Genomic DNA, 72,089 nt, shown 5'->3' on the forward strand with positions numbered 1-72,089 from the left:
TGAAAAATAAAGCATGAAAAATTGCTCAAAAAATGCCAAGTATGAATGAAAGAAGAAAGTTTCATAAATTAAAGTCGTTCAAAACAGACGGGAAAATTTAAAAGAGAGTATATTACAAGACCGCTCAAAAGTGGCGGCCAAAAATAAGATTGTTCTGAAACAAGAAAATAAAATTAAAGTTCAGAAAGTTTCAAAACAGCTACTAGAGGACTTGAGCTCTTCACTCAGCCGGCTTATCATCTTTGGTAGGCTCCTCCTCGACCGGCTTCCCATCGCCGGACGCAGCGTCAGCGGGCTTCTCTTCGGCCGGCTCCTCCTCACCAGTTGGCTCTTGCTCCTCATCATCATCTTCCTCGACTACAGAGTCAGAGGAAGTCTCATCAAGAACGGGAGGGGGTTGCCTAACAACCTCGGCCTCCTCTTTGAGGCAAACGTAGTTGAGGTGCTTAGTGTAGCGCTCCTCATAGTAGGCCGTCGTGCCCTCCTCGACCATTAAGGAGCAAGCCTCGTAGAAGCGACTCTACTGCTTTTCCTTGGTCCTATGCTCTATAAGGATGACCTCCATGGGATCTATCGGCCGAGGGGTCTTCAACTGCTCGGACAAGTCCACAATAAACATGTTCAAGCGCTCAACCTCAAGTTTGAGGAGTCTACTTGATCGAGGGCCGTCTGAAGAGCTTCCTGGGACGAGGTCAACTCATTCTTCAGTTCTTAGAGGCTTCAAAGCCCTCCTTCCACTGAGAGGCATTTGCAACTGCCTTATCTCGCTCTAGCTGAAGCGTTTGCCTGGCAAGCTGCTCTCGTTAGAGTGCATCGCCGACTTCAGGTTGTCCTCATTTTGCCGAGTTGACTTCTCGGAGAGAGACTTAAGGTCCGTTTTGTAATGGATCTTCTGCAGGGCCAAGTTGTCGGTGTTCTCGTCTTGTAGCCGGTTGATGATGGCCCAAGCTGCCTTGATCTTCTCATTCTCCTTATCCTTAAAATCCAGGAAGGCACTAAGCCTGAGGAAGATCTGCATTTGAACGGAAACACGTCAGCAAAAGCAAACTAGGAAAATAATTTAAGTATGAAAGAAAAAATAAGCCATGGGAAGTTAGGAAATACTACCTCGGCACTACAGTTGATCATTGGGCCAAGAAAGCCCTCACTTATTCTGCGGAATTTGTCCTGCTGCTCCTTAGGGACGGCCCGTTGCATGGCCTCCCTAATAGATTTCCGGTCAGCGCCTGTGAGCGACTGGCTGGGTAGCTTCATGTGCATCTCCTCGGCAATGTCTGCACAAAACCAAGAAAAGTGTTAGAGTGAACAAGCAAGTTCTTTAAAACACAAGTCAACAGCGGTACGAAGATTCAGCTTACCGTCCGAGAAAGACGAAGGAGATGGAAGGTTGAATGAAGGAGGGGGCATTGGCACATCCCTTTCCTCTTGTGTGCGGCTGCGTTGTCCTTCGGCCGACTGAGAAGAAACTTTCTGCCACTCAAAATTATTTACTACCTCGACATACATGCGGAGTCGAGGCGGAGTTGCTGGTCGTTTTTACCGGGGACGACTTACCCCCATCGTCTGTATGGACGGACTCATTATGGACCGCCTCAGTTTGCGGATCCACGGACTTGGAGACCCTACTAGGTGACAGCTGGGGTGGCTCTTCTTCAAACTGCTTCGAAGCAGTCTGCGGCGTGACCTTGACTGCTTTGGTGGAAGACTTAGCCCTTGAGGCTGTTGCCTTCCTGGCTTTGGACGATTGGCCGTCCTTAGAAGTGGAAGCCGACTGCTTTCTCTTCGACCAGGAAGTAGGCGTGGCCGCCTGCAAGAAGTAGGATAAAATCAGATGAAATGAACAAGTGTTCGAGTAAAGTTGAGAAGGAACACCTTCCCAACCAATCAATTCGTCAAACATAGACAAAAGGCAGCGTCCGAGTGAAATCTGATAGCATATATTTCCTAACATATCAACTCGGCCTCAGAACAAGTTGAATTATGTCCGAGTGAAATGGGGAATGACTCTTCTTCCAACACACCAGCTCGGCACAAAAAAAAAAAAAAAAAAAAAAAAAGAAAGAGAAGAACGGATTGTCAGTACCTCCTTAGCCTGGTTGTGTTGTTGTTGCCGGAGTTTGTACTGCGCTAAGTCCAGCTCGGACATGTCAACCTCCCTCTTCTGCTCCAGATCCAGCATTCTAAGAGCTACGTCTAAGGAAGAAAAAAGAGGAAAAAATGTTAGAATATTTTTATGTTACAAATAGCATTTGAACGGCTAAGTCACAAGCTTCCACCTTCAGGGTAGTTCTGGTACAGGCCGACATGAAAACTAGGTTCCTAAGCTACACTGCCAGAGGAATCCAATTGAGCGGCACGGTCACTATCTTTCCATCCCTGATTAACTTTCTGACTCCGAAGTAGTCTAGTAGGTGCATGTAGTCAGGGTGGACGGGCGCTTGCTGGGTCTATGCTGCCCGCAGCCAAGCTAAATTGGATCGGCATTGAACCGATTCATCCGCAAGATAAACTCTTCATCCTTTTTCTTGATGCGGTAGAATCGGTGCTTCTAGTCTCGCCACTTGGACAACCTATCTATCACCACCATATAATTTTTCTAGGTGCTCAGAATAAACCACCCGTCCGTGCAAGCATCCAGGCAGACCATGGAATGAATATCACAAAAACCTGGGACGTCTGAATTGAAGCTTTACCGAAGGCACGTCACCAGATAGCCAAAATGTTTAACCAGCTGTTCGCCACCAACTAAAAGATAGCAATGTTGTATTCGTCTAGGACCTCTTAGACGAACATATGAAGTGGGAAACGAAGGCCCACTTCTAAAGAAGCGCGGTAAACGGTGAAGCATTTCTTCCGCTGCCTCTTGCTCTCCTAGGCGGCTACTGAGTAAGAGAGAGTGGGCGCTACGATTTTGTAGCCTTCTCCCAGGTGGAAGTCAAACTTAAAGTGCAGGAAGGTCAAGGTAGTGTCGCCAACCGTACAGGCGTACGGGCCCCTTGAAATTATCGGCATTTAGTTCCTCGGCCGCCTAATCGGCGTCCGGGTTCTCTGCCTCTCCTTTAGCAGATTGAGGAACGACCCAAAATTCAGAGGACAACACTGTGTCCAGCTCAGCAGCTTCGGCCAAGCTCCCTCCCCTGGAGCCCTCCATAAACAATGGTGCCATCAAGCACCAAGGGCCTTTTGCCCTTATCTTTCCTTCCTCCAGCGTCCGCCTGGTTTTCAAAAGGAGGAGCGCTGCGGGGGGGCACGTCGGCCGGTTCAGCAATATGGATGCCAGTTCTAAGCTTATTCGACCTGGTAGTTTGGATTGGAGGTTGTTGAGGATTTTGGACGGATGCCCTAGCGTCCGCCTGAGAAGAGGAAGGATGCCTTCCAGAAGATGGAAGCTCAGACGGCATCAAGACCGAGCTGTTGAATTATGAGAAGCGTGGTTCCAGATTTTGCTCGAACGCTTCCATGGTGGAAGAAGTGCGTTGCTGATTTTGGCGCTCTACAAAAGATGTGGTCATATCGACCACAGAACATTCACTACCACTAACAATAGTTGTATTTGTGTCCTCCACGTCCATGTTACTCGGATCGTGGGGGACTAAAGGGTCTACCATACTTCTGTCTGGGTTTCTGGCGGCCTCTTTTTCATACGTCTGTCTTGTTCGTGCCATGCTCGACTGCAGGGACAGAGAAGAATAGGTGGGGGTGAGTTGGTACGCACTAGAAATGGACCCACTCCATAGAGAGGAGGACTCGTCCCTATCCACTCTAGACTCCTCAGCCCCATACGAACGACCGACCTAATGAGGAGAAACAGACAAAGTCGAGTGTTGTGCCAGTTCGTGTTTATAAAAATAAAATAAGTAAAAGAAAAAAAGGAAGAAGTATAAAAGAGCAGGCTGTTACCACTGTACGTGTTGAAAACTTTGAAAGTCTTTGAAGATCTTGAAGGTTGACCAGAAAACTAAAAAGCCTGACCGACAAACTCAAGGAACACGGCGGAGCTCTCGAAGATTTGGGAGGAAAATAACTTTCTCTCTCTAAAAGCTCTAACTTCTGTCTAGAATACTCAAGCTTCTAAAGTATCAAAATGAAGTCAAACAACTTCTATTTATAGACCAAATTTAAGAGGGCAAAATGGTAAAACCATCTTTCCCGCCTAGAAGTTTGAACGGTAACTTTTGAAAAAAGTTAACCTAGAAGCTGAACGGTTAAAAAATCGCTCTGTCATATAAGACGGGAAAAGGTATAGGCACACTGATGGCGCGTCAAAATAGAAGGTCAGGTCAGCGGAATTCGAACCATCATTCCGCCAAATACGGATGACAGATGTCCCTCTCAAGCCAGTCGGCACAACCCGTCCGCCTGATTTTAAGACTCAAAGTCCATTAAGTAAAATCAGGCGGACTAAACAAGGCAGACAGCCCAAAGGAGAAATCCCTCTGATGGACGGACGACAACGTCCATCTTCCACCAATGATAATGCTCCATCCTCCCGACACTCGGACGACACCGAATGAGTAAAAGATTTAAGGAGGCGGCCCAAATGGTACGATTCACCCCCTCTGAGGGGCAAATGTTTAGGGTAAAAAATACCCCAACACGTAGCACAATCCCATAGAGACACATGTCCCAATTAAAGGACGACACGTGTCCCTATAGGAAGATGACACGTGTCAAGCATAAAGAGCACCTGAAATGAGAGAAAAGGGCCTCCTTACATTAGGAGGCTAAAATTCTGAGAAAGCCACAAAACGGCGCCCAATATGGACACGTGCTTTCACCTGATTGCGCCGCCAATCAGAGCATGCCATCCTAGGTTATCAAACCCTAGAGGGCACACTTTCTCACCTCTATAAATACCCTAATCATTTATGATGGGAGGGGTGGATTAAGACATATCATTCTAAGAGCACTAAAAGCTCCAACGTCTCTCTACTTTCTCTTTCTACATTTATTCCATTTTCGGTCATTAACTTGATCGTCGGAGGCGAATATTCCGTCAAACGGAATATTCGTTGTTTTGTAGGTGTCCGCGTCCATCTGACCGTGTTCAAGATCAGTATCCCGAGGTATTCTAAAAAACCCCGAAACAATTATTATCTCTCATTCCTATAGATAAAAAACACAAAAATTTCAAGTATTATTGTTATTTCTTACCTTTGTTTAAACAAATAAATTAGTTTAATTTCTTAAGTATTCCTAGTCCATATTAAAAAAAAAAAAAAACCAAAACAAAATATTTCTTAAGATCTAGCTTTAATTTTCAAGAATTAATTCAAATTTATTTTCTCTAATCAAAAATCAAAGAAGTTCATTAGCTTTATTTTCACTTATTTATCTTAATATCTCTAAAGTTCCAAAGATATCACTTAGCCTTCTCTTGAATCACTTTAATTAAGGAGATGTCACCCTTTAATCTTGGTAAGCCAAATGTGTTATCTAAAAATAGCTACATCTAGCTCAAGGTATCATTCTTCTTCCTTTCTCAATTTCCTTAATTAGTATTATTATACCAACTAATGTGTTTGTTTCCATGTGATGTTAGTAATAGGAGTAATGGCGATATTAGGTGCTAAATTAGCTTTAAATCTTTCATTATTCCATATTAGAAAACCAACTCTATTAGGTGAGGTGATAGGATATGAAAAAAAGGGGTTTAGTTACATTTACATTTTACCTTTCTCTAATGTATTAAAATATAAAGTGTTAATGCATTCACGTGTTTGTCTAAAATATATATTAAGAATAATTTCCTTCTTAATGTGAATTTAAAGACCTAAGGAAGTAAAAGTTTATGTAAAGAATGATCAAGAATAAGGACTAACTTACTACGTCCTAAAGTTTGCCAATTTAACATATTTTATGTTCTTGATCAGCTTCCGTTCCTTAACTTAAATTATAGAGCTTTCCAACCATATCCTACAATAATTTTTTCAATTTTTTTTATGATTTTTAATGAATTTTTTTCGTTCAAGATGTCTAAAGTATAAAAAAAAAATAAAAAAAGCACGTTTTCTCTCTTAATTCCTTAAAAAGAATTATTAAAATTTCACTAAATTATATTAAGATACAATGGTGTCATGGAACCTATACTACACTATGTTAAAAAAAATTTGAACTTACAAGTTTTTATTGTTAAGTGATTTTATCTTAATTTTAACTTTATCTAAAGATGACTTTAGAAACAAGAGAAACCTTAAGGAGCTTTAATTTTATCTTCAGATGATTTTAGAAACAAAAGAGTTTTAAAAAAAATTAATTTTAATTTTAAGATGACTTCTGAAATAAAAAATATTTTAGGAAGCTTTAATTTATTTTAAGATGACTTTAGAAATAAAAGTCTATAAAATTTTGTGAACATTTTATTACAAACCCTTTTGAACATAAGAATGTATCATAACATTGCATGCTTGTCTAAATAATTAATGATAATTAATACAAGGTAATCACCTTATTTCCAAACATGAGGTTAATTAATTATTTAGTTGTATAAGGTTATAACAATTATCCATCTCCATAAAAATAAACTTATATACCATTATAATTCCCCGATGGATTAATTGACAATTAGATATAATTAAATGGTTTATTGTTCCCTTTTATTTGGAAGTAAGACCTTGACAGGTGTCGTGTTTTATTTGGACAATTTCATTAAACCTAAATACATAACCCTTAAAACATTACAAAAATCATCCTCGAGTGATTTTACACCCAAAGTGAGATATTATAATGAACCCTTACCGTTTCACTCCAAAAAATACCTTGACCCACTAAAAAAAACTCGTCAATTGGAACACATTTGTTGAATTATCTTGTTCAAAAGACATTTTTGGTAATCATTAATCGAGGTGATTTGCCTCAACCAAGGTGGTTCATTTTACTTTTATGAGTGAATCCGTCAAAGATCACTAAAATCCCACTTACAAAAAAATGATGCTTATGTCAACTACCGAAATTAAAAATCCTATGGGATTGGTTATTTAAAACATGACATATGTCCGAACTACGGTGATTTTGATCCATGAGTGGATTCAAATCCCACTATGATCGGTACGTAGTGCAACTTTGGTGCTCAAACCTACCTTATACTAATTATTATATCATTTTGTGTTACCGACATGTCTTAAAATTTGATTTTATCTATTATACCTATAATAAACTCTTTTTTTTAAACAACGCAATAGTAAGAGCCCGTTCTTTAGAGCGGAAGAGAAGACGAGTTCCAGACGTTCGATTCTCTCTTAACTTAAATCCCGAACCCAAGAATGTGCCTTATTTCTTTTTTTCTTTTTTTATAGAGTTAGCAGTTAATTTTTGTTTTGTTTCTAGAAATTAACCTTTTTAAAATCCGTCCTTATTCGGGTTAAAATAAGGTGGAGACTCTAAGTTTTTCATTAGAAGTCTTATCAGACATTTAAGTGAAACCTCTATAAACCAACTTATGACCAATAAAAACCAGGTACCACAGTAGGAAGTTTCGAGCTAGGTGATTTCTAGCAAGTGTGACCGAGTTTAGGCATTATTCAAGGTACGTATGCGCATAGAATTTATTGTGTATGCATAGTATCATGCTAGAAATGTAAAGTATGTATTAAGTGATGAATTAGTAGCAAGTTTGGTTGATTAAATGCTTGGATTTGATGTTGTTTCAACATGAATTATTATGCAAGTATGTGAACACGTTATTTGAGGCATGATACAAGTTGAATATGTATGAATCATGGAATTATGTTTTACTTTCAAGCATCAAGAAGGCATGAATTTAATAACAAAGACTTATATATGTTTAAAAGAGCTAAAGTTACACTACTAGAAAACAGTCAATCAACGACGGAAAAAATCCGTCGAAAAACCCTAAAATTCCGTCAAAAATGGCCATTTCCGACGGAATTCCGTCGGAAAGCATTGTCGGAAGACCTTTTGTAGGAATTTTGCGAAATTCCGTCGGAAAGGTCTATTTCGACGGAATTTCCGACAGATTTTGTTCTGTCGGCGCTTTTATTGACTTTCAGTGAAAATCCGTCGCAAGGTTCTGACGGAATTTTTCGTCGGAGGCGGTATATTCCGACGGAAAATTCCGTCGGAAAAATAAATTAAAAAAAAAAAACAGCCCCCCACCCCACCTGCCGAGACCCACCCCCGCCCCCAGCCCACCACCCCAACCACAGACCCCCCACAGACTCCCGAGCAGCCTCCTACCCCACCTGCCCAGACCCACCCCCGCCACCAGCCCACCACCACCCACCCCACCCCCCTCCACAGACCCCCTGCACAGACCCCCACCCAGACCCCCCACACACCCAAACCACCACCCACAAACCCCCCAGCAGCCCCCCACCCCACCTACCCAGACCCACCCCCGCCACCAGCCCACCACCACCAACCCCCCCTACCACAGACCCCCAGCACAGACCCCCAGCAGCCCCCCACCCAGACCTCCCACACACCCAAACAACCACCCTAAAAACCCACCTCCCACCACCTCCCCAAACCCACCACCCACCTCACCGAAACCACCTAAACAACCACCGAAACCACCCAAAAAAAATAAAAAAAAAGCCATAATTCAACAACACCATAATTAAAAAAAATCAGAAAAATAAACAAGTTAATTAAGAAGAAGAAAAAAGACACATACCTTAATTTTGACAAAAAAAACCGTCGAAATTGGGTTTTCAAGGTCAAATTTGACATGAAAACCTTGATTTTCTTGAAAATCTTGAATTTATTTTGAATTGAAACCCAAATAACCCAAACTAAAAATGTAAACAAAGAGGGGAAGAAGAAAAAGAGAAAGAGGGGAAGAGGAAAGGAAGGAGAAGAAGGAGAAAGAGAGGAAGGAGAAGGGTTCCGCGGCCATAGAAGGAGAAGGAAGGTGAAAGAAGGAGAAGGAAAGGAAGGAGAAAGAGGGGAAGAGGAAAGAAGAGAGGAGAGAGAAAGAGAAAAGAGGTGTGAAGGGGGTGGGGGTAAGAGTAGTGTTTGTGTTTTTAAAACCGTTTTTTTTTTCTAAATCCGTCGGAATGGTATATAATTCCGCCGGAAATTTCCGTTGGATTTCCGACGGATTATCTAAATTCGTCGGAAATTTCCGACGGAACTTAAATCCCTCAGAAATCGCGTTTTTTCCGACGGATTTTCGTGTCCGTCGGAACAAGTCCGTCGTAAATTGTCCTGTTTCCAGTAGTGTTAGAATTATTGAGCATTCATGATTTTATTTCTCACCCATATTTTGCTGGAGTTGAGTCAAGAAGTTAATTTATTTATTTACTCACTCATATTAGTTGAGATTGAGTCAAGGAAGTTTAATAGTGAAATCTTGTGAACCAAGGTAGTAACAGTGCAATTTTGTGCGAGGATACGCACCAAAACTCTTGGAGCGTATATACCTTGAGTATGAACACATGAGGGGAGTTATGTGACTTTATAATTGATCATAGCTTCTACAGGGGTACAGGACGTTGTACTTTCTTTTATTATTAATGCGTTGGAATTTCGTCACAAGTGTGACATAGTAGGTGCCAATTGGGGTAGCTCCCTAATTGGAAGCTCAATATTTTAATGGGCTATTTTTAAGGAAGGAAACTCATTCGATGCGTAATCAAAAGCTAATACTAATGATTAATATTGCTAGTTATGAGTCAAAGGTAAGTTGACTTGTGAATTGTATCACGAGCATGTTTTCATTATTATTGTTAGGATGATCATGTCAGTGTGTTTATCCTGTAGATGCATATGTACTCAGCTTTTGCTTATTCGTAATTTTGTCTTTGTGTTTGGCTTTCTTTGGATTGGCCCTACTATGACCCATTTATATGGTGAATAGAGGGGTTGAAATAAAAAGAAAGTGACATGTACTTGAAGCATGAAGAGCATGAAGGGAATAAGTACAAAGAGTTATCTGTTACACTTTCTTAGTTTTATATTTGAATTGTTTGATTATGATTTATGGACTAACATTATTATGCTTTATTTTAAATTGGCCGGTTTTTGAAGGGCCATATTTATATTGGTTCCTACTTGTGAACGTTTTAATTAACTTATGTTTTGAGGTTGTGAACTCAAGATATATATTTTTAAAAGTTGGCTTTTAGTTTTATACTTCCGATGTGTGACTTTGAAAATAGCCTTAGCCGTTATCACGGTGGCGGTAATATTTTGGTTATTTCCTAAAATGAGTTTTATTTAGAGAAAAAGGGAGTTTTAAATGGAGGAAATTTTCAGGGTATTACAAGGGCACTCAAACTATACTTTAACACATGTCGTTCTATGGTTAAAAAAAATTCCGCTTTATTTCCCACCCCTAAGTATATCAACTAAATAAAATATTATACTCCCTCCGCCCGAGGTTATCTGCAACATTTGCCAAAAACGAATGCTTTTATTATTTGCAATAAAAATTTTTATTTCCTTTTTGTGTAATATCTATTAACCCACTATTACCCAATTTTTGGTTAGTGGTCCCCTCCACCACCTATTACCCACTACGTAAAACCCACTACAAATATTTGTGTTCACACTACAAATACCAAATATACCCTTATTTTTCAACACTTAAATGTTTAGTTTATATATATCATCATACGGGTAATTTTGTATTTTTACCTTTCTCTCTCATTAATTAAACCCACCAAAACTCAATTAACACTCTCCTAAAAGTTTTTCCTAGGATTCCGAAAATATGTCCTTTGTTGCACATAACTACGGGCGGAGGGAGTATTTAATATCATTCATCCTTATATTATATATATATAATCTCTGATTATACTTCCTTATAATATCATACATCAAATTATTTTTATTATCTTGAATATAATATTTGATCTTTAGGTTCGTGACATCTTTTTATTTCAATAAAGTTACGATCTTTTTTGACAAAATATTTGCATTGTTCAAATTATTAAATATGTGTATGTCTAAACCCTTAACACGTGTTATAATAGTCTATAACTATACAAAAACAAAAGCATTTAAAACCAAAATTGTTGCTTAACATTTAAAAAATTTTGCTTCTTTCCCCGCCCTTAAATAACAAACTTTATTTAAAAATATCACATGATTATTGGATCATGATAAATTAAATATTGAAATTTCAATACTTTTTCGTTAATGTTTTGTCAATTTAAATATTATAAGATTATGGTTATAGAATATATACCAAAAAAATGATCTTTTGAGACCGATATTCATAGAGCAAAACAAAATTTATATCAAACATATATAATACATTTAGTAAACAAATATATTTTAATATAATTATTAATTTATGATAGCATTATAATATTATTAATAATAAGTTAGATACAATAAATTTAATATTAAACACATTTCTTTTAGAATATTTATATTTATGATAATAGTATCATGATTACCAATGGATCTAATAAATTATCTATTCATATATAATTGATGGACAGGACTTGAATCTTAAAAACAAAAGGATATTAGCTTATTATGTTTTGAGGTACATTCGTAGTAGCTAGCTACTTACCGCCGGTTCACCATTGGAAGAAAATCAATAGATTTATTAAAGTGTATTTAGTTGGAGATGGTAAGTTAGGGGATCCAATTGACGGTGAAGGAATTATAGTAATCCCTGATGAAAAAGCAATTTTGAAAGCATCTATTTTAGTTGAAGCTATCGTAGAAAGTACTTATCCTTCTATTTTGCAGAATTTATGGGATATAAAATACTTTCAAGAATGAGCAATTTTAGCCCAACCTCATGATAATGTAGGTATTATCAATAATGACTTACAATCAAGTGATGAGAAAATATATTTGAGTTCTAAAGTATGTGTAAGGTGAATGCAAGTATGGAAACTAAAGACCTCTATTTAGTTCCTAAATACCCTCAAATGTTATACCAAGTGTATGTATGGTTATGGAATGAGTTTTTCCTTTCTTAATTATCTTGATTAAAACAAAAATACACATGAAAGATATTGCATGAGATATGTGAATGGCGTAAATCATTTTGATCTAAAAGGTAAAATTTATAAATAAAGAAAATAAACCTTATTCATACCTTTGTTTCTATGTAATTTTTTTTTTTAAACATTGAATTGCAAATATGGTAATGAGTATTGTGATAAATGGGTACACATTAAGTTAATTATGTCTTTCACTATTGTGCATTAAGTAAACTATAACTTAGATTTTGTGAGATTTAATATTTGAACTTTTAAAGCCATGCAATTACACGGGTTCTATACTAGTTAATAAAAGAAAAAGCAAATTTACATAAAACAATTCCCTTAATTAATCTACCAACAAATTAAACTCAAGATCACATAATTATTCAAATCATTTGACGTTCGAAAGCAAACATCCATTATTAAAAAGTGGTTTTTTCCTTTTTTTTTTTCCGGAAACTACCATCTCTACCATAGATAGAACCTAATTCATCCTTACAATGATAAAAAGCATATTACGAATTACTTGAATTGCTAAAATAAACTTAAATTGCAATCATCCATATGAATAAGATTAGTGATAAGATGTAGGACATAAGAGGGAGAAAAAGATAAATTTGGAAGTAGTTACTGATCTGATGTAGTTACACTTACTACGAGTAGTATTGTGATCCTCCAAACTCTTTCAAGATTGTATGATTGACTTATGTAGTTTATGTACATACCCACTAAAAATCACAACTCTTGTATAATTATTTAGTGTTATTATAAGAATAAATATACAATCATACTGGGGTGACTTTTGACTTTCAAATAATTATGTTTGTAATAAATCTCTGATATTTTATGCCACTTGAAATTTATTAAACTTGATCTTAAATTATTTTTATTAATATTAAATTAATTTTGTTGAAATTAAAGTATTTTTACCGAACATAAATTAACTTACTTATCAAAATATATTTCTAATGATATCCCATTATATTTGTTGTTTGAATTTACTATTTTGTTACTGAATTAAAATATATTTACTCTGAAAGAAATTTATTTTTTCTTATCTTAACATATTATTATTGACCTTAAATTATTTACTTAACTTAATTTAATTTTACTTGAAGTTATACTTGTTTTTTTTTACTAATTACCATTGTTGTAAGGTTATTTATTGCACTAAAATTATTTGTACTAACCTTAATTTATTTTTACTTGAGGAGTTGAGGTTATAATTCATTATTTTTACTATAAATATTATTGTTGTAAGGTAAAGAAAATAAAGCCTAAGCATATCAAGGTTTACCCATGCACCTGCTAGGTTTTGAAGGTGCGAATAATGATTCAAGGCATAAGGATGCATAGCTTAGGAGTTAAGCTATGGGTTGATAGCTTAGTGCTAATCTCTAAGCAATGATTGATGGCTAAGAGCTGACTTCGAATGAGCATATCTCAAAAACTAGACATGATATTGAGATGATTCATGTTGGAGGTGATCGATAGCTTATCTCAAAAGCTTTCCAACGATTAGTTATAAGATTGATTTGGATAAGAAATAAGAAAGTTATGGCTTTTTATGAAAAATGGTCAGCTTATTAGAAAGTTTACCTGTACCCTTAAAAGGGAAAAGTGACTCTAAGTCATGGGAAAAAAGTTCGGCCAAACCTGCTTGGTTGTTTGCCCGAACTCAAATGCCCCTATTTTCTACAATTTTGCGAATTATGTGGCGTGGCTTATTTACAACCGTAGGATTGTTTTTGTTATTCCTTGCACTATATATGTAACACCCCAATAATTATCCCTTTTCCAAACCCATTACTTAAAATAAAATAGAGGAGAACCATTGGCATGTTACTGCCACGTGTTAAAACGTTAAGCCTTTATCAGAATATCGGAGCGGAAAAACCAAACTTAAGTCTTTAAATAATATTGTAAAGAAAACCTATAAGTCAAAGCTTACAGATTGGAACCATAAAGGCCCTTATTTAAAATCAAATCAATTTTCAAAACCCAAATCATAAATGAAATAGTAAAACATAAATAAGTTCAACACAGGGAACGAATACTCTCAATCACACCAAGCCCTTAACAATGCATTTGTCAAATCCCCGAACTTCACATCATCAAGCTAATCTGTGCAATACTGCTCCCCAATAATACAAGTGTAATAATTGGATCATCACATGTTCATTGAAAGGAGAAGGCCATTACCAAAAGAAAACACACACAAAAGTACGCAATCAGCAAAGCTGAGTACATACAAGCTACAACACACCAAACCTAACATGTCTCAACTAATTAAAGTAAATAACATTCAACATAAATTCATTAACCAAGACTCCACACTAAAATAATTCAATCAACTCAACATACTCACTAACCAATTTCAATCTACTTGACTCTTATATTTAATTTAATTAATTTTAAGTAAGCAATAGACGAGGTTTTCCAACCCACCAAATCATTTTGGTCCTAAATGACCATTTAAAATAAAAATATAGCGCAATACAAGAATGGGCGCGACTCCTTTCTCACAAAGTTAGTCTAGGATCCCATCTAGATTTCATTATAAAATAAAAATGTAAATATCAAAAGAAAAGAGGACATGTTGATCAAACAAGCCTCGCAAATCCACGGGCTACAACTGTGTACCCTAACCCATAATTGTCAATACTCTAGAAGTTTACGCTTTCCAGAGTTTTATTGATCATCCATGTTTCATTTTACTTGATTACAAGTTTAATTAATAGCCGATTCATTCAAGTAAACCATACATAATAATCATACATATAATTCACTTTTAATCATAATTAGGAAAACGATGATCACACCACAAATTGACCTTTAATTCCATTAAATTTCCAAGATATCCAAAATTGTTGAACATAGTCAACCCACCTAGCCATTTCGGAATAACCCACCTTTACTCAACATTCTAACAAGTCATGCTTGAGTAATAAATAATATAATAATAACCTTGTGGAATAATCATAAATTCATTCCACTTAAATCATTCAATTCCAATCCTTCAATAATCCAAATGTGGTTAACAAACCAATCTAATAAAAATATGCTTGTATCAACATTCCATACAAACAATTAATCAATGTAACCAACATGCTTGCATCCATAATTCCATACAAACATAATTAATTCACCAAAACATGTCTCATAAACATGAGCACATGAATTAATTCAATGTTTAACCAAACAATTTCCATCCAAGCGTTCTCTTAACATGAAACTAAGTTCTTTCCTTTTTGGTACGTGAATATGATACTACTTACAACGAAGTAAACATGTACGTACCTCGTGTAAACAATCCTTTGTGCCATTTTTAATCGCTTAGAAGTCTCCTAGGGAATAATCACCTCCTAGAAAACAACCAACAATCACAAATTAATTCTCAAAATAATTTCCAGCAATATAATTTTATTAAAAACTCCTTAAAGCTTTCTTTAAAACATGTTTTTATGCTTAATTCATAATTAGAAATTGAATAGGAACAAAAGCCCCAAATTAATTGATCACAAGAACCCTAAAAATTCCAATTTAAATAAATTAAAGCCACTGCAGGTGGCTGACGGTGGCTGGGCGAACCGCCACTTTTCCGGCGGGCAGGGGCGGCGAACAGAAGTAGGAGGGGCAGAAATAGCGTGAGGTTTTCTCACGTGATGATGAAAAAAGAAAGAAAGAAAGAAAAAGGAAAAAGAAAAGAAAAGAAAAAGAAAGGAAAAGGAAAATAAAGAAAATAAAGGGAAAAGAAATATTAACTAACCTTTTTGTGTGGGGAAAATTTTGGAGATTCATGGGGTATTTATAGGAGAGAGGATTGTAGGGTATAATTGGGCCTCGTAAAAATAATGGGTCAACTAAATACATAAATGGGTTAGGCTTTGTTTTTATGAGCGTAAATTATAGAATGAAGGTTCATAAAATAATTTGTGCTAAAATAATTTTTAACCCAAATTAATAATTTGAAACTTTAATTTTGAAATTAAATTCCGGAAAAATACAAATAAATATTATAAATAAAATAAAATAAAATTTATAAAATATTTAAAAGTATGGGGGATTACAATCTACTCCTCTTAAAAGAAGTTTCGTCCCAAAACTTAGCACAAAATCCCTTAAATTGCAAAACATTTGCATAAAACCATTTCAAAATTTTCAATATTATGTTGTGGAATTCTAATTGTTTCATAGTATCGATACTAATACCTCACCATCCCAATTTACGTACTTCACTAGCTACGTAAACAATAAAATAGCTATGAAAAGCATAAAAACACCACAAAATAGCATAAATTAGGGCAAAAAGCACAAAATTATACGCATTCTACCCCCCTTAAAGAACAAGAGTTACGCCCTCGTAACTCACCTCATTAAATAACTCAGGGTATCTCTTTCTCATATCATCCTCGACCTCCCAAGTAGCCTTCTCATACTCTTGATTTGACCAAAGAACTTTAACAATTCTAACATCCTTATTTCGTGTACTACACACCTTATGATCCAAGATTTTCACATGCCTTTCCTCATAAGTTAAAGTCTTATCCAATTGAATCGATTCAGATTGTAGCACGTGTTTTGAATCAGGAACATACTTTTTCAATTGAGAGATATGAAACACATTATGCATTTTCTAAAATTCCATAGGTAATGCCAATATGTAAGCAACTTTGCCTACACGTTCCAAAATTTTATAAGGACCTACATACTTGGCACTCAATTTGCCCTTCTTTTCAAATCTCACCACTCCTTTTGTAGGTGAGACCTTCAAAAAGACTTTATCACCCACATTAAACTCATCATCTCGCCTTTTCAAATCGGCATAGCTTTTCTGCCTATTTGTGTAGCTTGAATTCTCGAGCAATTCAACTTCACTTTATTCACCATTTCCTCAATATACTCTATTCCTAAGACAAGATTCTCACTATAGTCATTACAACATACAGGACTTCTACACTTTTGACCATACAATGTTTCAAAAGGAGCCATGCCAATGCTAGCATGGTAGCTATTATTGTAAGAAAACTCAATCAAATCCAAATGTTCTTCCCAAGTACCTTGAAAATCCAAGGCGCACGCCCTTAGCATATTTTCCATGGTTTGATTGGTCCTTTCTGTCTATCCATCCATTGCTCGGTGGAACGCAATACTCATTTTCAATGGTGCTCCCAAGTTGACTTGAACCTTTTGCCAAAAAAAAATGGACAAGAACCTTGAATATCGATCGGAGATGATGTCCTTAGGCACTCCATGTAGTTGAACTACATTCTTCACATACACCTTTGCCAATTGTTTCTTTTCCAAGATTCCTTTATTGGAATAAACACTGCAGATTTTGTAGGTCAATCTACAATCACCCAAATAGTGTCATTGCCACTTTTGGCTCTAGGTAATCCTGTGACAAAATCCATGGATATCAAATCCCATTTCCAACTAGGAATCTCCAAAGGTTGAACCTTTCCCATAGGTCTCTTGTGATCAATCTTGACCTTTTGACAAGTCAAGCATTTGCTCACAAAATCAACTACTTCTCTTTTCATGTTTGGGCACCAATACAAATCTTTTAAGTCCTTGTACATTTTGTCCCCTCCTGGGTGTACAGAATATGGAATATTGTGGCTTTCTTCCATGATTTTCCTCTTTAAATCCTCACACTTTTCCGGTATGCACCATCTTTCTTTGTAACTCAAACTTCCATCATCATGGATCCTGAAATCTACATTCTTCCCTTGGCTCATTTTCTCCTTGATCGATTGGATTCCTTCATCACCTTTCTGACTCTCTTTTATTTCATCCAACAATGAACTCCCAAGTGAAAGAGCACTCAACCTTGCTTCTAATTCACCATAGTTCATAACCTCCAAGTTCAAATGCTTCATATCTTCACATAACTTGTCAGGCACGATAAAAGCATTCACAACTTGACTTGATCTCCTACTCAAGGCATCCGCAACAACATTTGCTTTCCCTTCATGGTAATATATGTTTACGTCATAGTCATTGAACAACTCCAACCAACGCCTCTGTCTCATATTGAGATTTGTCTTAGTGAAAATATACTTGAGACTCTTGTGATCCATAAAGATCTTACACCTTACTCCATACAAATAATGTCTCCAAATTTTCAATGCAAACACTATAGCTGCAAGCTCAAGATCATGTGTAGGGTAATTAACCTCAAAAGATTTGAGTTGGCGAGAAGCATAAGATATCACCTTCCCATTATTTTGCAACACACACCCTAATCCATTCTTCGAAGCATCACTATAAACTTCAAATCCATCACTTCCATCAGGTAAGGCTAAAACAGGTGCGGTGGTTAAACGCTCTTTAAGAGTTTGAAAGGCTTGTTCACACTTCTCATCCTATTCAAACTTACTTTCTTTCTTCATCAAATTAGTTAATGGTCTAGAAATCTTTGAAAAATCCTTCACAAACCTTCTGTAATAACCAACTAGTCCCAAGAAACTCCTTATGTCAGACACGTTCTTAGGCGTAGGCCACTCACTCACTGCTTGAATCTTTGCTTGATCCACAAAAACATCTTCTTTAGACACATAATGTCCCAAAAATGCAACCTTCTCTAACCCGAATTCGCACTTCGAAAACTTAGCATACAACTTATTGTCTCTAAGAGTTCTCAGCACAATCCTCAAATGCTCCTTATGTTCTCTCTCACTTTTCAAGTATACCAAAATATCATCAATAAAAACAACCACAAACTTATCCAAATACTCATGATACTCAATTCATTAAATCAATAAAGATTGCAGGTGCATTGGTCAACCTAAAAGGCATAATAGTAAACTCATAGTGCCCATATCTAGTCCTAAAAGCAGTCTTAGGTTTGTCTTTATCAGCAACTCTTAGTTGATGGTACCCTGAACGTAAATCAATCTTGGAAAACAAACTAGCTCCCTTTTGATCAAACAAATCATCGATCCTGAGTAGTGGGTACTTATTATTTTTATCGTCACATTATTCAATTCTCTATAATCAATACGCAACCTCATGCTCCCATCCTTCTTCTTCACAAACAAAATAGGTGCTCCCCAAGGAGATTCACTTGGCTAATATATCCTTTATCCAACAATTCTCTTAATTGCACTTTCAACTCTCCCATCTTAGCAGGTGCCATTCTATATGGTGCCTCAGAAATTGGTGTCGTTCCAGGAACCAAATCTATTGTAAACTCTAATTCCCTCTTTGGTGGCATCCTAGAAATCTCTTAAGGAAATACATCCAAAAACTCATTCACAATTGGCACATCCTCCACATTCACCTTATTACTCATTTCCAAGTCTTGCACACAACAAAAGAACAAAGGTTACCCATTACTCACAAGTTTCGACAACTTCATTGCACAAGTAATCCCAATACCTTTTGGTTTCCCAAAACGGCTGTAAGACATAGTTTTTCCCAAAGGACTCCTTAAATAAACTTTATGTACCTCACAATCAAACATATCTTTAAAAGTAGACAACCAATCCATTCCCAAAATAACATCAATGTCACCCAACTCAAATTCTATAAGATTGGATGGAGAATCAGTCTCTCCAATCCTCAAAGGTAAACCCTTATGTATCTTGGTGCACCTCACAACTTCACCAGTACGCAAACTAATAGGCAAGTCAATCAAATTCAGTTCAACTAGTCCTAATTGTTTCACAACAGAACTAGAAATAAAAGAATAGGTGGCTCCAGAATCAAACAAAGATTTAACAAAAATAGAATGAATAAAAAAGTTACCAGTGACAACATCAGAAGACCTTTCCGCTTCCTATTTTCCCATCATAGACAAACGACCTGGAGTGACATTCTTTCCTTAATTTCCAGAGTTATTGTTGCCAACATTTCTGTTCCATGCATCCCCATTAGGACCATTTGAATTCCCTCCTTGATTGCTTATTTGTGCAGACTTGTTCTCATTCCCCTGTTGCTTCAATTTGGTGAAACATTCGAACTCTATATGGCCCTTCTTGTGACAGAACCTACGCACAACCAAGTTCCCATCACAATCCTTTCCAGGATGATCCTTGCCACACTTCTTGTAGTTGTAATGCCTCTCGGCTTGGCCAGTAGTTCTAAACGATCCTCCATTATTATGAAAATTTCTATTCAAGAAATTCTCGTTCCTTGGCTTCTTGAAGTTGCCTTGGTTACTCAAATTCCCCAAATCCTTACGCTTTTCTCCAACACTCGCACTCTCAGGCGCACTCCTGACATTCAAACTGTACATGTGCATTGCTCTCCTATAAACCTTATCAAGAGTCTTAAAGGTTTTTCCAGCCAAGTCCTTCTGTAACTGCTTAGTCAAACCTTGCTCAAATCTTTGAGCCTTCAACTCCTCAGTAGGTACTACTTCAGGAGCAAACCTCGATAAGTTTATAAACTTGTTATAGTACTCAGTAATCGACATGTTGTTCATTTGCAGATTAATGAACTCTTGAGCCTTTTGCTTCCTTAAGAATGGTGGATAGAACTTCTCCCTAAATTTAGTTTTGAAAGTCTCCCAACAAAAATTAGCCTCAGCACTAATCACATCTCCATTATCCCTCCACCAAATATCTGCCTTTTCCTTCAAATACATGGCAGCTTGATCAACTCTCATATTCTTAGGGCAATTCAAAGCAGCAAAAGTCTTATCAAACTCCTTAACCCAGTTCTCCAAAAAAGTTGGGTCTCCACCTCCCTTAAAGTATGGCGGTTTGACCTAAGCAAGCTTCTTAAACATCTCTCCAGTGGAATCAGATTATCATTGCGGTTTTGGTTCAAGTTCTCAGCTAATAGCCTAATGGCATCAGCTAAAGCATCGTTGTTAGCCATCCTCCTTCTCTACCTGGAAGTATAACACACTATTAGGCTAACGTCGACACAAAATTACTCTACTTGCACAATACACCACATTCATGGTCATCAAATATATTAAGTTAGAAAGGTGGACACGGCCACACAATCTCCCCTAATAAATCACTTTCAAAGGAAATGATTATTAAAATTTAATCATTCCTACACACAAGAAAAATAAATAAAAGAGTCCCCTTGATTCAATCCCCACCAAAATCCAAGCAGTAAGTAAATAACATAATTAAATAAACATATATTATTAGTCACATAATTACATGCTTCACATAAGCAAATCATCACATTCCTTTCCATATTACATGCTTTAAACCTTAAACATGATACTAGGTTATCACACTCAGGTTTGCACCATTACATAAAACATACACACCAATTAAATAACTTGCATAATCACTTCATACAATAATAAAATTACAAAAGAATTAATTACAATGCATTTAGAAAGAAATAATCTATCCTATACACCCTTCCTAATGCTACCCAAATATCATCGATAAAATAAAATAACCAAACAAGTTCAAAGAATAAAAAAAAATCAAATTCATTTCATTTCAAAATAATTAAATAACACGAAAATATATAAAACAAATAAATACGTTTTTTTTATTATTTTTTATAATTGCCAAATTAATATATTAGAATAAAATAATTTTGTAAAACTTAAGTTAACTTTAAATAAAGTAGTTAAATAAAACTCATTAGAATTAAAACGTTAGGCGCCTAAAAACTTTAAAATTGGCTTTAGTGGTAATAAAATCTAACCTAAGTTCTTAGATACCACTTTTTAACACCCCAATAATTCTCCCTTTTCCAAACCAATTACTTTAAATAAAAAAGAGGAGAACCATTGGCATGTTACCGCCACGTGTTAAAACGTTAAGGCTTTGTTAGAATATCGCAGCGAAAAAACCAAATTTAAGTCTTTAAAATAATATAGTAAAGAAAACCAATAAGTCAAAGCTTACAAGCTAGAACCATAAGACCCTTATTTAAAAACCAAAGCAATATTCAAAACCCAAATCATAAATGAAAGAGTAAAACATAAACAAGTTCAACACAAGGAACAAATACTCTCAATCACACCAACCGTTGACAATGCATTTGTCAAATCCCCGAACTTCACATCATCAAGCTAACCTGTGCAATACTGCTCACCAATAATACAAGTGTAATAATTAGATCATCACAGGGTCATTGAAAGGCGAAGACCATGACCAAAAGAAAACACACACAAAAGCACGCAATCAACAAAGTTGAATGCATACAAGCTACAACACACCAAACCTAACATGTTCAACTAATTAAAGTAAATAACATTCAACATAAATTCTTTAACCAAGACTTTACACTAAAATAATTCAATCAATTCAACATACTTACTAACCAATTTCAATCCACTTGACTCTATATATTTAATTTAATTAATTTGGAGTAAGCAATAGACGAGCAAGGTTGTCCATCCCACCAAATAATTTTGATCCCAAATGACCATTTAAAAAAAAATATAGTGTAATGCAAGAATGAGCACGACTCCATTCTCACAAAGTTAGTCTAGGATCCCATCTAAATTTCATTATAAAACAAAAATGTAAATACCAAAAGAAAAGAGGACATGTTGATCAAACAAGCCTCGAAAAGCCACGGGCTACAACCATGTACCCCAACCCATAATTGCCAATACTCTAGAAGTGCACGCTTTCTAGAGTTTTATTGCTCATCCATGTTTCACTTTACGTGATTACAAGTTTAATTAATAGCCGACTCATTCAAGTAAACCATACATAATAATCATACATATAATTCATTTTTAATCTTATTTAGGAACGATGATCACACCACAAATTGACCTTTAATTCCATTAAACTTCCAAGATATCCAAAATTGTTGAACATAGTCAACCCACCTAGCCATTTCGGCTTAATCCACCTTTACTCAACATACTAATAAGTCATGCTTGAGTAATAAATAAAATAATAATAACCTCGTGGAATAATTAAATAATTCATTCCACTTAAATCATTCAATTTCAATCCTTCAATAAACCAAATGTGGTTAACAAACCAATCTAATAAAAATATGCTTGCATCAACATTCCATACAAACAATTAGTCCAATATAACCAACATGCTTGCAACCATAATTCCATACAAACATAATCAATTCACCGAAACATGTCTCATAAACATAAGCATATGAATTAAGTCAATGTTTAACCAAACAATTTCCATCCAAGAGTTCTCTAAACCAAAAACTAAGTTCTTTCCTTTTTGGTACCTAAACATGATACTACTTACAACGAAGTAAACATGTACATACCTCGTGTAAACAATCTTTTGTGCCACTTTTAATCATGAAAAAGTCAACTAGGGAATAATCACATCCTAGAAAACAACCAACAATCACAAATTAATTCCCAAACTAATTTCCAGCAATATAATTATATTATAAAATCCTTAAAACTTCCTTTAATAAATGGTTTTATGCTTAATTCATGATTAGAAATTGAATAGGAACAAAAGCCCCAAATTAATTGATCACAAGAACCCTAAAAATCCCAATTTAAATAAATTAAAATCCTAGGTTTAAAATTCATAAAATCTGAAAAATTTAAACACTTGTATAATATGAAATTATAAGTTTAAACCATCAAAAACATGAATTGGATACTAAATAAACTAATTTCAAACAATTAAATCAAAACCCAAAATAATTTAATCAAGTATTAAACCAAAATAAAAAGAAAACAAAGGAAGAGGGAAGAAGAGGGAGCCACTGCAGGTGGCCGACGGTGGCTGGGCGAACCGCCAATTTTCTAGCGCGCAAGGGCGGTGGATAGAAGTAGCAGGGGCAACAATAGAGTGAGGTTTTCACACATGAAGAGGAAAAAAGAAAGAAAGAAAAAAAAGAAAGAGGAAAAAGAAAAGAAAAGAAAATTCAAGGAAAAAGAAAAGAAAGAAAAGAAAGAAAATAAAGGGGAATGAAATAAAAACTAACCTTTTTGTGTGGGGAAAAATTTGGGGATTTAAGGGGTATATATAAGAGAGAGAATTGTAGGGTAGAATTGGGCCTCGTGAAAATAATGGGCCAATTAATTAAATAAAATGGGTTAGGCTTTGTTTTTATGAGCATAAATTATAGAATGAAGGTTCATAAAATAATTTGTGCTAAAATAATTTTTGACCCAAATTAATAATTTGAAACTTTTGAAATTAAATTCCGGTAAAATACAAATAAACATTTTAAATAAAATAAAATTTCATTTATAAAATGTTTAAAAGTATGGGGGATTACAATATGTACTCATGTTTAGTCATTATGGTAAAAAAAAAGAAAAAAAAAAAGAGAGAGAGAATGAGATGAAGAGAAATATCTAGAGAGAGAAAGCCTCAAATGTAAAAGCCATAACACATAGGGTTAATGTGTGGGAAGGGGTGTATTTGGGGTGGAAGTCTTCATGGTGATTTGAAAGCTTGAAAACTACATTGTTTTTCATCAAAGATTACTCTATAGAGCATTGGTGGTGTTTTTTTCCCCATTATCGGGTTTTCCACGGCAAATTCTATTGGCCTTGTTTGTTACTCCCTCCGTTTCACATTGTTAGTCGTCCCCTTTGGAATCAATCACTTAAAATAAGAAAAGGAAAAATCCTAATAATTTGGAATTTGATTGCACATCTTTGTAATTAGTGTTTTGTCTTTTTCTATTTTATTTGTTTTATTTATGGGAATTGGTTGTAATTAAATCAGCTATAAAAAAAGTTTTGATTGGAAGAATTAGCCATGTCAACAATCCACTAGCACATATATTAACCAATGAGTTAAGAGCACAGATGAGGTCCAACTTTTTTGAAAATATTGTGTTTGCGGTCTAACAATTTTTTACTTAGTGTTTGGGGTCTTGAATAGTTTTTTCGATGAGATTTAATTAATTGTGTGCAAAAAAGTTAGACCCTTAGTTAAGAAAGTTGGACCATTCTAGTTAACCAATAAAAAACTTTCTTTATTTAAAAAAAAAAAAAAAAAAATAGAACAACCAATCAGAAAAATCAAAAAACTTAGACCCTTCTAGTTTTTTATTTTTTTATTTTATTTTTTTTTTATTTGAATAATCTAATTATTATTTTTAGTTATAGTGATATCATTTCCTACATTATTATTATTATTATTATTATTATTATTATTATTATTATTATTACTATTATGATTATCACTATTACTATTATTATTATTATTATTATTATTATTATTATTATTATTATTATTACTATAACTATTACTATTATTATTATTACTATTATTATTATTATTTTTTATATATATATATATATATATATATTTTTTGTTATAGCATACTTTTAAAATACATATTTAGCTAATTACTTCTTTAATAATAATTCATGTGTAATTTAGAAGAAAATAAATAAATTTTGCTGTATTTCACAAATTTTTAGACAATTTTCCACTAATTAAAAGTGTAAAATTGATAATAATACTAAGATCAAATTAATTGTAAAATCTTCTAATATACCTCAAATGTAAAACGAATTTAATAAATAAGAATCTTATTTTATAAACTTAGATTTCAACAGTAAAAAAATAAAAAAAAATTATGCAATACTAATATATCTAGTTTGTGAAAAAAATTGAAGATATTTATCTCACTTGTCTACCCTTAGTATAGGGAATTCAAATGCAATAAAATAAAAATTATTTTGTAGAAAATTGTGATATTATTCTTTTTTTTTTATGAAGTTCTTATATTTATTTTCGTAAATTACAAAAACTTACAAAGTGTTACCTAAAATATTTTATCCTTTAAATTACACAGGTTTTTTGGTCAAAAAAAAAAAAAAAAAAAAAAAAAAAAAAAAAAAAAAAAAAATTATCATTTTTTATGATTTTTAGTTTAACGGAAGTGTTTTTTCATCCGTTTAAAAACAAGTGCTTTTGTCTAAAAAAAAAAAAAATTGTTGTCTTTTTTTTAAAAAAAAGCGTTTAAATAATTCAAGGTAATTTATATAATCTGATTAATTTGGAAAAGTGGTAATTTATGTATTCGACATTGTATTAGTTGTTATTATTAGTGAATTTGAAATATTGGTATGAAAGTTATTAAATCAGCTATTTCTATAGTTAAATGCATTAAGGGACTAAGTTTATTAGATTAGGGGTCTAACTTTTTTACAAGGGTCTAACTTTTTTTAATCTAAGGTTAACGGTGAGTTAAACAAAGGTTAACTCACCGGAATTTCTAACCTAGACCCCAAACACAAAGTAATAAAAAGTTAGACCCCAAACACAATATTTATCTAAAAGTTGGACTCCATTTGTTATCTTAACTCATTAACCAATTAGAATCATTTGACTCTTTAAACACCCAATTACATTAATTATTCACATATTATGAAAATTATTCACCCTATAATAATGTTAGGAATATATTCTATATGGGTATTTCATTTTAAAACGCCCAAAATAATATATGAGACTACTAAAGTGAAACAGAGGGAGTACTTGTTTTCCTAGCACAATCGGTTTTCCCTTTTAGCACTACCTGAAAAAACTTGAGAATACAGACTTGTATTACTATGTATAGAAGAGTTGTTTGTCTCATTCCTCATTTAGAAGGTTGCTAATTGATGATGTTCTTATTATACTTTGTAGAAAATAAGAATTACAGTCAATTAAGGCAGATGAAGTTTGCTTGTGCTCTCCAAATGATTTTTTCAACCATTGGAGACTTAAAACTGGAAACCAATACCATACCATGATTTACTTCTTTGCTCGAGGAAAACAACCATTACATCTATATAACTGAATATTAATGAATTTGGAAGACATGCAATCAATTACCAATATAAATGGCAACTAAAGAATTAATTCCACCCTGAGAGTTTGCTCACAACTGCCTGGTGATATTCACAATGAGGTGGGCAATGGGCCTAACTTAAATGTGATAAGTCAACTTCATCTGGAATTCTGAACGTGCTAGCAGCACCAAATTTGCTCCACTCTTCACCAGCTGCGGCTGGAGAATCATCTTCATCATCATTGTCCTCATTCGCACTATAATGTAATGAAGATGGATCACGTATACTTTTTGCACGGCAGTCATGGGTTGCAAGCATGTTCACCTGACCATGATGTGAGATTTCCACCACAACAGCGTCATCATCAACAGGTAGAGGCTGTTTCCAAGGTTCACCATCAATCCTCATAAAGGTATGGTTAGTAGCACCTTTGTGAAACTCAAAACGTATTCGCTTTGCCTGAAAGTGTACATTTTACCCAAAATTAGTATAGAAGAGTTATTTTACCGTATAGTACTTAAATTTACAAAAAGATAAAACTGCATTGAACACATAATCCTCAAATCTGCCAATGGAATCAGAATGCAAACAATATGGAGTTCTCTTTCTGGAGTCGTGACATGTGAATTACCTGTGCAAGACGAGTCCCATGGCCATTCGGAGCTAGTAGAACAAGCCCATGCCAAGCATCTCTAAAACCAACAACTTCTATAAGGCCATCATCAACATACGGAGGAGTCAACTCTTTCTGTACACCAGTTTTAAACAAAGCGCTTACATGAGAATTGTCCAAAAAATGAGAGAAGGGATTTTTTATTTTTTTTTTCCTCTGAAACTTTCAGCTTGTTTCTTTTTCTTTATGGGAAGGGGTGGGAGGCTCGAAAATACTACCCCCAATTTCGATCTATTTTATCTTATTTGAACAAATTAAGATAATAGGTGGGTGGGTGTAACAAACAGGTGATTAAAATAAGAGTGTAAAGAAGTGGGAGGAACTAAAAAAGTTGGACAAAGTAAGAGAGAGAGAGTACACATGTGAAAACATTATGGGATTAGAGGGGTAATGTAGTAAAATGGGTTTGCCAAAGTGGAATGAAATGAAAGTGTGAAGAACTTTAGAAACAAACTAATATGGAAAGTGTAGGAACATTCAGAAACCAAAGCAAAACATGTTAAAAAATCAAGATAATATCTCAAGAAGTATGTATGGACTAACATTGTTCTTGTTTGGTGTCCCCCAAGGATTTAGTCCGCCTGAGAAACTTGGCAAGTTAAGGCATACAATTGACCTGATGCTGTAGGTTTTAAAAAAAAAAAATGGTTAGTTGGCTGGCCTATATTTAGGATAAAATGAATTAATTGTTACATTGGCTGTTTTATATACAACATGATAATTATGATGCAAACACACAATTGTGTGATGTCAAATGCATTGATCTCAATAACTTAGAGGATACTATACAATAGTGTAACTGTGTAAGAAACTAAAGTTAGATTGCTCAATAGCGGCTGGACAATCAAAGCCAATAATCATTTATCTGTATCATTTTACAGAATACTCTCAAAAACAATTGCCTACTGAAAACAATTCACCATGTGGTAACAAAAGCACCAAGGTTTCTTAAGTATGTTTCAATCATTAAAGACAATGGAGATACAGTTAACTAAGACAACTACTTTAGATAATTAGATCATGAACCACCAAAAAAAAAAAAAAAAAAAAAAAATGAATAAAATAAAAAATCATTTTCGGTAAAACAGAGGACATTTGATTTGTGATGTGTTTTCAATCACACATGTAAAGAATGGCTGCATACATTTGAATACAAATATTTTTATTAATGGAAGCCTTGTAAAAGCAACTGTTTTGAAAATATGCAATATTGGTATGGCTCTAGTATGCAACAGAAGAATGCAACTAAAACTGTAACCAAATGTCACTTTGCATATCTAGGGACAACAACATCAATATAGGAGTGTTATCACTTGGAAAGTGGAGAAGATTGACATTTTATCTTAGTCTAACCAACAAAGACTGATCAACAGCATACAGTGAATGTTAGCACCACTTCTATTCTTCAAAGCTTCACTAGCACTGCTGAAGACTCAATCTTAAGTCGTATTTTTGGAAAATTAAAATTTCAGCTTAAATGTAATACTAAGAGTCTAGGACTTTAATGTGCAGCTAAATTTACTACCCGCTATAGAGCCTTCGGCTGAGTCATCAGAAAATTAAAGGCCAAAACTAAAACTGTCACATCAAGGTTTAAATTGTAATTTTTTACATAGTTTCTTATAAGTATAACTCCGTATACTTTAAGAGCATCTTTGGTAAGGGTATTGGTTTCCATTATAACCTACAGTACCAATTACTATTACCCTCAAACACACAAGTTTAAGTGTTCCATTCCATGGTTAAACCAAACTATAAAAAAGGTAAGAATTTCTCTCCCCGCCCCCCCCCTCCCCCCACCTGACCCCCCCGGCCCCTCTCTTATTAGTTTTCTTTCCATTCCATTTCCAATGTTCGTACCAAAAACCCCCCAAGTGTCAAAGAAATAACCATTTTGCAAAGGGAAATACTACAGATAACAATGCAGAGTGATGGGATACGCCAGCAGTGATTATCTCAACTTCACTAAAATAGAATTCCACTTTACCTGTGAGGTATATGGATTTCTTCCCATTCACCACCAGGTTTCTTCATGGTCTTCACCTTTGCCAGCTGTGCAATATTCCTGAGGGAAAGAAAAAAAAAACCTCTGATGAATAGAACCAAAACCTCTGATTAAATTTCAAAGAACAGATATTATTGACTTAAATACATTAACAGTGTATATTGAAAGAGCAGCCAGAGTGTACTCACTTATCAGCAGGATGGAACAGGGAAGCAAAAAACCAGCCTTGTGTGCACCCAAGTTTAGCATATGTACTCTGTAAATGACAAAGGTCAACTCAATGGTGCTATGATATATGCAAAAAAGATAAAAAAATTGAACGCTAAAAATAAAAGTAGATCATTAGCTTTAAAATACAAAGAGACATGAGTGCTTACTTTCCTAAATCTAACAGAATCCTCATGATATGGTTAATCGGGAGTTTAGGCAAAGGATTCAGAAGGGAGAAGTCAAAATGGCATTAAAAAAGATGGGATTGAAGAAAAGCAGTTGGACATGATGGTATTCCTATTGAGGTCTGGAGATGTTTGGGAGAAAAAGGAATTGAATGAGTACCAGCTTTTTTCAACAAGATTTGGGGATGTACTAAGATGCTTTTTGACTGGAGGAGAAGTACTTTGATACCTTTGTATAAGAACAAAGGTGATGTGCAAGATTGTGCTAACTACCGAGGGATCAAATAATGAGTCATACTATGAAACTTTGGGAGCGAGTGATAGAACAAAGATTAAGGAGAAGTGTGAAGATCTCAGAAAACCAATTTGGATTTATGCCTGGAAGATTGACTGTGGAGGCAATCCATCTTATGAGACAACTAATGGAAATCTATCGCGATAAGAAGAAGGATTTACATATGGTTTTTATTGATTTGGAGAAGGCTTTTGATAAGGTACCAAGGGAGATTCTTTGGTGGGCTTTAACGAGGAAAGGCGTTTCGCAGATATATATTGACATCATTAAGGACATGTATGAGGGAGCTAGCACAAGTGTGCGGACCATTGTTGGGAAGACCAAAGAGTTCCCAATTACAATTGGAGTTCATCAAGATTCTGCACTTAGTCGTTTTCTTTTTGCTATAGTCATGGACGTATTGACGAGTTCAATTCAAGATGATATACCATGGTGCATGATGTTTGTGGATAATATTGTGTTGATTGATGAGAAAAAAGAAGGCATGGAAAGTAGTTGGAATTGTAAAGATGGACTTCGGAGTCCCGTGGCTTGAAGGTGAGCAAAAGTAAGACGGAGTATTTAAAGTGTAAGTTTAGCGGTGTGGGAAACAATGAGGCAGGGGTGATCACCTTAGATGGGAAGAGTGTTCAAAGTTGTAATGTCTTCCGATATCTGGGATCTATTATTCAAAAGCATGGCGAATTGGATGGAGATGTAGCTCATAGGATCAAAGCGGGTTGGTTGAGATGAAAGAGTGCGACGGGTTTTTTATGTGATCCAGGCATACCCTATAAATTAAAGGCGAAATTCTACCGAACGGCAATAAGGCCTGCTTTGTTATATGGTACAGAATGTTGGCCGTAAAACATTGCCACGTGCATAAGATGAATGTGGCGGAGATGCGTTTGCTGCGATGGATGTGGTCATACAAGAAAGGATCAGTTAAGGAATGAGATAATAAGGAAGAAAGTAGGGGTTACTTCAATTCAGTACAAGATTAGGGAGAATCACTTAAATTGGTTTGGCCATATAAGAAGGAGACCAAGTGACGCTCCGGTAAAGAAGCTTAAAGAATTGCAAAGTGTAAGGATAGCAAGAGGTGGGGGAAGACCTAAGAAAACTTGGAAGAGGGTGATTGAGAGCGACATGAATGCTTTGGGGATTGAGGAGAATATAGTGCTGGATAGGGCAGTATGGAGGGAAAAAATACATGTCAACAACGTGTCATGATTATATATACGTTTTAAATTTTAATTTTAGCCGTCCAATGTTTTATAAACTGTATTGTTTTCCTTTGCTAAAGTTTTCTCAAACCGTATGTTTTCAACTTTCTTGAATTTTATTCTTGATTTTCTTTTAAAACTCCCTTAATTTCTAAAATGCTCTTCCGTTTACTCACTTTACTCACGTTTTTTCAATCTCTTTTAAATGATGGTTTTGTTATGTCCGTTTCTTTATATCGTACGATTCCTTATGACGATTCATGTTAGCCGATCCCAAATCATTTTGGGACTAAGGCTTTGTTGTTGTTGTTGTAACAGAATCATCTATTAGACCTTTATCAACTTTAGCATTGTAATCTGCAATCCAATATAAGGGAAGCTCAAAGCTGCTTGAATATCATGCTTATTGTTACTTTATAAGAGTGGTATATTTAATAATCATGGACTGATGCATGCAGGTCAACTCCAAGAAGCCCAATATTTTGCTTTTTTCCTTTTATGCCTATTAGCATCTATGGTCAACCATCTACCATCAACATAGCCTCAAAATATTAGAGAGGCCACATCCCTCAACTGATATATTCAGCAACAAGTACATTATGCAATCATAAAAATAGAAGACAACGAACCTGATTGACCAACTGATTTTTAAACTTTTCAGGATTCAACTTCCTCTCAGAATGAAATGCGTATGACACTTGGGCATCCATTCCTGTAAATTTGATACAAGAAAGAACACAATATCAGAAAACAAAGAAAAATGGTTGGTTAGATAGCTGCAAATCAAGATGAATGCTGCATATATTTTAAAGAAGAGAAAGTTCACTTCTAAAATTTCAAACACACTGCTAGAACTGAGGATGGTGAGTAAACAATGCAGTAACAAAATATTAAATACAGTAAAGCAATGGAAAAAATTCAGGTTGTTCTCTTAATTGATCAGCAACGGGTTAAAGTGAGAAAAATAACCTACAAGCCAGAGTGACATTGTAAATATACATAGAAGTTTTTCCAATGTAACATCATATGGAGGAAGGGGGCAGGGTAACATAAGAATTCAGCAATTGGGTATCTTTTGACCTACAAAAGCTACATCAATGAAGTACGACATCATCCCATTCAACCTTTTTGTAGAAAAAGAACACCATAAGCCTAAAATTTTAACAGGTTGATGGTAAAATAGTGAATAAGTGCATCACCATTCACTAGAATACTATATAGGAAGGTCAAAGAAATCATGTGCAAAAAAGGAGCCAACAAAAATTAAAAGTTAAGAGGAAAAAGAATAAGTGGTCATGGCTTCTTCCATTTTACACTCATTGAGAATCATGTAGAATAAGTAAATAATTATATATTTAATAAATATATATTTCTAATGCAGCTAGGATCACTTGTTCAATAAGGCAAATAATCATGGTAATTAAAAACATTGGTGTACCTAAACAATGATCAAGTATATAAAAAATTAAGCAATTTCCATATGAAACATATAATTCAGCGCCAGAATAACCACCATTGCACCAAAAAGGGGTTCTTTAAATGAATTGCCAGGTGACAAAAACTTAACATGCACATTGGAAAAGAAAGGGAATTCTCACATGAAATACTTTGCAACTGAATTCTAATAAGAGTAAGAGAGAAACAAAAATCACCATCATACCCATGCTGAAGTAGTTCCAGAACCCACCACGGAATGTAAGGTGGCCTTCCTAGAAAGCATCAAATTGAAAGAGCTCATGAGAACTGAACATTTTTAATGCTACAAAATTTAGTTTCACAGGAACCATAGTTGTGTATGAGACCAATGAGGTAGAAGAATCAAAGAGTCACTAGCAAAGAACATAAATTATAAGCTCTTAAGATTAAAGCACGGAAGGGCATACAGTAAAGTTCTTTTGATGAAATTGCAATTAAATGTCTTATCTTCTTTTTGAAAACTTACAATGCATGGTCTTTACAAGTAATAAGCAGGACATAAATTAAATTAAGCGCTAAAGTGGCATATTCCATGGGTAAAAAAGTTGATAACACAAATTCGCATAGTGACAAGTAACAGCTAATGTAATTCTAAGACGACCAATACTATATAGAGTACACATGCGAAGCATGACCTTGAAACTAATGGTCCTACTTTTGTAGTTTTGTGTCCTGCCAAGACTTGGTAGAACTCATTAGAAAGGAAATCAATTAAGCAAAAGTCTGGCCTCTTGAGATTATCAAGGGTACTTGTGTTTATGTAGAGCAGACACATGTACCAATTTTTTAACATATTTACAGGATCGTTAGTGCATTATAATGTGCAGCAACATGAGCAACACCAACATAATATAGCGTATTGGAGACTCAACCATGATGGGTTTAAGTCTCATATTCTCATTTACGCATCACAGTGCATTCCTCCCACCTCTCGTATCTCAGAAGTATGAAATCCACTGTTGCGACATCTGTAGGTTTTTCACTCCATTTCATATCTCCCTGACTACAGGTTTTCAGGATATATAAAGCCAGCACCGCAAAAGTAATTAGTGAATCATAAAACAAATACAAACTGCCTGATAAGAAATAATACACAAGCACGTTCAGCACGAAATGTAGTATCACTTTCTTTTTTTTTTTTTTTTTTTTTTTTTTTTTTTTTTGTTATTTAGGGTTAAATTAAGAAAAAAAAAAAAAGAGATAAATAAAGGTACCATGTTAGAAGAATCTGTTGGGGAAACACGATGAAATGCATTTAGTGAATGTGGCAACTCAAGAGGGGCAATCGGTTCACAATTTCCTTCAGTTGGGATCTTCATCCTCATGAGGATATGCCAGCTATAAGTAACAACAAATTAGAAAAGCATGTATATACGTATTTAAACAAAAAAATACTACACAAAATTGATGAACAGGTTCATTTATAAACTTTGAGATGACCACCATTAATCCCATCAGTAGAACAGACTGGCGAAAAGAACAGTGTGATATATCAGGATAGAAAGAGATAAAAGTTAAATAGCATATCAGGATAGAACCTAAACATGGGTGAGATACTAACATGAAAATAATAAATTCAGCGAAATAGAAATGTGCCATGTTTTGGGATGAACCAAAAAGGAAATTATGAATAAAATAAAGGATGGAGAGAGTACATATTAAATACTTCTATACATATTTTCCCATTATTTACAAACTGAGAGAACAGTAAAATAAAATACACAGCAAGGATAGAGCAAAAAAAAAGAAAGTTTACTTGTCAATCTTCATTTCTTTTGCCTTCATGACTTGATTCAAGAACGACTTTACAGATGGTTGATCAGTACCTGGGTTTTTTTTTCCCTGCAAGTGATGACAGTACATTAGACTGATAATCAAATCCTGCAGTTGATAATAGAAACAGGGGAAAAAAAAAAAAGAAAAAAGAAAAAAAGAAGAGAGAGAGCTAAGAAGAGATTATGCTGTTAAACAAAGGAGGCTTTTTCGTACATAGTACAAAAAGCAATTAGTACCAAAGGGCAATACATTAAGGAAAAAGTTATTTACCCAACCAAATGCAAAAGGGAGGTTGTTTCCTGTACCAAGGGGCATAGTAGCAATAGGAGGAGGATGAGACAACTTCAAGTCGCAAACAACACCAAGAATCCATCCAGCGGTACCATCACCACCGGCAACCTAATGAGCAAGCATACATTAATGAACAGTAATGTCGGACAACAATCTTTATAGATGTAGCAAGCAACATACACAAATCAATTATCGTAGCATAGACTTACAACTAGTCTGAGTTTCTCCTGGATCTTTATAGCCAAATCATCTTCCTTTTTCTTTAGGTTTTCCAGATTAAGATAGAGTGTACTTAGAAACTTATCAGGAGCTTGTTCCAACAAATCAACCACCTACATTTAGACAACTTAGTAAGCTTAGGCAAGTACATCCAGAAGTAGCTGCTTCAAATTTGAATTTGGAATCCAAATTTCAAGCACAAATTCCAGTTTAATCGATCACCTGATTAGTATTTAGTAATGAACGATATGTTTCAAGAAGATTTCCACCAAGCTGACCACCACTCTTCGAGTTGACAAACACAATTACAGGACACTCAGGAATGTCAGATGAGCAGCCTTCAGGCTGAAAATCTTGATTCAGTATATAATCAGGAATCCAAAACTCCTTTAATTGTTCATTTGATTCAGATACCGGATCCCCCATGCTATGATTGAAATTAAACTGCATAATTTTGCAACCATGAAAAATAAACCATAATCAAAATTTAAAAACTTAGGACATACTTATTTTACGATACCAGATCACTAGGCATTATTTTAACCGAAATAATGCCCAACACGCATCAATCAATCATCGTCAACTAGTTTAGTTGATTAAATTCTCGATAATACTACCTCAGATTGAATCTAGTTACACTTTGTCGCTCCTTATATAAACGAAATAATGCTAAAATTGCAGAAAAATTAGAATATCACAAATCCCAACAAAAATTGACATCAATAAAATTTATAATAATATCATAATTGTGACATAATTGCATATCATTTTCAACAGTACAAAACAAGAAAACACGCAAAAATCATTATCAATTACATTCATCACCTATTTCAAATAAAAATAGAATTCAAATTCAAAATAAAAAATAAATAAATAAATAAATAAAATAAAATAAAAAAAAAAAGAATGCGGAGAATGTTACCGAAAGCTCACCACAGAAGAAAAACTTGAATGATTTACGTAGTTTAAATTTTCGACGCATAATTAAATCAATCAACAAAATTAAAGACAAATTGAATTTACCGTCGACAAAAGCTAGAAAAGATCTAAATTCCGACATAAAAATGGTTGTTAGAGAGAGAAAGTGAAGAGAGAGAATTACCTGAGAAGCGAGGTATCTGAAGAAGAGAGAAAAAGTGAGAGAGAATGGCAGAGACGTAAATATTTATAAGTTTGTGATTAGAAATTTACAAATTACAGGGGAGGAGAGAGAAAAGGGAACATGAAATGAAATGATGAAAAATGAGCAATGGAGATGTTCAAGGAAAGTGGCATGAATATGACTAGATGAGTCTCCACGATTTGTTGTTCGTTGCCGTTGACTTTTTGGTATTGACTTTGGACTGTACTAATTATTATTAGCATATGCCATACATAGTTAATTACTGTTAAATTATTGAGTTCACGCTATAATGAGTTGTACTTTCCTAGAGTAGTATGGAGCTGATGTAGGGATTACACTTCACATAGCACAACTATACATTGATGTAGCTGTTCATACCAATTGTCGAATAGCGTCCCAATCATGTTATTCCTTTATAACTTGTATCATAAGTTTTACAACAAAACTCCGCATAACTATATTTTCTTTAATATATAAATTACAAAATACAATTAAAGAAATGTGTGCGAATAATATACAATTCTAAACGTTGCAATTAAAAAAATAGAGGAAAAATTTATCATGTCTCGCAAATCACATAAGTTTAATTTACATTAGTTTTCCCTTGGAGAATAGGCATTATTTTCTAAGGCTTTACCAAGTTACGATTTGAATTTTTTTGATAGTACCCTTACCCTATATAAAGTATATGTCCCTTATAGAAATTTCAAAGTATTACATGAATGGAAATTGTTTCTTTTTATTTGGTAATGATACTCTACGTTTTAAGTGATCTACGTTTCTGATATGGTAGTTTTTTTTTAGAAAATACATTTTTCAACATGAGAAACATTCCATGTATCTCAAAGAGGCAAGTTTGTCATTTTCAGTCAATAAGTTGAGTAAATAGTGTAAATTCGTCTAATAAATCAATGGATTCAAGCCAAAACAACACTGTTAGTGGACCAATTCAACCAAAAGCTAGCTTACGCTTATATTTGAAGTCCAAAAATATGTTTTATACTTCATCATACCCCCTCACATGAGAGCCCTTTGAAATAATGATTCTACTTTGAATCTCAGAGGTATACAAGAAAAATGAATGAAAATTTAACGAGAAGTGAACAAGGCCTTATATACAGTTATACACATAACTCTTAGTAATAGCTAATAACACGTGCTTGAAGCATATATAGAATAATTAACTTGAGCGAAAGTTGTTATCATACGACAAAGCCAAATCAAAACGAGGATACAAGGAAGGTGAATGGAAATTTCCTTGATTAGAATGTGTATAAACAATCCAAAAATCGTGTAGGATCCTCTTTTCTTAACCTTATTCAATTAAAATGTAAGAAAAGTTAGGAACAAAATGTTTTGTGTACATCCGATTTATAAGAATTTCGTTGTACATCAAATAGTTTTAAAAAAAAAATTAGCTAATTTAGGGTAATTTTTAGCTTTTTTTTTTGGGTAAACTTCATTATTAGTATGATTTTAAAGTGGAGTATATCAATAATAATCACTCATTGAAATATGATATTAACTCATTTAAAGAGGATAATTATATCGATAAAATATAAATCTTTTTTTTTTTGTAATTTTTGTTTATATTGGGGTAATTTTTAATCATTTTACGATATATATCTACAACGGATGTACGATATTTTGTACACACGTCTAATAAAATTGCACCTTATAAAGAGTTAAGAAAAAACGAGGAAGTATTAATTAATATAGTATGATTATGTATTTGCAAATACATAACAATTATTTAATCCCTACCTTATGAAAATTCCTGCTTTACGTAACAATGGAGAGCGGAAGAGTGAGCGAGCGAAGAGAGAATGCGCTTTCTTCTGAAGAAGAAGACCTCATGCTTAGGTCAAACAAGAAGTTCAAAAGAACTCCTGAGAATCACCAAGGCAAAACCCCTCTCATTCTCATCATGTTGAAGATGTTGAAATGGGGTCATATGTGGCGGAAACTCCGGAGGCCCCTCAAGAAACTCAACATAGGGTTTCATACAGTAAAATGGCCAGTGGTAACACCAAAGGTTATAGCAGATTTCTGGAACGGGAGCAGGTGGAAGATTCTATTTCTGATGATGATATAGCCTATGACTGCGATTCTAATGATGAGTCATGTCCTACTTTTCTCCTATCAAAAGAGGAAAAAAGGAGATTGAGAGCTCCGTGGAGGAATGCTCTAATCATTTAACTTTTTGATAAGAAACTCAGTTATGAGGTGCTTATTAAGCGTCTAAGAATCAAATGGAGTCTAAAAGGGGACATCTCCTTGACAGATGTGGGCTATCTTATTATATAGCTCGGTTCACGAACATGGAGGATTATCACTTTGTTTTGACCTAAGGACCTTGGATTATTGGAGATAGCTACTTCACGATTCGTAAGTGGATCCACTTTGTTGCAGATGAAGCACTGATCAAGTATTTAACAGCATGGGTGAGGATCCCTCAACTTTCAGTCGAGTACTTTGACAAACAATTTCTCTATAAAATTGGATCGAAAATAGTAAAGGTTATTAGTATTGATAACAGCACTGGATCCATGAGTAGGGATCAATATGTGCGCTTTAGCATTGAAGTTGATCTTTCCAAGCCTTTATTGTCCAAATTCGGTTTGAATGGGAGAGTATGGTGCATTCAATATGAGGGATTAAAGCAAATTTGCTTTAAGTGTGGCAAATTAGGCCACAATGAATCGTATTGTCAGTTCGAGGTTATGCATGATGAGAATGGTGCTAGACTTGTTAAGAAGGATGTTGCTGGAAAACATACAGAGGAGCAGAGAGTGAGGCCAGAGGAACAGGATCAGTATAGGTCTTTGATAAGTGGTTTATTTGACCACTTATAGTGGTGATTTTAACCCGATTTTGTATTTTTCCCCCTCTTTCTAACCCCCTTTTTGTATATAAATGTTATATCTTGGCTTTGCCACCCCTTTGTATGTGTTTGTCCATGATTGCAGGTATAAATCTAGCTTTGACAAGCAAACAAAGTTCATGGTTCAAGACTAGAGGCAAATGTGATGGAGGGAGAGGCCGCTCCTGGTGGAGCGGGCGCTCTTGCAAAGTTTACATAATTCTGCCATGTTTTTGAACCTGTGAGGAGCGGGCGTGCACCTGAGTTGGAGCGGGCGCTCCTCCAAGGCTTCAACATTTTGCCTATACTTTGAGAACAGCTAGAGCGGGCGTGTAGTCATAATGGAGGGGGCGCTCCTAGCTGGTTTGCTAGAATCTGCCTCAACGAGGAGCGGGCGCGCATCCTGCGAGAAGTGGGCGCTCCTCCCTGGAGTTTTGAATATGCCAATCTTTAAAGAACAGGGGAGCGGGCGTGCAAGATTATGGAGCGGGCGCTCCTAGCTGGAGGAGCGGGCGCTCTTGACTTAGAATCCGGGTTACTTTTGACGAACTTCCCTATGTAATTCGGGGAGTATAAATACTACCCTTTAGTTCATTTTTAGCAAGCAGTTTTTAGAATAGTTTTCAGCAAACTTCCTCTTAGTTAGCACCTTAGTTCATTAAATTAGTTGATGATTTAGTTTGGAAACTCTCAAATCTAATCATTGTAGAAGCGAACTTCAAGCTTCATTTTCAGATTTTCAGCATTTATTAAACATTTGAAGCTTCAATAGTAACTTCTTTCACTTGTCTCTACTTATTTTCTGATTATATTTTGTTATTGCAAGTCACTTGAATCTCTCTTAATCTTGATAAATTGTTGTTGCATGTTAGTTTTATCCATAGTGAATCACTTTTCCCCAATTTTAAAATTACTTAGAATCCCAACTTGGAACTTTGCATGTTACTCGCAATAAATTGTGAGTAGTCCTCCTTGCTAGGGGTTGGGTGAAACTCAACCTAATGGTTAATTAAGTAAACTTGGGAGAAGTTTTGATGTTTGATTTGTGATTAAATTGATTGTATGAGATTGCTTGTTAGTTCTTCATGATAGGAGTAGCTACCCTTGAGTTTGGAGCTTGATGGCATGTTATACTTAGTTTGACATGGAAATGTAGATTAAGTATGTCATTACTTATTGCAGTTTGATTATGTATCTCCTATTGCTAAACTAATGAGGAATCTATGTTTAGGAGTGTGAGTTGTTTTCCTAATTGCATGAGGTTGGTCTTACATATAGTCCTTGCTATCTCTTGTCTCTTTTACTCCCAATATGCCTAATTGCCATGGTTGAGTGGATCTCATTCCCTAGTGCTTTTAATTACTTGATTTAGAACAATAGTTTGTTTATTTACTTGACGAACCCCCAATCAACAAAAGTATTCGAACTAGCTTGCGCATTAAGATCTTTAGCGATTATATCCCGTTCCTTGTGGACCAATGGTTCGTGAGATGTTTTCTTATAAATGTGTTTGAATGAGTGTGGAATGTGCGACCGTTCTAACGCCCATCAGTCTTGCATGTTGGTGCAACGGAACACGCGCAAATATGTCCCGAAGGCTAAAACAGGTCCTCAGAAACAAGCTAAACAAGTTAAGAATAGTGACTGTGGTCAGGGTTCAAAGGTTGGGGGCCTAGATACTTCGACATCCAAGCACAGCAATGATTCGGGTAAAGTTTGAGCTAAGGTTAATACCACTAGGAAAAATAATGGGTCGAGGTTCAATGCCTTGGAGTCAGACCAAGATATGGATGAGACTAATATGGTCCATGACAGAAATAATATTGCAAAATAAGGAAAATGTCAATCTTAATGATATGCTAGGGTGTGATTCGAACTGCAGCAGTGACTCTTCCCTTCGTTCGACTCTTAACCCCCGGCATAAACCTCAAATTTTTGAGATTGCCACTTCAACCCCCTCTATACTGAAAGTCTCAAAAAGAGATACAAGTGTAGCTAGTGAGAGTGAAGATCATGGCATACCCTTGGATCGCGACATCATTAGAGATTCGAGCTCCTCCATCCTACACAACATTGACCGATTACCCCATGGACGACCCCACGATAGTGAAAATGCATCCCATGGTCAACAAAGGCATTGCTCGAAGTGAGCACATATCTCCCACCGAGGCGCAATCCCCCGGAGATGATGGCAACAGTGGATATTCCGTTGAGAACAAAGGGTCCTATGAAAGTGCTGGAGGAGGCATTTCTAGGACTTTTGCCTAATATTCCATTGAATATGTATGTCCGGTACCCTAATTTTCAGTCGTTTAATATGTTGTTAAAAATTATGGTTTGGAATGTTCAGGGAGCTGGTAATAAATTAGCTGCTTTACGTGAGCTAATTAGAATTAATGATCCTACAATTCTTGCTTTGGTGGAAACTCATTTGAGTGGCGCTCAAGCTCAGAAAGTGTGTGATAGAATTGGATTTTCAGGCCAAACAAGAGTCGATGCTCAAGGTTTTAGCGGTGGTATATGGTTGTTTTTAAGAGAGGAGCAAGTAACTGTTACGGTCTCATATGACCATACTCAACATATTACTATTGAGGTGGAGAGAAGAGGAGAAGAACCATGGATGTTTTCGGCTATTTATGCTAGTCCGGATTCGACTATTGGGAAAGAATTATGGAGGGAATTAGAAAACATCTCACAGGGTTACAATGGCCCGTGGCTGCTAGCGAGCGATTTCAATGATACTCTTTCAATGTCCGAAAGAATTGGTGTTGGAGGGTCGGAGATGCAAAGAAGGTGTAGAGAGTTTAGTGAGTGGGTGGATAACAACAACTTACTAGACTTGGGATGCTCTGACCCTGCTCATACTTGGTGTCGTGGCTTGAGTGCTGCGACCTTTAAGTCCACGAAACTTGATCGAGGACTTGCAAACGAATAGTGGAGGTTGAGATTTTGCGGAGGGTGCGGTACGCAACCTCCCTAGGATTACTTCAGACCATTTCCCGATTCTCATCAGCACTAATGGTTTTGCCCCTATTCCGACAACCATTAAACTATTCAGGTTTCATGCAGCTTGGTTGCATCACGAATGTTTCAATGAATTTGTCTAGTTGAATTGGGATTACAATGTTCCATTAATCCCTTTCTTACCAATTTTTACAAATAAATTGAATGAATGGAATAAAACTGTTTTCATAACATATTTCGCAAGAAGGCAAAATTATTTGCAAGATTGGAAGGAATACAACAGTCTCTTGCTACGGGAGGGCCGCGACACTTATTAAAACTTGAAGAGAAATTGAAGAACGAGATGAACAAAATCCTTGATGAGGAAGAATCTCTTTGGTGTCAAAAGTTAAGAGCTGAGGCTATTTGTGATGGAGATAGCACATGGTATTTCCATTTGTCAACTATTATTAGGAGAAAACGAAATCGGATCAAGACCCTTCAAGATAGGAATGGTGAATGGCTTACAGATCCCAGCCATGTGAAGAATAAGGTCCCTGATTACAAGCATAACCTTTTCAAAGAGCAGGGGAATGACAATTCAGTCAATAATTTGCTACTGGATTATTTTCCGAAAATTAAAAAAGGAGATTGGGATATTCTGACTCAACCTTTTGCCATGTGTGAAATTCGTGCGGCTTTAGGAAGCATGGATCCATACAAGGCCCCGGGTGCCGATGGATTTCATGTTGGGTTTCGTGATGTCCAACACCACGCGGAAGGAAACCCGCCCAAAATCAGCACACAAATTCAGATAACTAAGCATGTATTAAAACCTTAATCACAAGATTAACAAGAAGAGAGAGAAAGAATCGTTACCCTTGAAGCGTGTTTTTCTCTTACTTAGAGCTCGAACTTGAAAGCATAGAGTCCCGCAAATGCGCGAACCTCCAACGGCTAACACCCTCGCTACCGAATCGAGCCGAGCCCTACCCTAAAGCTTAGTCGTGGCTAGACCAAAATTTACCTAGAGTATTAGAACAAAGGTTTTCTCTCTATGGAGATCCCTTCAAATTCACCAACTCAAGTGTTCTTTCCCAATGCCAAATGATTGGTATTTATAGGGAAAGATCCCTTGAAATCCCATCTCCCATCAATGTGGGAGAGTTGGTAAAATAGCAAAATAGAATTTAATTTAATTCTAAATTAAATTAAATAGCCAAATGAATCACCAAACGACAAGTGGCATGAGGAGAGAAAGGGGTTAGGTGAGGACCACAAGGGGGGACCATCCTCCCTTGCTCCCTAAGCAATTCCACAAATCGGGCTCCCCACACGCAACGCACCACTCACGGCGCACCAGCTTGGCGTGGCCTACCTTGGGCGCCAAGGCTGCCTCGCTGGTGGCCTGACCCCTTGTCTAGGCCTGCCAGCTGGTCGCGTGTGCTGGTAGCCTCGCATAAGCCCGCAACATGGTGCCACACATATGCGGGCTGCTCGCTGCTGGGTGATGCTACTACGCTGCGTGTGCCTAAGCATGCTAGCCCGGGTAGCCAGCGCTAGCAGCTACTGCTATCTTGCGTAAGGCTCAACTAGCATTTTCGTGTTGCTGCTCTTGCTTGCGATGGTGCGTGGCTGGTGCTAGCATGCGCGCCAGCGATGCTGCTCTTGCTGTGGCAGCTAGCTAGCGATGCTAGCATGCCAGCTTGCTCGGCATTCCGCAGCCTTGCTACCCATATTGCTCTAGCCCTCGGTTGGCTCGGCCATTCCAAGGCTAGGGTTATATGTTATGACTTGTCGTTTGGCTGATTTTTCCGTCTCGTCTTTTACTAAATTCGACTCGACTTATGACGCTCGGTTTCAACACTTTAAGCTCGAAATCCGACGTCTTTGTTCGTAAATATTCTATTGACTCATTTAATCCTTTGGATTAATTCATCGTTTCGGTTCGGTTACACGATTGGGTGTAATACCCTTAATATTTTAGTAATTTATCTGATAATTTATAAAGAAAAGTTTGGTTTAACTTTACTTTCTCTCAAATTAACGAGTAAGTTATTTTTTTAAGTTTCGGGGACATAACTTGTTTTAAGGAGGGTAGATTGTAATACCCGTAATTTTTCTATTTTAAGTTTCGGGGATGAAACTTGTTTTAAGGAGGGTAGATTGTAATACCCGAATATTTTAAGATTTTATCAAATATATTTTACGGCTAAAGTATGATATTTTAAATTATTTTATGAATTTTTATACTCTATTTTTGTTATCCTATAAAAATAATATTAAACCCTAAAATAGTTATCAATTGCTTTAAGAAAAAAAAAAAAAGATTGCCGTCATTTTCCTTTTGGCTGTGCGTGAAACCAAACCAAGATTTGATATTTTCTTTAAAAAAAAATAAAAAAAAATCATTCTCATCATCATATCTAATGTTATAATGTGATCAATAGAGAAGCCTATATCATGTTTGTAAAACTCAAAGCATACGAGGGTCGTACCTCGTTGTCGCCCGACCTAGTGCTAGTTTGTTGAGAGGTAATCACACAAATTTAATTTTTTTGAGTTGTATGTTTATAATCTATTATCTAGTAATCACACTATCAATCTTTTGGAGTTGTTTGATTATAATTTGATTGTATTATTTATTATGTGTAATCACACGGATTTACTATGGAATTGTTTGTATAATTATTGCTTTATATTATTATTGTATGATTTGGTATTTATATGCTTGAGTTTATATATATGATTGATGTATATAATTTTATGATATGATCTGATTTAATTGTCTTGTTATTATTGTTGTATTGATTGATTGTGTTATTATGTTAGGGTTTTTAATGTTGTTGTTTTAGGGAGTATTGTTCTTGAGGTTTTAGAGTTACTAGTAACATATTGGATTGAGAATTGATTATATTTGGGTATTAGTTTTATTTCCCTATAAGAGTTGAGATATATATGAATTGAATTGTTATGTTATTTTGGGAACCTGTGCCATTGTTGAGATATTATTATTAATCCGTGAATGGTAATTTGATCGATGTATGAGATCAAAAGGTTGAGAATTATTATTTTGTTCTTGGTTTGTGGCTCGGCGTTATAGACCTTAATCCTTGGCATGTTGGTAATGAGATAATAATCATGAGTTAAGAATGAGGTACAATCTTTATTCATATTTTTCTATGGTCCCCTACAGTGGGATTTGACTCATATTGGTCATGGTTTAAGGTGTTTTCTGGTTATTGAGAGTATTCAAGTTTTTATACTTGTTGGTTTGTTATTCAAATTACTCATGTCCAAGGCTAGGTATTGAACAAAGAGCATGGAACACTTAAGGAATAGATGAGTGAATTGAGTAAAAGATCGTATTATTATTCGAGGTTGGATTTGACAAAGGTTATTTCCAGAGTACAATGTGTAATGTAGTTTTGAACTACATTGTTTAATTGAGCTATTAGTGTTCATTATTCTATTATACTCTGTATTCCGATATGTGATGATTACTCAGCTTTTTGCTGACGTGTGTGTTTGTTTGTTGTGCTACTTGTGTTTGCGGTCGTGTCATTTTCTTATGGTGGCCCTGCGACGATTTATTTTGGAATTTGTCCTTAATGGTGAGCAGACAAGTTTTTCTAAACAGGTTGATCAAGTGATCGTAGCTAAAGGAGCTCAAGTGTTTCGATTAGTCTGTTATAACAAGTTTGGAAAGTTGTATAAATAGCTCACCTAGTTTATTGGGTTTTAATTATTGAGTTTTTGTAAGCCTTAGCACTTGACAAGTTGTTGAGTGTGGCGGTAATACCTCCGAGTTAAGTGTATGCTTTCGCAGTTTTTATTCAAAGGTTTTTTTATTTTTTTCCTTTATTTATTATTTATTATTAGCTAGTAAATTGGGGGTGTTACATTGGGTGTGACCCGAAGGGCTCAAGCTATAATATTATTATTGCATTAATATTACTGATCGGAAGCAGCCTCCAGCTAGGCATTCCAATCACTTGACCTTAATGAATAATTAGATTTTTAATTAATTCCGAACCCTCTATTGGAATAATACACTTGTTCGAAGGACACCATTCCTTTCAATCTCCCACTTGTCCTTCCAGACAAGTGAGCTAATTGTGTATAGCCTATTTCCTATGTCACTTAATGTCTCTTCATGAACTATAAGGTAAGATTCTTCGTCATCTTTGTTACATTCAGAAGTGTTTCTCGATTTCCGAGTTCGACTGTCAATAAGCAGATGATTTCTAAAATCCATCTGAGCACGGCCGTGTATTTTCACTGTCTCGCTCTTCGAGAGGCCTTGTTAACAATAAAGACATGTTCTCTATTATTAATAGGGGGAAATTCCCAGTCTTGCATTGTTAGCTTCCCTTACTAAGAGGACCTAGCCGCCCAACTGTTGCCTTTATAATCTCCTTTTACGGCAGACGTTTGACAACATCAAAGCGGACTAGTACTCAAACAAGAGAACTAACAATACTCATGGTCGAGGAAAGAGGTTCCGATAGCTATAATGAGCGATATACTTATGACGATTGTCAAATCTCTTAAAGTATTCTCATAGGTCGATCTGGTATAGTTCCAAATTAAATCCTGTGCAAATGATTTATGACAATCATGTCCTTATAGCACAAGAAACGGTGCTATAAATCATACTACACTCTAATCTCACACGGTCATTAGTCGTCCAACTTTCAAATGACCTCAATTAGGGATGATTTCAATATGATATTCAACGTTCACTTAATAGGTATTTCTTTATCCAAGACATGACCTTGATACCCTATTTTGAATGTTCAAATTGAATGGACTCATTTTTTAATTCTAAACAACAATTAAATAGAAATGGAATAATAATTTACAGAAAAATTAAATTACTCCATAAATGAATGGTTTTAACATGGTGTTTTACATTAAGATCTCTACAACTTAATTAAAACACACAAATAAGGAATTCAAAGCCAATCTCCAACGTGCTTGATTACCATTGCCTCAACATGCTTGTTGTGTTTTACTTGAGGCAAAGGTTTAGTGGGTGGATCGGCTACATTGTAGTCCTTTCCAATCTTGCAAATTCTGATTTCACCCTCGGACTCCCATTCCCTTATCATGTGAAATCGTTTCATGACATGTTTGACTTTCTGATGCTCCCCTGGCTCCCTAGCCTGAGCAATAGCCCCACTATTATCACAGTAGAGGTCTATTGGTCCCTTTATTGAGGGGACAACACCAAGTTCACCAACAAACTTACTAATCCAAACTGCCTCTGTAGCTGCTTCTGAAGCTGCCAAGTATTCAGCTTCAATTGTAGAATCTGCAGTTGAGCTTTGCTTAGCACTCTTCTAACTAAACGCTCCTCCATTTAGACAGAATATATATGTACCTTGATTGCGACTTGAAGTCGTCTCTGTTAGTCTGGAAGCTTGCGTCGGTGTAACCTTCAACAACCAAATCCTTTTCCAAAAAGACACCGTCTCGAGCAACAAATATTTTGTTCTCAGACTGGTTTTAGAAGTAATACCCCTTGGTTTCTTTTAGATAGCCCACGAAGAAACACTTACCAAAATTTGGTGCAAGCTTGTCAGATATGGGTCTTTTGACCTATGCTTGGGAACCCCAAATCTTAAGAAAAGACAACCGTGGAGGTTTCTTCGTCCATAATTCATATGGAGTCTTTTCGATAGCTTTTGACGGAGCGCGGTTCAGAGTGATTGCCGCGGTTAAAAGTGCGTTTCCCCAGAAACAGATCGGAAGATTGCTAAGACCCATCATTGATCGAACCATGTCTAACAGAGTTCGATTTCTCCTTTCGGACACTCCATTCAATTGTGGAGTTCTAAGAGGTGTCAATTCTAAGAGAATACCATGTTCTTTCAGATGATCGTCGAAATTTGTAGCTCAAATACTCGCCACCTCAATCCGATAGAAGTGCTTTGATTTTCTTGCCAAGCTGATTATCCACTTCACTCTGAAATTCTTTGAATTTCTCAAAAGATTCAGATTTGTGTGATATAAGGCAGACATAGCCATATCTACTAAAGTCGTCCGTGAAAGTGATAAAATACTGATAACCATTTCTTGCGATTGTGCTCATTGGTCCACATACATCCGTGTGTATAAGACCCAATAAGTCACTAGCCCTTTCTCCCAATTTGGAGAATGGCTGCTTTATCATCTTGCCTAGTAAACATCCTTCACAGTTTACAAACTACTCTAAGTCGAATGAATCAAGAATCCCTTCATGAAGAAGTTTCTTGATGCGTTTTATGTTCATGTGGCCAGGACGACAATGCCACAAGTAGGTTTGATTCGACTCAATGGTCTTAGCTCTTTTGGTGGTATCGTTAACATTTGTCTAGTCACATATAGAATGTGTGATTTGATAAAACATATAAGCAAGACATTCAAATACAACCATTGTTATAGTCTTATGATCAATTAATCGTCCAACGCCATAGATCAAAATATGTTCAAAACATAATAAAACAAGAATTAGTTCTATTACAAGCCAAAGATAAATGATGTGCCTACAAGCATGATGGAAAGACCATCTTCATTGTCCGCTCGTAGTTGCACATCCACTTGTGAAGCCCTCTCACTTGGTCCCTTAAAATGGAAGCATAAAGTGAGTCATACATGGTATCCAATAATACTTATGAATAGCTTATACACAAGTGTTAATGAAGATACCTGAGGTAGATGAAACATTCCTCTTCTCCTCATCCGATCCCTTTGGAAGATCTTGCATTCCCTCTTGTAGTGGCCTTGCCCACCACAATAGAAGCATAGCATCTTCGCTTTGTTCTTAAACTTCTTCTTCTTTTCTCTCAAGGGCATTTTGGTTGCTCCATAGGAGTTGGCCTTGCGAAGTAGCTGCACCACATCTCTCAATGAGTGTGTATCCTTTCTCGCAGCTATACCATCCTAAGTGCATCATAGCCTGAGTGGAGTGAGGCAAGCAAGATATGACCCGCCATCTCATCCTCCAATGGGATTTTGAGAAGCTCCACGTGCTTGAAGAACCTAGCCATTCTAAGAAAATGAGGTTGGTGGGGCATATCGGGTCTCAATTTGGTATTGTAGACCCTCGACCAAAGCCGGTACCTTTCCTTAGCAAGGCAACCCTCTTCCGGTGGCTTTATCTTCAAATACAAGTCCATCATAGTTGCCATTGAGACTCTTGCTGACTCTCACATTGATAATGTCCTCAAGAGCTTGGAGGTACATGTCCTGAAAATAGGAGGAGAACTTTTCCTTCCATTCTTCCGGGATGGAATAAGCCATTAGTCATGAGACTTTCTTGCAATCGGAAGACCATGCATCATGAGTTTCATCACTCATGATTCCCTTTGAGTAGAAGCTTATCAAGAATGTACTCTATGGAAAAATTCCGTAGAGTTTTTAGAAGTTCCTCTTCCCATTCCTTGAAATTGACCAAGTTTAGGCTAAAATCCAACTTGTTGGGGAGTTCCGGGCACATGTAGTTGTTGTTGTTATTAGTTGCGGACATGATTCTACAATTGAAAGAATTTGCAATGAAAAACCATTCATAAAACCAATAAGTTTGAAATTTAAAGCATACATGCAAATTTTCAATCTTATTAAGCGTTTTATCCACACATTTGAAATTATCCCACTTAGGCGAGAATAAAACGATTCCAAGACCCCCAAATTCATAAAGTGATGAAGCATGCTTTCTTGACGTTTTATCTCCATTGCCATGACATCTAAGGACTCCTTACTGATATCGTTGAGTCTAACCAAAACTAATGTGTATGCGAGCCTTGCTTTGGCAAGCGCATCAACATACCTTAGTTCCCTAGGAAAGTAGTAATGATGTACTTTGGCACAACCCATTACTATTCTCATTAGTTCAGTAAGTGTTATTTTGGAATGGCAAATTTAACTCAATTTTCTTTGGGACTTAGGGTTTCTATGTTGGTTGATTTAAGTGAACTAAACTAATCAATCAACATTAGAAATCCTAAACATGCATCTAACATCGCAATTATATAAGCAAAATATATAAAGCATAATAAAGATTCATTTGGCAACTAGCATGACCCCTTGAACTTGAATCTTCAAATCTTTAAGGGCCTTCGTTGCATCCTCTTGGCTCGTCTTCTTAGAAACGTCGTCTTCGAGACATCACCACAAATTATGCAACTACTAGAAAGGCTAGGACTAATCTAAATAATTTAAGTACAAAAATACTTAATGGCACGCAGTCCGTATTTACTATCTTAGTCGGGCCCTACTAGTTGCCATTTTGTAAAACTTGTGATAGAATATTCATTCCATTCACTAATATGAATGGCCCATGCATTTTACACAGAATTCATGCAACAATACAAAACGAGTGCAAAACTAGTTACTAACTTAGGTGGTTAATCCTATTAATGCGCCTAATTAAAACTAGTCAAAGTTGTTAACCGATTATGTAATTAAATGCAATAAAATTAGCTCAAATAATTAATGAAGCTCCCATTAAATTCCGCATCCATCTTATTTAAAATTAAGCCAATTAATTTAATTAAGCTGTTTTACCCAAATTTTGCCGAAATTATTTTGCAAGTGTCGAGAAAAACCGAGGCCTAGCCTCGTTTTAATAATTAAATAAATAATTAAAAACGACAAAAATCGCATAGCTCTACGATGCTCGAGTGCCTAGCACCAAGCAACGAGGCTTTGTTTGCTAGGCATCGAGCCACAGCTGCCTTGCGTGGGTGCTACCCCGCCTGCTTGTGGCTGACAGCATCGCACCATGTGCATTATGCTGGCCACAGCAGTGCGCTTGCAATGCTAGCAAGTGCGGGCCTCAAAGGCCCTTGCTATTGTGCGAGTTGACCCTGCCTAGCAGCCGCACAACACACCTCGCATAAGCACCCTCCCCGCACCATGCGCAACAAGCTCGCACACACTCACGCACCAGCAGTCCACACAACCTCGACAACCACATGCAGGCTACGCAAGCAGCCGTGCTGGCCAAAAGATGTGATCGAGGCTTCGTGCCTCGATTTGCGTGCTTGTGCCTCGGGATTATATCCCAATTTTGTGTGATATAAAATTAATTCTAAATTATTCTTAGAACCAACATTGAGCAAAAGGAAAATAAAACAAGTCCAACTTAAATAAATTCAATTTTTATTGCACAAACCAAAATAGAACCATTCTTTAAATTTTTTTTGGCTCAACTTGATGCTACAAAAATTGAGGGCTATTCTCACAATTAGTTTAACCAAACATAAATTAATAATGAGATTTGACAAAATAAAAGGAGTTGGAAAAATAAGAACAATCATCCAATGGAAAATTTTCCAACACTAACTTATGTAAACTTGAAAAATTACATCCTTCCAATATGAAGGGTAATCAAATTTCAATCACAAGTTTGAACTTTTAAGATTTTAATCAACTCAAAAATGATTAAAATCAAAATTAGTTTAACGTAGAATTTAGAAAGTTAAGTTCCAACCAAATAAACAATTAAAGATTGAATCTTAAACATTTTAGGGGCTTCAAAACTACAAATTCACCATAAATATTCACACTTGAAGCAATTAATTTGCAAAAATGTGAAATTGCAAGTTTATGTGAAAAATGAATTCACCAAATTAAGCACTAATTATGACTTCATAAATATGCTTAATAAGTGTTATTATTGCAGTAGATTAATGGTGTAACTGTACACATAATCTAACTTAACATGCCATAATTAATCAAGCTTTAAAGATTTAAAATTTTTCGTTTAAAACGAAAAATCCCTCAAAAAACATGTTTTTGGGTGGATTTTGGCTTCTGGAGCCTCCACAAAGTGATTCAAAAACGCTTTAGAATGTTGATTCCACCCAAAATTCACTATTTTTGGGTCGAAATCTGGGTTCTTTAGCCAAAATTAGTATAAATACGAGATTAAACTAATTAAAACGAGCTTCTAATCTAATTAGAAAGCAAAACCAGTAATTTAAATCCATTAAAATCACCATAATTAATTAATTATTAGTTACAATAATTAAATGCATGCGGCTCTGATACCGTTGGGTTTCATGATGTCCAACACCAAGCAGAAGGAAACCCGCCCAAACATTAGACTGAGCCTAAACTAAACCTTACCTACGACCTAATGACCATGTGGAGGGTCCATTAACCTTTAACATCATTCCTAAAACCCTTAGGATTAAATATTAGCTTCTAGAATCCTCTAGAAGATTCTAATTTATGCTGTTTTTGAAAAGATAAAGACTTAGAATTTTATATCGGATAAAACACTTGTTTTTCAATAGGTTTAATTCTGATAAAACTAGAATACGTACGGAGATACGATTAACCCAATTTGATTGAAGGTCGGATTTCGTACGAATTCTATCTTCCAAAAATATCGCTAGACGATGCTTAATCGCAGCGATATAAGTATGTCGCGCCGCGATATAGCTGGCGTTTCGCTATACGATTAGTTTTACTCCGAGTTGAATTCTGACTCTTTTCTGATCTTTTCCCTTGTTATTCTTTATAAATAGAGGACGTTTTCCTCCGTTTTCATTCACCAACAATCATCATCTTAATCCCTCTCTAAAGCTATAAGCTTGTCGTTCTCTCTCTCTCTCTTTCTTGGCCTTAGCCTAAACACTTCACACAGAATACGTCCTTTGCGAGACTTGAATACTCCAAGCCCTTCTCGTAGTTGCCTTCTACCTTGACGTGAAAGGTTGATAGTTCTAAGGGTTTGGTCCCTAATCTATATTTCAATTCTTATTTATTTATTTGTTTGGTTCTTTCTTGAAGTTACTAACGTGTTTATTATTTTGATAGAAAGAGGTAAGAGGCATCAAAGTGAGTAGATCTACTATTCTTATTCTTTTGATATAGAAATTATGCTTAGAATATTATTTTAATTGCTAGTATCATGTTAGGGTGTTATTTTAATATTCCTAATATTGTCATGCTTTCTAGTATCATGTTTAGGTTAAATATTTGATCTTTATTATTTAGTGACATGCTAGGGTTTGTTATTAATCTGTTTAGTATCATGCCTAGGATTTTGCTATTAATCATGTTTTTATGATGTTATACTGATGATGATTGTTGTGTTAATTATTATTACATTGCTTGATTATTCATGATTTATTGTTATTGTTTAATCACGCTCTTTCTTGCAGGTTTAAAGGGAATTTGTACTTGAAATCACGCCTAATAAGATAATTAATAATTTGATTTTAGGTTAATATGATTTTAATTCAAGTGATCGCCAATAATAGATTTATTTGTGCATTAATAACCAACCAACATAGAATAAACAGGTTTAGGGCTAACTTGTTGTATGTATGTTGATCGGAAAGCACACATGAATATCATAAGAATCAATTAGAGGCCGATTTAGGGCGGGTTCAATCTCTTTTAGGTTGGATTCGTACCATCATCCCCAAATATCTAGTCATGGTTGCAGACCACTATAGAGTTAGTGATTTTTGTGATCGTGAATGGGGTGTAACCTTCACACCCGTGAACGGTTTACAAGTTCTTGAAACTTGTTGGCGACTCTTTTATCTCTAACTTATTTCCCTTTGGACGCCACTAGACCTGGCAAATGGGTCATTCGGGTTGGGTCTGGGTCGGGTCACTTTCGAGTCGGGTCATTTCGGGTTAGTTCACATTCGGGTCGGGTATGGGTCAGATCCAATCGATTTGGGTTTCAGGTCAACTTCGGGCTAGGTATAGGGTCGAGTTCTGGTCGAGTCAATTTCGGGTCGGGTATGTTCGGGTCAAGTATGTTCGGGTCATATTCGGGTCAGGTCAAAATCTGGCCGGGTCAAGTTCAGGTTGTTTCATTTGTGAATCAAGCTCAAATGAATAATTTTATACGGAGTATATATTTTGTTACTGTTATAATAAAAACTATCACTTCAATTTATGAGCTTAGCTAAGGTTGAAGATGAACAATTTGAGTTACTTTTGGTACAAGACATTTTAAGTTCAATTATAAGGTAATTTTAGTTCGGGACATTTCGGGTATCGGGTCTGTTCGGGTCAATTTCGGGTATCGGGTCTGTTCGGGTCACTTCAGGTGTCTGGTCAGGATTGAGTCAACTCCATTTTCGGGTCAGGTATGGGTCGGGTCAATTTCGGGTTTTGGGTCAATTTCGGGTAATGGGTCGGGTCATCAGGTCTGGGGTCAGGATTGCCAGGTCTAGACGCCACCATGCTTAAATGCATGATCATAGTGGGCCTCAAAGTTGATGTTTGAAATATTCCCTACATGTACGAAGTATCTTTTACTATTAAGGGGTCGTTTGGTTCGCACGGGGTAATCGGAATGGAATGAATAAAGGGAAAGAATCGGAATGGAATGAAAAACCCCCAATTTTGCTATGTTATTTGTTTTGAATAACAAAGGGAAACAAGCTACCACTTCCACCACCACACCACCACCACACAATACCTATTTTAGACCTTCTCCAGCCACCACCAAGATACCATACCACTCGCCGCCCCTCCACCACCACTCGCCGCCCATCGCCGGAGCTCCCCCGTCCCCTCCATCCCTTTTCCCGTAAAATAGCAGGCCGATCCTCCTCCCACCCGAGGGTAAGTCACCATGTTGGTTTTTGTAGAAAGTCACCATGTTGGTTTTTGTAGCCAAGCCCACTTATGAAATTAAGGCATTTAAGCAGAAAAAGATTGGACAATCATTTGAGAGCAAAGAGAGTACAAAACAACGTAGAGAAGAGAGCAAAGAGAGTACAAAACAACGTAGAGAAAAACAACGTAGAGAACAATTTAAAAACAAAAAAAATGAAAAAATATAAATAAATAAATAAAACAGAAATTTTGTAACGTCGCTTACTTTGTGTTTTCTGAAAATTTGCTTGATGTGTTCCCTTTTTCCATGCATTTGATTAGTTGAAAAGCTTTTTCCAACGCTTATTAACTTTGCAGCACCAGGAACATCTATATTCCACCTGCTCTCTTATCTTTTATAGCCTAATCATATAATGCACATTGACTTATTTTACTTATAAAGGTAAATTTGGTTGCACCTACTTCGTACAACTAATAATTTGTATTAATATTGGTGAAAAAGTAGAAATCATACTCGACTTTTGCTAGCCATATTAAAAAAAAAAAAAAAAAAAAAAGGTGTAGTCATATTAATATTTTTTTTTTGACAAGGTAGACTTAATCCGTGCAGGTTTCAGGATTTATTGCTTATGGGTTTAGACTCTTCGAGCACATACAATGATACAATTAAATAAAATATTATACTCTAAAATACCAATTATAATTATTAATTTGGGTATGCAAATTTGCACCAAAAAAATTGGGTGTGATTTATAATAACTTTACAAAAATAAGTAAATAACATGTAAACTATTCAAGAAACCAAAATACTATAGTAAATTCTAAAATTAACAACTCATACATCATAGCTGTAAAAATAAGATGGGGGAAAATGCATGTCAGGAAGTTCGAACCGCAGCCCACTTGTGTCTAAAGACAATGCTTCTACCGCCAACCTACCGAGCATAGCATTACTAACTTTAGCGTGTTAAAATATTATAAAGTAATTTTATGTTTTCCAAACTTACCAGATTTTTTTACGGATCTAGTATGGGTTCAGCTGAACCCATACTAGAACCGCCCCTGGACTCAATAGTTTTATCAAAATAGACTCATAAGTTAAACAAAGACTGGCAAATTTTTATCATGTTTTTATAAAACAAGAAATGTTACGTTAAAATTATAGACATTAACGTTATATATTATCTCAAATAGATATAGAAAAGATATAATTGTGCGTTTCTTTAGAGATATCTGATAAAATTTATTTGGAAAAATATAATTGTGATTAAGTTACAATTTTGAACTCTTTCAAAAAGAAAAAAAAAGTTCTGATTTTGAAGTTTAGATAAAACGTCCATATCTTTTTGGAATCTCTTTTGTATCTCCATAGCTTCATGAAAAGGTATAAACATGTAATTAAAATCATTTAAAAATAAATCGATTAAAATAAGTAATTTTTTCAATAGTACGTAGTTATTGGATCAGTTGTGACTTTAATAACAATGATTAAAAAGGGGTTTATTAGATTGGGATAATCCAAAATAAAAGTGTAAAATATTTTTAAGAAATTAGTGAAGACGACCTAGACGTGAAATATGACCTAACTTTTTACGATTGATTCTCATCCTTCTTAAGAAGATAACATATAAAAAGTCTGAACATATGTAGTAGATAATATGTTCAAACAACTAATAATTTCATCATATGTTTAACCTACTAACAATAGAGTTGGTGTGTTCACACAAGTACAGACCAAATTAGGGAGGTGGTGTTGATCTTGCTTGGTTCGAGGCCCTGGGTCTGGGTTTGAGCCTCAGTCTTCGGTTGGCTGGCTATACAACCGGAGGCATTCACAAAAAGAAACGAGTCTTACAATCCGGAATAACTATTGTAATCTTTTGACTTGTTTAATGCTTTAATCTAGTTTTATTTTTGATGTACCGCTTGATTTACCCTTTGAGCTAATTCAGATTTGGGGCTCAATTTTGAGTAGTTAGGTTCAAATACCCTCTTAATTAATGTTATGGGACTGAATACAAGATATACAACAAATTTTTTAGTGAGACTTCTAATGGTGTATTTGTTCTATGTGGGAATAAAACAAGTGGCAAGGGCACATCTAGCTAATAGTGAGTATCTAAAAGAATGATAATAATAAACAAACTTTCTTACCTTTTTTTAGCCCATTTGTTATTTTATATAGACCAATCCCTAATACTTCGTATATAATTTGCCGACAAACCCGCTTAAAAAAAAAAGAATCTGATCATCACGGAGATACCATTTTTAATCAAATAGACCCATACGTCTATATTCTCCCTTTTATCCCAGTAAAATTGCTCCTAATTTTTTTTTTTAATGTCCCATTGTGATTTCCCTAGCAATAACAAAATTTTCTCCAGCAAGAATTAAAAAACAACAATTCTATTATCGGCCAATCCAACAAGACCAATTTTATTGGCTGATTAAGAAATTTGAGTGAAAACAAACTACAAACCGAGCCTAATTCATCCTTACAACAGAAGATAAAAATTTATAGATAATTGCTCGAATTAAACCTACATACTACGCAGACAATCATATGGAATTGGCAATTCTAAAAAAAACAAGATTACCGATAAAGATACAAGAAAGAAGAAATTAAAAAATTTACCTGATTTTTCTGATGTAGAGCTTTTTCTGATCATATCAGTATCACCACTCTCAATTCAAACCTGTTGTATAAAATCCTCTATGGTTTTTTTTTTTTGTTTGTTTTTGACTTAAAAAAGATGTAGTTTTTTTGTTAAAAAGTGAAAGCCTTATTTTCTGTTAGTTTTGATGTAATTCAAACTCTTGAAAGTTAGGTAGAAGATAGCTATATCGAACGAGGGAGGGCGGCTTTTGATTTTTCAAGTTCCGTGTTGTGTTTTGAATCTTAACGGTCAAGTATTAAAATATATTTCATCAAATCTTATTTTATACAGTAAGAAACTTCTCCGAGTTTATCAAAAAACAAAAAAAAAAAAAAAAACTTTCCCGCGTTTTTTTTTTCTTCTTTTTTTTTATATTGGCTTTATTATTAGGAAATTAAAATCCAAACTTGATTCAAATTGGCTTATTAATTTGAATTGAAGTTGTTTCGGGGTTTTCTGAAGTGTCCTGCGGGAGAGTTACAATTCCAAGAATGCCCTTCGATCGCCTGTACCTGCAAAACCACGAAGACTCCGGTTGGGTGGAGCTCCGCCTCCGACGATCAAGTCAGTGATGTACGGGAGGAAGAAAGTGCGTAAAGCGTTAAATTACTTCTCGCGTAATGGGAGAATTCCGCAATTAACATTGCTCGATTTTGGTGTAAGTGTATTTATGATTGTGTTGAATGCCCCATTAATGAAGATTCTCCCACTATTTATAGTGGGGAGCATTGGTTCCCCATTTAGGGTTCCTAGGACACGTGTCAGCAGGGGATTGGAGCCCTGCTGACCAATGGCAAGGTGCCACATGTCGCTCAGCCATTGGGCCACGTGGCTGGGGTAATTTTACCCCAAACATTTGCCCCTCTCAGGTGCTGACGTGGCAAGGTGCCACGTGGCACCTGAGAAGAGAGCTGACGAAAGAAGATGATTTTTATTTATTTTTTTTTTAAAAAAAAAAAAAAAAACTTTCAAATTCTAACTGAAGGAAGAGGGAAAAGCAGAAGGGGAAGGGTCGCGCCCCTTCACCTTCCGGGACAACCCCTATGAATTTTCTTGAATTTTGAGAGCATCCGGTACTTGAAATTCAGAGCACACGGAGATTTGAGTTTTAAGAGCAGCCGGTTTTCAGACCGCCTGTGAAGTAGCAAGCACACAAAAGATTTTTGAGAGGGTACCTCAGAGAACCCAGCCGGTATTCAAACCGCCTGTGTCTTCGCAAGCATCCCCAAGAAATTTCTTGAGGTTTTCAACACTTTACTCTAGGTACCGTCTCTATTCTTTCTTGCTTTTCCATGTATTTCCGTTTGCGTCTTTTTCTTGCATTTTTGTTTATAAGTCCCATAGGTAGATGGACCCTTTATACCCATACCCGGACCATAGTTGTGAACTCAGCCGGTCAATTGATACGGCTGAGTCTAGAACTGGATCTGCCGCCTCTGATCTTTGGAATTTCGCCTTTTCAACGCCTGTATCGACCGAATCCGTGTCTGTGCAGGACACCATGGCCAGAATTAGGGGAACAGCTATGGACCCCAATTACAGAGGGGGGGACTCAAACGAGTTATCGCCTGAAAATCAAGGCCCAGACGGGGAGGTTAGAGAACCATCCGGCGGTACCCCCGCCACCCCAAGCGATAACATTCTAGGCTCCTACAACGAGGAGACCTCTCCGGCTGAGGAGACTGATCAGCCAGAAGCTGCCAATGAGGCTCCCAACTCCCCATCCGGCTTTGATGACGGTCTGGTTGAAAGCAGTAGCTCCAGCTACTTAACTGTGTCAGAAGATAGCGAGGAGGCGGAGAGGCCTTCGTGGCAAAGCCGAAACGACCCTCTCATGATCGCCGTCTCCTTGAAGGACCGCGCCCTCATGCGGTCTTCTCTACAAGACTTTATCACCAGGCGGCCGCTTGGTGAAGGATACAAGATGACCGTACCGGGGGAGTTCGGGACGGTTGTATGGGAAGATGACCAGCCCAACGCTAACGGTTGGTTTGGATGCTATGAGGCAGCGTTCCTAGCCGGCGTCCGCTTCCCCCTTCACAACACAATCAAGGCCATACTTAGGGGGTATGGCTTAGGCGTTTGGCAGCTCACCCCGAATTCTTGGGTGAATATATTAGGGTACATCGCCGCCTGCGAGATGCAGGGTCTCAACCCCGGCTGGGGGGCGTTTTCCCATATGCACTATCTGAGCCGGAGCCCAGGCGGCTGGAGGGCCTGGTAAACCTTGACAACTCACCCCCAATACATGATGGCCTTGGACAAGCCGTCTAAATGGTCGGACTGGAAGAACCGGTTCTACCTGGTCAAGGCCTCGTCTGAGGAGTAAAACAAGGAGTACCGGACCTACAACCGGAAACCAGAGCTTATGGGGCAGAAGTGTCGGCTGCCCCCAGTTCCTGATAATGATAGGAGGGCCATTCTGGACTCCGAATTTTTTGATTTGACCTCTACCTCTCTCTCATCCGGAGAGATAATAAGGGTACCCAAGAACTGGGTGCCCAAACACGAATTTTCAAGGACGAGTGCTTCTTGTCCGCCTGTGGGTTTAGCGGCATGTTTAAGACCAAAGGTTACGAACCCTAGCCGGTTAATTTGATGTCGGCTGACCCTTTTCTCTTGATTGCAATGAAGTTCATATTTCTAACCGGATGTACTTTCGTTTTGCAGAAGAAGCTAAGAAGATGCTGCCCACCGCCAAGACACCCACAAAAAAGGCTTCAGATATCCGAAAGGAGAATTTGGAGAAGAAACTTGCTGCTTAGGCGGCTAAGAAGGGTTAGCCCGCCTGACCTTCTCTATGTGTTTGCTTTGGTTGTTGTTTTAGCTAGTTATTCATCTAACCGTTTGTGGTCTTATTTCAGGATGGGGGTGTTATTCCCCGTTCCTTGCAAAAACAGATCCGGCAAAGGCCGTCTGTTGAAGAACCGGCACTCAAGGTGCCGAGAACTGCTTCTACCGACCAGGCTACTACCGGCGGTAAATCAATAAAGACCCCAGGCGGGTCTAACACTGAGAAGGCCTTAGAGGCCACTCCAATAAGGACCGCAACCGGTCCATCTGCTGCTGGAAGCCAAAAGGCTTCCCAAAAAGGTACAAACCCTTTCAACCTCACATTGCTCGACATACCCATGCGGGTAAAATCGTACTCCTCTTCGCAGCCGGGAGATTCTCCGATCAGCCGGCTGTCCGTTGGTAGGGCATACGCAGCATTTTCACCGTCTGTTTCTGGTGTAGATAACTCACCGCGCTGGCCGGACGCTGCTCAATATGCCCGGGCCATGATGAAAGCCGTCCCCCGGGACGAGAAGGAGGCGATTCCTGGAATCAATACCTTCAATGCCGACCGGGTTATGGTCGACCTGGCCGATGTAAGTAACTGAGTACCCACCCGACATATAATTTGTAATATACCCATCTGGTCTTTCAACTAATACCGGTTGTGTTGTTGTTGCAAGCACTGCTCCGCGTGGAGGGGCTTAAGAAGGCCTACATCCGCAAACAGGAAGAGGTAAGAAGAGCCAAACTTTCTGCGGATGACGCACATAGCGTTGCTCACTATTCCATGATTGTGCATGATTTAGAAACTAAAGCTATAATCATGCAACAGGCGGATCAGGTCAAGTCCCTCCAACGGGCCCTCTCGGAACAAAAGCTCAAAATGGACAACCTCCAGGCGGCCCTGGATAACGCTGAAGATGAGCTGAAAAAGCATGAAGAGCCCCTCAAACGGCTCAACCAGGCGGAGAAGAGCAGCAAACGGATGCAATTAGAGAATGACCGCCTGGTCAAGGAGGCTGCCGATGCTCAGCGCAATTTCCAGTCCACCCTAGAGGCCGATCAGAGCCGGCTCATTGAGGAGAATGAGCAGGACTGCCAAAACAGAATGAAGAAGGCGTTCTCCATCATCCACCCGGGTGCAGACTACAACATCTGGGAGCTCGCCTACAAATACGCAGACCTGGCCATTCTGGCTGAAGAGGAGGGCCAGCCGGGGCCCGAACCGTATGAGCAATGGGTGGAAGCCGAGTTCCAGCGAATGCAAGCGGAAGCGGCTGCTTTGGAGGCGACAGTCGAGGATGAGGTTGCTCCTGGCTCCGTCCCCAACACCGACCCAGCTCATCCGGAAGGGAGCCAGGCTCAGGGCGACCGGGTAACAGTGCAGCTAGAGTAGCAACGACCTCCCGGCCTGCGCGCCGTGCATTATCTTGTAATAGCGCCGGAAGGGTCGGATTACTCTGCTGTTGTTTTTTATTTTGAGCACTGATAGTTTCACCGGCTGTGCTGGTTTATCTTGTAAACAATTTAACATTCTCACCGGCTATGCCGGTTATTTCTGCTATATTTCTACCGTTGGTCCGGTTTTGAATGAATTTGCTTCTTTTAATGTCGCATCTTTCTTGCTTTGATAATTTTTGCAAGGATAGCCAAGAAAACCCAGCCGGCATCACCGCCGTCTGTGTCTTCGCAAGCTAGGCAAAGAAATTTGTGAGGGTAGGCAAAGAAATTTGCAAGGGTAGACAAGAGAACCCAGCCGGTATCATTGCCGTCTGGGTCTTCGCAAGCAATTCTATTTTTTTCCTTGTGTAAACTATGGTGGTAGCAATCATGAGTATTGGTCTTTTTCAAAAGTCAAACCATGAATGTTTTTCCGCATGCTTTTTGAATGAATGTGTTTCCGCATGACTTGTTGGGATTAGGGTAGGTAATTGCCCCTGGATAGGAGGCTGGCATAGACGAAATGGTGCCAGGCGGCTATCCATATGCTATAGCGCAAATGCTAACGACTTTAGCTAAGTGCTAAGTGTCAACCGTTTTTACCGATTTGCCGGCTGGGTTTTTGGGAAAGACCTTTTCGAAGGATTTAGGGTGTCAATTTGCCGGTTGGGCTTTTGCAAGAACACCCTTCACAGATTATTGGCCTATCCCAAATTTTTGAGGCCTGCCTTCTCTTAGTCGATTAGGCGGTATGTTGAGTACCGACTGTCTGTTTCGAGATCAGCCTTAATATGGTACTTGATCCAAAGAGGGGGCCGGTTGCATGTTTGGGAATGCTAACCCACAATTCTTTGGTGCTATGGATCACTCAGGCGGTTAAGACCGCCTGATTTTTGATCACTAGAACAATTTTCCACCCAAATGGGAGATGTTCTCTTCGATGAATTCACCCGGATGGGCGTCACCGGCTAGTTCATTAAATTTCCGGGCCCGCTTGTGTTGGGCACAAGACAGGGCGCATGGGAAATAAGTAAAGGGGGCCTCTTGTGTTAGGCACAAGACATGGCGCATGTAGGCACTATATGTAGTAAATCTTTCTCATTAATTATACAGAAATGTACAAAAACTATACAATTTCTAGAAGTAGTACTTTTTGAGATTATCTACATTCCAAGTTCTAGGCAGCTTTCTACCGTCTGGTGTTTCTAGGCGGTATGTGCCGTCTCGTACTTCTTCAAAGATCCGGTAGGGTCCCTCCCAATTTGGGGTTAATTTGCCTTGTTCATTGGCCCTACCGGTTGCTTCCATTTTACGAAGCACAAAATCTCCTACTTTCAGGGGCCGTTTGTGAACCCGCTTGTTGTAGGCTCTTGTCATTCTCAGGCGGTAAATCTCATGACGCAAGGCTGCGTTGCCCCTTCGCTCTGGGAGAAAATCCAATGCAAGCCGCATGGCTTCCCAGTTGGCCGCCTCGTCATATAGCATGATGCGAAGCGTTGACTCATAATGTTCAATGGGGAGCACCGCCTCAGTGCCGTATGTCATAAGAAATGGGGTTTCACCGGTTGCCCCTTTTTCAGTGGTCCTGATGGCCCAAAGGACATGAGGTAGTTCCTCTGCCCATAGTCCACCGGCTCTTTCCACCTTCTTTTTTATACCGTCTGAGATCAGCTTATTGAAGGCCTCAACTTGTGCGTTTGCCTGAGGACGACCAACGAATGCAAAACAATGGGAGATTCCTTGGTCTCCCAACCAGCTCTTGAGGACAGGCGTTTTGAATTGAGGTCCATTATCAAATACCATAGACATTGGAACCCCAAACCGGGTGATGACATTTCTCCAAATGAAGGAGATCACGTCCTTTGTTTTTATGCCTTTGACCGCCTCTGCTTCAACCCATTTGGTGAAGTAATCCACTGCCACCAAAATATACCAGCGACCGCCTGTGGCAGGCATATACGGACCCAAAATATCCATGCCCCATTTTGCAAACGGAACCGGGCTATGAATGACTGTCAATTCAGTTGCCGGTCGATGTATCAGCCGGGCAAACTTTTGGCATTTGTCACACCGTTTCACCAAATTCATGGCGTTTGCCTCAAGAGTGGGCCAAAAGTAACCCTGCAGTCTGGTTCTTCTTGCCAAGGACCTGCCGCCTATGTGTGAGGCACAAAAGCCCGCGTGCAGATCCTCTAGAACCTCTCTTCCCCTTTCAGGGGTTACACACTTTAGAAACGACTGCAGATAACCCTTCCGGAGAAGTTCTCCATGATGCATAACAAAGCTCAGAGCACGCTTCTTGAGCGCCATTGCTTCAGAAGGGTCATCCGGTACGGTACCGTCTGCCAAGTAATCCCGGATGGGGTCCATCCAGGTGGCACTTCGGTCCAGGATACCTACGGGGTGATGATCAATGCTTCTTTTCTCAATGACTTCCCAAAAAACCGTTCTAGGTGCATCACAGGAGGTGGATGATGCCAATTTGGAAAAGGCATCCGCCTGATTATTCTCGGACCGGGGCACCTGACTCAGATGAAATTCATCAAGTGACACAGCCTCATCTCTGACTGCCTGCAGATATTTGGTCATAGCCAGATGGGTGGCCTCGTAGTCACCATTGTACTGGCTAACAATCAATTGAGAGTCTAAGCAGGCGCTGATTTTTACTGCCCCTGCTGCCTTACACATGCGTATACCGGCTAGCAGAGCTTCATACTCCGCCTCATTATTAGAGGCTTGGAACCGGAACCATAGTGCATACTCAAACTTATCCCCTTCTGGAGAATGACATATGACGCCTGCACCACAGCCGTTCACCGTAGAACTACCGTCTACGGATAACTTCCAAACCTGATCAGGATTTTCCGGTTGCACCGGCCTAGTCATCTCGACAATGAAGTCGGCAAACGCCTGACCTTTCACTGCCCGCCTGGGTTCAAAAGTTATCTCGAGGCTCTGAATTTCAACAGCCCACTTGATCATTCTGCCGGATGACTCGATGGTGGTCATTGGGCGCTTGAGCGGCTAGTCTGTATATACAATCACCGGGTGAGCCAAAAAGTAGGGCTTTAACCGTTTGACTGCGACGAACAGGGCCAACCCAAATTTTTCGATCATGGGGTACCGGAGTTCAGCATTCTTAAGCACATGGCTGATGAAATACACCGGTAGCTGATTACCGTCTCTTTCAGCGAGGAGAACGACACTAAGGGCATGATCACAAACGGCGAGGTACATATAGAGGACCTCGCGGGGCAGGGGGCTGACTAGCCTTGGCAACGAATGCAGATGTTGCTTTAGATTTTGGAATGCCATTTCCGCCTCTTCACCCCACTCAAATCTGGACCTCTTCCGGATGGCCTTGAAGAAATAGAGGCATTTGTCACCTGACCGGCTGAGAAATCTTCCCAACGCCGCCAGGAAACCGGTCAATTTCTAGGCTTCTTTTACAGTGCGGGGAGACCGCATGTCAATGACCGCCTGTACTTTTTCCGGATTAGCCTCTATGCCCCTTTGATCGATCAAAAATCCGAGAAACTTCCCAGACTTAACACCAAATACACACTTCTTTGGGTTAAGCATGACCCGGTGCCGCCTGAGTTTGGTGAATGTTTCTCGGAGGTCCAGTAGGTGATCCGTCTGAAGCTTGGATTTGACTATCATGTCATCAATGTACGCCTCTACATTCCTGCCAATCTGATTGATGAAAACGGTGTTTATCATGCGCTGGAATGTAGCCGGTGCATTTTTTAACCCAAACGGCATCACCTTGTAACAAAATAACCCCTGATCAGTGACGAAGGCCGTCTTCTCTTGATCTTTTTTCCATAGAGGTATTTGGTGGAAACCTGAGTAGGCATCCATGAAACTCATCAGAGCATGACCGGCTGTAGAGTCGACCAGATTGTCGATCTTTGGAAGTGGGTAACTGTCCTTTGGGCATGCTCTGTTCAGATCTGTGTAGTCTACACACATCCGCCAAGTACCATTCGGCTTTTTCACGAGGAAAACGTTTGATACCCAATCCGGGTAGTAGCACTGCCGGATGAACCCAGCATCTAACAATTTTTTGACCTCAACCGCTGCCGCCTGAGATCTCTCTTCACCGTGATCCCTCTTTTTCTGCCTAACCGGCTTCTTTTTAGGATCCATGGCAAGCTTGTGGACAGCTAGATCCGGGCTGACGCTTGGCATCTCTTCCACTTCCAAGACAAAGATGTCTTTGAATTCTCTTAGAAGTTGGAGCAGGTCTGCTCCCAACCGTTCATAAGCAACCGTCCCAACCTTGACAGCTTTGTCAGGACAGTTGTCGTCTAAGACGACATCAATGCAGTCACCAGCCGGCTGAGGTCGTTGATCATCTGACCTTTCCCCGGCTAGTGATTGCTATTTTTCTTGCTTGACGGGATCCGTCTGGCCCGCCTTTCTTTTCTTACAGGCTGCCCTTGGAGCCGGGACTGCTGTGTCGCAGTTATCAAGATCTATGGGCTTGCCATCTCCGGCTGCTCCCATAGTAGGTCTGATGTTAGAGAGATAGCACTCCCTAGCCGTCCTCTGGTCCCCCTTAAGAGAACCGACTGCTCCATCGTCCTTTTCAAATTTGACGAGCATGAGTGAAGGAACGATGACAACCTTGGACTCATTGAGGGTCGGACGGCCAAAAATCATGTTGTAGGCGGCGAACTCTTTTACAACTAGGAATTTTCTCACCATGTGGCGTCCTTCCCCCTTTTCACCCAACTGGATGGGAAGATCTATGCTTCCTACCGGATATACTACGCCTCCCCCAAAGCCAACAAGCGGGTGGGGCGCCAGGTGCATGCTACTGGATTTGTACTTGAGCTTGGTCAAGCATTGATAACTCATTAGGTCAGACGAGCTCCCGGTATCTATTAAGATCCGGCCAACTCTCTGATTGTCAACCTTGCATTCGATGGCGATGGGGTCATCGTGAGGCCGTCTGACCTTGCCCCGGTCCTTTTCAGAAATGAGGACCTCAGGAAAGATGTCTTTCGACGCCTAGGTCTCCTCAACTGAGTTAACCAGCTTCCTGATGTTATCTTTGGTGCCCCGAATAGTGGGACCCCCACCGGCAAAGCCGCCTGCGATTGTGAAGATTGTCTCTTCATCCGTTTCTGAATTGGCAAGAACAGCTTTTGCCGCCTGCCCTTTCTTGGCCAGGGTGTTGCCCTTGGCTTTGGGCAGATAAGACTTTAGAGCCCCTTCATCAGCCAGACGGTCTAATAGCCGCCTGAGGCTATAACAACCATTAGTGTCATGGCCAACATCCTCATGGTACTGGCAGTATTTGCTTTTGTCCCGGCTGCCTACGGGGCTTTTCATAACAGCCGGCTTGTCGAGAGACATCCGGTCCTTGATCTCCATGAGGATGGAGGAGCAGTCCTTTGTGAACTCGTACTTGGGAACGTACGGTTCAGATTTCCGTCTGAGCATCTGAGCCGGCTGACCAGATCGGTCAGCCACCCAGACCTCCTTTCTCTTCTTTTCTTCCTTTTTAGCCGGCTGTTGTTGTTGGCGGCTGTCTCTTCGGTCGGATTTTTTGAAATCCGACGGCAGTTTTACAGCACAAAGCTCCGTCGCCTGTATATAGGCTTCAGCTTCCATTAACGCCTCTTGGAGGGTGGGTACCCTTTTTCGGACGAGGTCAAACTTGAAGGTTGACCCATCCTTCAGATCCTTAAAGAAGTCTGTGTAAGCAACTTCGTCAGACAGCCCTTGAATTTGAATTCTCATCAGATTGAACCGCCTGACATACGACCGGAGCCCTTCTCTGTCACCCTGCTGTATTGCCCCCAGATCGAGGCTTGTCTTTTTAGCCGGGATGTTCATTGAGAAGTTTGACGTAAACAAGTACGCCAAGGTCTTGAAGCTGTTGATGCATCCGGCTGGTAAGTTACCAAACCACCGTTGGGAAATGCCCTTCAAGGTAGCCGGGAAACATCGGCACCAGACGGCATCATCCAACCCCTATAGGTACATGAGGTTGGAATAAGCCATTAAATGATCTTCTGGGTTGGAGGTACCATCATAGGCCCCTACCAACACGTTTTTGATCTTGGCCGGCTGTGCCGCCTGGGTTATCTCAGGGGAGAACGCCGAGGGCTGTTCTCCCAAATTCAGCAGGCGCTGCTGCCAATCCATGAGTTGGAACGACTGCTTCACATTTCTGCCAAACGGACCCGTTTGGGTAAAAGGGGATCCACCCAGCCCATTCGGCGAACCAAATAGACCAGCCTGGATCACTTGGGGTCCAGACCGGGCGGATGGTTCGCCCGTCTGACTCCCTAGACTCGTTCCCGTACGCCTGTTAGAGGTGTCACGGAAACTGTCCGGAAAGGTCGACGTTGAAACCGACGCAGACGCCAGACTTCTCTTTTCTTGGAGAAACGTCCAGGCGTCAGAGAATATCTTTTTTGAACCATCCGGCTACAAGTGCCAGATGGGTTTTCTGGGTTCCGCTTGCGGGAAGCGGAGCCGGTTTTGATCGAACCGGAAGCCCTCCCCCTCCTTTGGCTTTGGATGAGGGGTAGGGACCCGGTCCTTGATTGCCTTCTTGTTAGAAGGCTTCTTGGCCGACTGACTCTTCTTGGGAGTAGCTGACCGAATAAGGTTTTGGACCTCGCCTTTGAAACTATTCATGAAGGTCATGAGTTCGTTCCTTGTGACGGGAGCAGAGCCTTCTGCCGCCTGTGCATCTCCAACCGGGTTGCCGGCTGGGTTGCTTGTAGCAGCTTGGATGTTTTCCCGTTCCTTCTTATCCCTGGAACGGGTGTGCTTGATTCTGAAGGACCCGTCTGGGGCCACATAGGTGTCGAGTCCATACTCATCACCGCTTTCATGGTCCGTCTGGACCTCATGCTCGGCTGATGGCCGCTTGTCCTGATCCGGTGGTACAGGGTTAGAAGCCATCTCAGAAGTACTCTCCCCACAAACGGCGCCAAATGTTTCGGGGTTTTCTAAAGTGTCATGCGGGAGAGTTACAATTCCAAGAATGCCCTTCGACCGCCTGTACTTGCAAACCACGAAGACTCCGGTTGGGTGGAGCTCCGCCTCCGACGATCAAGTCAGTGATATACGGGAGGAAGAAAGTGCGTAAAGCGTTAAATTACTTCTCGCGTAATGGGAGAATTCCGCAATTAAGATTGCTCGGTTTTGGTGTAAGTGTATTTATGATTGTGTTGAATGCCCCATTAATGAAGATTCGCCCACTATTTATAGTGGGGAGCATTGGTTCCCCATTTAGGGTTCCTAGGACACGTGTCAGCAGGGGATTGGAGCCCTGTTGACCAATGGCAAGGTGCCACATGTCGCTCAGCCATTGGGCCACGTGGCTGGGGTAATTTTACCCCAAACAGAAGTGATTTTTTTTTTTTTTTTTTTTTTTTTTTTTTTTTTTTTTATAAATGGATTTTTGAATTGAATAATATGAAGGGTTTTATATCGAAGTGAATTGAACAAAATGTTATTTTCTAGAGAGTATACTTGATGAATGGTTTTGAGGATTACAATACGTAAAAATTCTTAAATAAACCTGGTTAATTAACACTAAACTTTAGACCAGCTACCTCTCTTCGAACCTTTTCTTCCTCCATTTTCTTTTTCTTCATAACTCAGCTTTGCCCTTTCTTCAAATTCGCTACAACTTCAAATCGCTTAAATTCTTCTTCAATGGCGAGAACCAGAGGTGGTGGTACATCTAACAAGAGAAGAGGCTGTTGGGCCGTATTTCCAATAAGCCCACAAAGCATAGGACTACCACTAGAAGACTGCTATAGACTAGGATTCTCAGTGCAATCAAACAATGTAAGTAATATAGAAGTAGGAGGAAGCTTGTATATTTGATTGATGATAATTTGAAGATAACAGCTACAAGGTTGTATGTTTAGGGCTACTCTACTACTAGAGAGAATAAACTACTTCTACACTACAATGTGCTTCACAAATCACATAAGTCCTACAGTTCTATTGTTGTTGGTTTATATACCAAGCATTCCCCATTACAAGAAGTACTCCCATAATTAATAGCTATTGTCTTGTACTGTTGTTGTGGCTTTCAGAACATCAAATCAGTCATAAACGAGCAAATGCAACAGCTACGCACTTGCAACGGTTTGTGACTAATGCAATGGTCTTTTGCAACGGTCATGGCTTACGCAATGGTTTATGCAACGGTCCTATCTTTTGTAAGGGGGTTTTTGCAACGGTTCAACTTAAAACAACCGTTTATTGCAACGGTTAAAACAACAACCGTAGCATTAGGTTTCGAACCGTTGTATTTTCTAATGTCACTACAACGGTTTGTAAAATGACACTGTACGTATTTATTATATGATAGTAATATATACAGCTATTTCACCAAATGCCACTGAGCACTTTAATAATTCATCAAATACCATCGCGTTTTTCAAAATTCACCAAATGCCACTGACAAACAGTATAATATCATGTCATGCCATTAATGAGGTCTGCCCGTTAGTTCTCCGTTAATGTGAATTGAAAATTTTGCCCTTATTGTGTTAAATGGCGCCATAAGCCTTTTGACTCCCTGAAATGACCTAATAACTTAAATAATTAAAAGTTGAGGAGTCGAAGTCTTCATCCTCTCACCCTTCTCTGTTCTTCATGCAAAGTCTTCATCAGTCAACCTTACAATTCGATTAAGGTAGAAGCTTTTTCTAAGTCTAAATTTTGATCAGCAATCAGTAGTAGCACGACGTAGTAATTGCGCTTGTATCTAGGGGAACTGAAGTCGTTGTTCGCAAGGAGGGGGAGCAGTAGTAGTCAATCGAAGCTTGAAAAGTGTTGTTACGCTTCCAAACTAGCACGTAAGGTAACACTTTGTCCATCGATCTTCAATTAGAGTACCGATTTTGTCAATTTTTCCTGATAATCGAATTAGGGTTAGGGAATGATTGGTTGAGTTAAATGTTGTGATGTTAAGGTTAAATCATGTTATTTTACTGAATTATGGGTTTGACTGTGGCAAATGTATTTTTTTGTATGTTAGGGTTACACTTTTCTGTGATTTTGATTCATTAAAATGAGATTTTGTGAAGTGTTAGAATATTTTGTGGTTTGGCATGTGTGTTAGGATGTGAATTGTGTGTGTTTTGAGTAACTTGGTAATTTTTGTTGATAGGATGAGTAAAGTGTGGTTGAATGTCCATTGTAGAGATGGTGGTTTTGATGTGTTGGTTGATGATACAACCCGTACTAGTTTAATGGATTTGTTTGAGTTTATGTTTAAGGACTCTGTCAATCAAAATGTGTGGCTCCCTAAGTACTTTGCTTTTCTTGTTAACAAACCTATAACTAATAGGAAACTGGAGTTATGTGTTGATGGTGATATGTTGAAAATGTGGGAGTGAAATGTGGGTAAAGAAACAATAAATGTATGGTTGGAGGAAAGGGAAAATCCTGGTTTGGTGTTTAAGGATGCTGAAGCTAGTTGGCATAGAAGGTTAAAACAGAAAGCTCAGAGGGAGCTTGATGAACAACAATCTTACACTGTTGTTGTAGAGGTCCTGTAGTTGTTGCTGAGGACTCAGGAGTTGAGTATGTTAGAGTGTTTCACACTCTAGTAGCTGATGAGGTTTTCCCAGGCCCACCCCAGGTGGGACAAAGTTCTCAGCCAGAAAATGGTTCCCAGCCATCAACTCCACCAAAATATTCTCAACCCACTTCTCTTCTTAACTAGTCGAGAACAAAAACTGTTAGGAAGAAAATGACACCGAAGAAAAGGAAAACTACAGCAAAACACCACCTCCTACTGATGCATCGATCAGAACCCCGGAACCCTCTCCAATTCCAGCAACAGCCCCACCACATACACCACAACCTTCTCCAAACACAGCAACATCCCTACCACTAACACCACAACCCTTTCCAAACTAAGCAACATTCCCACCACCAACACCACAACCCTCTCAAAACCAAGCAACATCCCCACCACCAACACCACAACCTTCTACAACCCAAGCAACACCCCCACCCCAAACAATACCACCTTCTACTATAATCTCATCTTCTAGTGCAGAACCTACAAATGTGAGAAGGGGGGTAGATCTAGACCCTCAGGTTTTAGAACAAAAAAGTGCTGGAAAAAAGGTTGCTAAGGGAAGTTAAGAGCAAGGTGTGAGTTTAAGGAGATCAGGAAGAAGTAGGAAGTCACCAGCTAGGGTTGAGACCAGTGATGATAGTACTGAGGATGATAAATCTGATGATGATGACAGTGATGATGATGATGATTACATAGAATATGGCAGTGAGCTAGATGATGATGATGCTGATCTTGCTAGCTTCATAGAGGAAGAATTTGAATATTTATATGATGACATTCCTGTGAAGCAGTTTGAAGATTACCTTGATGGGAGTTCAACTATGGTCAAGACTTATAAGAATGGCAAAGTCTGGACTCACAAAGAATTTCGAGCCATTACACTAGAGCCCTAGTTAATCTTTGCAGATAGAGAATCATTCATGGAGAATAATTACACTTGGTACAAATACTTCCTGGCCACCCTCAAGGGTGTGGCTCAAGACTTGTTCAACAGTCTGCCTGTCAGATGCATTAATTGCTTTCCAATTCTCAGCTTATTTTTGGAAACTTCTCCTACAATATATACCCTGGAAGACTAGACTTAACTTGGCGACCATCGTCCAAGGAAATAAAGAGGGGTTGCGTTTATACATACAGAGGTTCAATATGGAGAAGACTCAAATTTAGAATCTGCCCGATGAAATGGCCTACTCGGAGTTCCTTCG

The 72,089-nt window shown here is 37.9% G+C and overlaps 2 protein-coding genes across 3 annotated transcripts; both read right to left on the minus strand.

Moving 5' to 3' along the window:
• Positions 1 to 16,248: 16,248 nt before the first annotated feature.
• LOC110704684 lies at positions 16,249 to 20,523 on the minus strand. The gene is made up of 7 exons (XM_021882502.1): positions 19,761 to 20,523; positions 19,293 to 19,568; positions 18,951 to 19,139; positions 18,700 to 18,793; positions 18,292 to 18,590; positions 17,270 to 18,240; positions 16,249 to 16,545 (listed from the first exon to the last, which is right to left on the minus strand). The coding sequence occupies exons 1-7, from the start codon at positions 20,521 to 20,523 to the stop codon at positions 16,249 to 16,251; spliced, it is 2,889 nt and encodes a 962-aa protein (XP_021738194.1).
• A 5,857-nt stretch (positions 20,524 to 26,380) lies between these two features.
• Positions 26,381 to 57,297, minus strand: LOC110704827 (diacylglycerol kinase 5-like). 2 transcript variants are annotated; one of them, XM_021882643.1, is made up of 14 exons: positions 57,065 to 57,297; positions 54,695 to 54,831; positions 35,144 to 35,365; positions 34,912 to 35,034; positions 34,682 to 34,810; positions 34,392 to 34,477; positions 33,850 to 33,973; positions 32,820 to 32,868; positions 31,789 to 31,871; positions 29,453 to 29,520; positions 29,247 to 29,324; positions 27,803 to 27,881; positions 27,218 to 27,334; positions 26,381 to 27,045 (listed from the first exon to the last, which is right to left on the minus strand). In XM_021882643.1, the coding sequence occupies exons 2-14, from the start codon at positions 54,740 to 54,742 to the stop codon at positions 26,719 to 26,721; spliced, it is 1,533 nt and encodes a 510-aa protein (XP_021738335.1). In that variant the 5' UTR covers positions 54,743 to 54,831; positions 57,065 to 57,297; the 3' UTR covers positions 26,381 to 26,718. The 2 variants fall into 2 exon arrangements, with proteins under 2 accessions (XP_021738335.1, XP_021738336.1); XM_021882644.1 differs by lacking the exons at positions 54,695 to 54,831; positions 57,065 to 57,297 and adding an exon at positions 36,024 to 36,219.
• Positions 57,298 to 72,089: the final 14,792 nt, after the last annotated feature.

This window comes from Chenopodium quinoa, unplaced genomic scaffold, assembly GCF_001683475.1.
Source record: "Chenopodium quinoa cultivar QQ74 unplaced genomic scaffold, ASM168347v1, whole genome shotgun sequence".
Classification (NCBI taxonomy): domain Eukaryota; kingdom Viridiplantae; phylum Streptophyta; class Magnoliopsida; order Caryophyllales; family Amaranthaceae; genus Chenopodium; species Chenopodium quinoa.

What these genes read in the sequence shown, in the direction of transcription:
- LOC110704827 (XM_021882643.1), bottom strand. Translation starts at nt 54,742, where the DNA reads ATGCATGGAAAAAGGGAACACATCAAGCAAATTTTCAGAAAACACAAA. An exon ending in AAAGAAATGAAGATTGACAA is followed by an intron (nt 33,974 to 34,391) that starts GTAAACTTTCTT and finishes TGTTACTTATAG; the next exon opens with CTGGCATATCCTCATGAGGA. An exon ending in AAAATCAGTTGGTCAATCAG is followed by an intron (nt 29,521 to 31,788) that starts GTTCGTTGTCTT and finishes TGTCATTTACAG; the next exon opens with AGTACATATGCTAAACTTGG.
- LOC110704684 (XM_021882502.1), bottom strand. Translation starts at nt 20,523, where the DNA reads ATGAGAGTTGATCAAGCTGCCATGTATTTGAAGGAAAAGGCAGATATT. An exon ending in TGCATGGAACAGAAATGTTG is followed by an intron (nt 19,569 to 19,760) that starts GCAACAATAACT and finishes TGAAACAATTAG; the next exon opens with GACTAGTTGAACTGAATTTG. An exon ending in GTGGCAATGACACTATTTGG is followed by an intron (nt 16,546 to 17,269) that starts GTGATTGTAGAT and finishes ATGGAATTTTAG; the next exon opens with AAAATGCATAATGTGTTTCA.